General features: G+C 43.7%; 1 protein-coding gene across 1 annotated transcript; it reads left to right on the top strand.

Annotated features, from left to right (window-relative positions):
* Window positions 1-21,847: 21,847 nt before the first annotated feature.
* On the top strand, window positions 21,848-71,241 carry EGLN3 (egl-9 family hypoxia-inducible factor 3). Its single transcript, XM_015409363.1, has 5 exons — window positions 21,848-22,766; window positions 57,797-57,916; window positions 62,968-63,104; window positions 66,033-66,106; window positions 67,502-71,241. The coding sequence occupies exons 1-5, from the start codon at window positions 22,410-22,412 to the stop codon at window positions 67,531-67,533; spliced, it is 720 nt and encodes a 239-aa protein (XP_015264849.1). The 5' UTR covers window positions 21,848-22,409; the 3' UTR covers window positions 67,534-71,241.
* The last annotated feature ends 848 nt before the right edge of the window (window positions 71,242-72,089 follow it).

The following is a 72,089-nucleotide window of genomic DNA, read 5'->3' as shown; positions in this document are numbered from 1 at the left end:
ATTCTGACAGAGACTGCTCTTTTTCAAGAACAGCTGTGCCAGAGCTTGTGACTGACCCAAGGTCACATCAGCAGGTGCAAGTGGAGGAGTGGGGAATCAAACCCGGTTCTCCCAGATTAGAGTCAGCACACTTAACCACTACACCAAACTATAAAAACAACAAGATCCTACAAGCTAGGCTTCAACAGTACGTGGATAGAGAACGGCCGGAAGTACAAGCTGGGTTTTGAAGAGGTAGAGGAACTAGAGATCAAATTGCCAACTTTCGCTGGATTATGGAGAAAGCAAGAGAGTACCAGAAAAACATCTACTTCTGCTTCATTGACTATGCTAAAGCCTTTGACTGTGTGGATCACAACAAATAATGAACCCCCGCCCCCTGCTTCTGGCCGCCCCGCTTCCAGCCCTCATTCAGCCAGGAGGAGGCAGGAGAAGAGGGAGGGTAAGTTGCTTCCTCCCCGCCTCTCCCCACCCCTGCCTGCCTGGGGCCAGGGAGGGCCTTGGCGGGGCTTCCTTGCACTCCCGCCGGCCTTGCAGGTCCACCGCCGGGCCCCTGATGTCAGGGGGTGTGGCAGATGCTAATGAGTTGTGCTAATGAGTTCCCCTAGCTCTTTTTCTACGAAACGACCCCTGGTCCTTCAGATACCTTGGTTCCAAGCCATGTAGATCTCCTTGCTGCCACTCGCAGCTCAGCCTCTCTCTATCAAACCCCAGGAAGAGGTACAAAGAACTTGAGATCCCACTTACCTTCTGCTCCCAGGCCTCCATCCTGAATCCCTTGCACTAACGAGGATTTTTTCAACAGACCTGGAGCATGAGAACCAAAGTCTGCTGTTGCTTCAGGGGAGAGGATGGGCACCAGTCCCAATGCTTGAATAAGGGATGTAGTAAGTATCCCTTTGCGTTTCTAATGGCAATTTAGCAATGTATGAAAGAAATGTGTAGAACCAGGTACTAAAACAGGGCTATCTAGTAAAGAGAACTAATGGAGCAAGGTTTTATTTGCTACAGAAGAGAGTATAGAAGGCCTGCATAGATGTAATAGAAGAAGGCCTACATGGAGCAAGATTTTATTTGCCTACATTATTTCTGCAATAGAGTGCATCATCCTATCATGGTATACTGTGCTGAATGGGGGATTTCAATAGGCAAGATTTGTTTGACAAGGCACGTTCTCTTTTTCAAGTTAGGAATAAAAACAATGTTTTTTTCTATTACAGAGCAAGGGGGTGAGAAAGTAGAATATCTCGCATTTAAGACTTAAAACCAAAATATGTCACTTCCTTGATGATTTTTCAGTGCGTTTGGAAATGCATTCTTTCATATTCCCACAAAACTGTCTTTTGTAGGTGGAATAAGTAGAAAATGAGAGAAAGCATGGATAAAGCATGATTTGAAGAGAAGAGGAAATGAATAAGAGCCAAAAAACAAATTTAAAAACTAGAACAAAGACAGGCAGAGCCTCATCCATATTAGGAATAAAATTAAATGTGTTAAACTGAATCACAAATTGTTTTCAGTAAAGACCAGAATGACATGTTATGTATGTTACAGGGATACCCCCCGAATGCGTCAATTTTACCCCATCTTTTACAATGTGTACTCACCCTGGGATGCGACAACATCAGGTTAATGTAAGAGTAGAGAAACTCACAGTGTGATTCTAGAGAAGTGGCCGTGGAAGTTTGTTCCAGCAAAAATAAACAGGAGCCTTGTGGCACCTGAAAGATGAACAAAATTTTATTCTAGCATAAACTTTTGAGGATTAGAATCCACTTCTTCCAATGCAATGAGTGAATCTTCACTTTACAGGTATTTTATGTAGGAGGATGAGAAAAAATAGCAGGGCAAAAGAGCCATGAAATGCAAAATGTACAGCATGAAATGTAATTATGTAAAATTCAAAACTAAGCAAGAAAAATGCAGAGACCCTTCAGTAGTTATGCTATTGCTGCAGCACAGGACTTTGTGACATATTATGTGGCACTAACAGTATTTTATTCCAACATAAGCTTTCATAGATGGAGTTTGATTATATCTCATCACAGGGTAAGTTTTCCTATATGTTAAAGAAGAAGGCCTTGCTGATGGACTGCTTTCTTCAGCATATTTCTGGTAAATACAATGTGTAGCTCTGACCTAAAGGAAACCATTTTGCTTTACACTAAAGCAAGTTATATAGAACACTGAAAATAAACAGAATATACACTCTGCATTCTTATTGAGAAAAGTTAATTTCTACAATCATTCCATAATTTAGCAGATACCAAACTGTGGCTGGAACACACTGATGTACTACAAAAAATTTGCTAATACATCATGAGAAATGAATTAATTATGTAATTAAACACTGCTGTGAACCTAAAGCATCTGTCTACAGAAGAGGCTGCCTGCTGCATCTCTGCATGAGTTACTTTATGGTTTGTTTCTGTTCCAATGACCCCCCTGTCATGGATGGGTAATGGTAAGCTTGGTGTGGTGATTAAGGGCAGTGTAGTGTAATGTAGATAGTCAGTGTGGTGTAGTGGTTAAGTGCAACAGACTCTAATCTAGAGAACCGGGTTTGATTCCCCACTCCTCCACATGAAGCCAGCTGGGTAGCCTTGGGCCAGTCACAGTTCTCTCAGAGCTCTCTCAGCCCCACCTACCTCACGGGGTGTCTGTTGGGGGGAGAGGAAGGGAAGGAGATTGTAAGCCACTCTGAGACTCCTTCGGATAGTGAAGAGCGGGGTATAAAAGCCTTCTTCTTCTTCTTGTGTGATTGGATGATTTATAGCACAATCCCAAACAGATTTAAACCCTTCTAAATCCAGTCCCACTGCAAAAACACAGAAGTATTGCTTTCATAGGTTACCCTTTGTATCTCTTCGTGAGTCATTTCTTCAGACTTGCCACCTTCAACCTAGGAGATATAAGATATTCTAAAATGTTATATTCTGAAATGTGGGGTATGATCCTCTGAAAGTGGTAATTCCTACTCTTTTGCACTCTAAAAGTAAATGTTTGGAGATATAGGGGCACACCTACAATAGAAAAAAATTGGGGTAGCTTACATTGAAAGGGCCAGCAGTCCTGGAGAGCAGCCTTTACACAGCATTCCTTACCTCACTGATGGAATAATAATAATAAGGCATAATGACTGCAAGAGAGTATACAGCATCAGAATATGCTGGAATATTACAACCTTCTATCTCAAAAATGAGCATAAGTTTACATTGTTTGTATGAGCATTGGAATTGTTTGCTGGACCTGCAATACTGTCTACATTTCTCTGCGAGTGGGTTCCATTGACTTGCACAGTTCCCAACTATAGGTCAAAGCAAACAAAAATGTAGAGTTCCTGGCAAAGGGATGAAAGGGGAGCTGGCAAAAGCAAAGACAGTTCTTAGAAAATAGAAGGCAATCATGGTTCCATTGTCAGTTACAACAGACTATGGAGTCTGACAGATGATTCTCCAAATGAAGCCTCCCCCACCACCCAGTTTATGAAGCTCTATTGATCCCTTTGCTTTGGCCGCTTTTATAATTCAAGAATTAATATTATAGATGAAATAATGCACTTTGTTGACTCAATGTGTCTCACATGGAATTTATAAATCCGCCCATTCTATTTCCATCAGTCTTGGGTGAGCAACCTCTATAAATAAGCAAAGAAGGAACATGAATAATTCTGCCGTGAATTAAGGCATATGTTCTCCTCATGTGACTCCAGCTATATTCAAGGAACAAAGAGCTACACAAGCTTTGTGTCACTAGCAGCACCCGAGTGCAGGCACAGCATGTTAGAAGTCCCAGCTAATAATTAGAGTCACTGCACTTATTCTCTGTCTTCTGAGAACCAATGTATTCTCAGTGCAAATTCAGTTTTGCAATGAATGCTCTTTGGGGCCAACAGAGTTTATGTCCTAAGAAAAAAAAGCAAGCTTTTATTTTAATGCATCTCTGGGTATCAGGGTTACAGGTTCTTTCAGATCATTGTCATTTCATAACATTGGCTTGTTTCTAGTTACAATCAAACACAGGCTTGTGTATGTATTTTCATACAGCTTGCAAACATTTCAGTATACAGCATCTGATATAAATTGCTATGACTAGCTATCTCCACAGTATAGATACAATTTTACATGTTAAAATACATTTTGGACATTGAAAGATATATGATTTTTCAAATAACAAACCAAAGAATAAGTTTATACAACACTCAGTCCATCTTTACTTTCTGCAGGAAGCACATTTAATCACACCGCACTACACCACAATAACTGACTAATAAGGACACAACCCACCCAAAGTTAAATTTATTTGGATCCCATTGGTTTCAGTGGGAGAACGGAGCACAAGTTTTACAGTGTAATCCTAAATAGAGTTATACCCTTTTAACACAGTACAATCCTAAACAGAGGCACTCCAGTCTAAGTGCATTGAAATTAATGGACTTAGACTGGAGTAATTTTTTTTTTTTTTAGGGTTACACTGTAAATCCATTGAAGTCAATGATTTACAGGGGTGTATCCTTGCACTTTTAACTCTCTCCTTCTGAAATCTCTCCTGCTGACATAGAAGAACTTAGTATTGGTGGAATTCATTCTGAAATTTTAAAAGAGTTCATCAAATTGTTGAGCTCAAGAGACATGGAATTTATCATTTTTATATTACTACAAATAGACTTATTATAGTGAATAGAGCAAAGTACTGAAAAAGTGTGAGGAACATTTTTGTAATTTGTAATGGGAGAGATGGGGTGTTGTTTACATGATCTAGATGTAACTGAGATGTTTCCTTTCTTGATCTCTAGAAGAAATGTTCAGGTGCATCAGATGAACCATGGCCCAGTTCCTCCCTCTGGTGTATGTATTCTGCTGGGTTCCTCCCTCTGGATTGTATTCTTCTGGGACATCCAGCCAATTTTGGTCTTTTAGTCAGTTCTTCTAAACAACTGGAAGCATGGAGCGGATAGGGGTGGCAATGGGATTAAAAAATGGGAGGTGCTAACAATACTATTCTGTATCCAGAGATTTACTCTGGAACATGTTATTGTTATTCCCTTCTATTATATATAATAAATGCAACATAAAACCACTGATTAGCACAAATAGTAAAAAAGTAGTTCAAAGATAATTCCAAAATAAAGGTAGGCCCAAAACAGTCATGGCACACCTATGTCTTAATGTGTGAATGTGCCTAAAGAAAGGAGCATGTCTATCACGGTGACGTGACGATGCAGCCCAGCGGAGCCAACAGGACGTGTGCCGGAGCTGCAGTCGTCGCACAAGCTGCGCACCACAAAGATATCACCTAAAGGAGTCACTGCGATAAGGACTGCACTAAGAGACGCCGTCGCCAAGAGAGAGAAAAAGCGGAAGGAAGCCGAGAAGAAGCAAGAACAACAAGCCCTGCTGTCTGGGATGCTGGTAGGCAGTCACCCCCCTGAATACTGTGGCCCTAAATAGGATAATTGTACAACGTAAACCGCTCAGAGCCTTTAGGGGGTGAGCGGTCTATAAATTGGAAGTTAAATAAAAAAATAAATATTTTCCAGAGAAGACTTCTTAGATGCTGTTCTAAAGGTCAGCCTTGTACTCATCTGAGAAGCAAACACATTATCTCCCACTTCTGCATATGTCTCAAGAGACTGTGATTCACAAAATGCATCTTCTAAGAGTAATATGGCAAGCTGCCTTTACGGCAGGCCCGCAGGGTAAAGTCATCTTTGCACTCCCAGTCTCTTCTGAAAGTACAATAGAAGACACTTTGATCTTTCATACAAGTTAGAACAGCTGTGGAATAGATGCAAATTTGTCTTGGTTTTCCCAGTTTTCCACCTGGCATTAGGGATTCTGGGAATTGCAAATGTGAATGTGAGGCAAGTCATGCCAAATATGTTCTAGGACAGAACATGTTATTAAGAGCTTATTAGAATGAATGTTCTCAAACTTTTGCCAAGAACAAGTCAAACTGGTCAAACTATAGTCATATAAGTCACATATAGTATCAGGAATAATAGGAGCAGAAATTTCCTCCCTGTTTGGATTCTAGTGGTCAATGGAAATTCAAGCTTTGTTAAGGGGGTATTTTGACTAAAGCAAAGAATATTTATCAATGTAGCTCAATTATCCAGACACATTATATCCAAACTTTAATAGCTGTGTTCTTATGAACACTGGCTCTGTTTTATAGTAGTTCTGGGAGATTTATATATCAAAAAAAGTTAATAGACCGAAAGCCTTAATTGAAATCTGTTTGTGTGTGTGTAAAGTGCCACCAAGTCATTCAGAGGTGGTTTGCCTTCCTTTGCATAGGGACTATGGATTGGCCCAAACCACATTTTTTGTGGTTCAGTTTCTGACTGAAACATTAGCCGATACGCTGGTTCACAAACCAAACAGGTATGTATTTTATCACAAGCCATTTAAAGTTTAAACCCTTGCTTTCTGCTCCCCATGAAAAGCAGTGGGGAGCAGAAAGCATGGGTTTAAATGGATCAGAGCCATTTAACCCCCTGCTTTCTGCTCCCTGCCACTCAGCTGTTTTTCCTGAAGAGCAGAAAGCAGGGGTTTAACTGGCTCAGATGCCACAAACTGCATCAAAATTAGCGGAAGATTAGTGGAAGAGCATGGTAGTTCTGTATTTTGTGAACATTGCTTTGCAAACCATGAACTGGCCAAAATTGTGATGAACTTTTGTTCATGAGACAGTTTGTGCCCATCCCTAATAGCGACCCTGGAATTTCTTGTTAGGGCCAATCCTGCTTAGCTTCCAAGATCTGACAAGATCAGGGTAGCCTGGACCATCCAGGTCAAGGAAACTGAACTGTGGAATACTGAAAAGCAGTATTCAGGAGTATTTGGATTAAAAAACATATTCCATCCACCAAAGCCGTAACTGCCACCACAAACCAATTCATTTATTGTCTCCAGTAGGGTGGAAGGCAAGTTTTGTGCAGTGAGGAGATTTAGTAGTTCAAAAATTCACCCTGATAATTTCTGCCCCAAAAATGGGTCATATGTCTCCCTTTCCATGGACGTCAATTATATACTTGGAAATCTGCAAACACTAGTTTGATTTGGATGTGATGACAAACAATAGCTTGCCACAAACTCTTTCCTCTTAAAAGTCTCTCTTTTGAACTTTCCAGTTATAGTACCCTCACATGTAGCTTTTAGATACCACTTCAGGTTTTCCTTATTATTGCTAGTAGCAGAAGGAGGGACCAATGCCACCATTTGCAATCTCTGTTGCTTGCTTACCAATACCAAAAGTTCAATGGTGCCTTCAAGACTAACAACATTTAATTCAATATGTGCTTTTGTAAGTCTGAAGGTACCACTGGACTTTTGTTTTATGCTGCTACAATAGACTAACATGGCTATTCCTTTGTAATCATTAAGAAGGCCAGCCACCAGACCAGGAGGGCATCAAGGGCTGCCTTCAGTTGACATCCTTGGTTTGTCGTATTGAGCAAACAGCTTTCATCAGAAGAAGGAGGAGCAGGTTTCTAATTTTTTTTAGTGATGATTTAAGGTAATTCATTTGCTCAGTTTTATTAGCTGCTTTGAGCATCGCCATTAAAAGGGAGGAAATAAAACAAATATCAGAGATTACACTAAATAAATAGTTCCAACATGTCAAAAAAACTCACCTTGACAGTGACAACTTACGGTAAATAAGGTATTTAAAAGCATATGCGGTCATTATGATAATCTGCACTAATAGGAGTGGATTTTCTTTTTGAAGTTCTCTTGATGGTGGCATTTCTTAGTACATATGAACCATGGAATTTATTTGAAAAGCCAGATTGCAATTAGCATTGATATATACTGCAGCCGACATGCTGAAAGGTGACATCATTTCAAAAGTCAATAGCCTGCGAACCAAATGTCAGAGACTCTAATGCAGCTTCCAAAGTGTTTAAACATTAGGATAAGAAATTTAAGGGTTTTTTAAAAAGTATAATATTTGCCCAGCATGAGTTGACAGCTATGTAAGTGTGATAGCTGCTGTGCTTGCTTGCTGCTAACTTTTTACTGATGGTAATTACCTAATAACCAATTGATTTTTGTTGCTAATAGAGCAATTTGTGAAAGCTCTTGAGACAAGAAAAGATTAAAAGAAGTAGAACAAGCCTATGGCTATTGGGAAATCACATTTACAAACAGTAGGGTGACCATCAATACAATTTTCTGAAGTGCAAAAATGAAGCTTCATTTACTAAGCAGGAAATTTTGACTCATTGAAGTGTACTAATTATGGAGTGAGAGCACAAGGCTTTTTGTTAAGTGTAGTTGCTGTGACTTAAGTTTGTAGACAGCATATCTGTCATTCATACACAGGGAGCTCCATCTGGACAGTTCACAATTAAAGAAAGGCAGTGACTCTTGCTCACAAAAATGAAGTACATCAAAATCTTAACAAGAATATGCCAACAAATATAGAAAACAAAACAATGGCCCATAGGCTGAAAATGCTTGATCTACATTTCAATTTAAAAAAAGGAAATGCCGAAGACTGCAGCAACCATTGGACCACTGCATTAATTTCTCATGCAAGTAAATTGATGCTCAAAATCTTACAACAAAGACTGTTACCATATATGGACGTGGAGTCTGTCAACACCAGGGAAAGTACAGTCTTTATGTATACCAACATTTCCATCCCACATTTCCCAATGTCTAAACCTCCCTTTTGTGAAGTCAAGCTGTTTGGGAAGTCTGAACCTTCCTTTCTGTTTCTGCCTCCTTTGTTTGTTTTTTTGGATCAGGATGTGCGCATAAGTGCGTAATTGCCCACGGTGTTGTCAATCTCTGCAGCCAAGTAAATCCCCCCAACCCCTCTCTCCTGTTTCTGCATCAAAGTTGCTATTGAGAGCATCCCATGACTGACACAAGGATAAATGCACTGAAGTCAGTGGGACTACTCTCATGTAAATCTGCACTTTACGCCCCCACCCCCAATATTCCAAGGAAGAGAGGCGAAGGGAAGGAGGCTAAGAAGGGCCGGAGCTGTTAAAAAGGAGCCAGAGCTTTGGATAAATGCTTATGCACATGGGTGGAAGAAAAAAAGGGATGCCGCAACAATTTGAATGATCAACCATGGGGTGAGCGTGTGGTGAAGCCACTCCAGGATGGGATGTCTGATGAGAACTTCCTGCAAATAGAGGTGTGGCCAGATTGTGCCAAGCCCAAGACTCCAGTGTGACCACAGCTTTATAAGACATACAACAACACAACTTCTGCATAGGCAAATGTGCCATTCAATATCAGATGCAGCAACATAAGCCAATACATTCACAGCTCCCTTTTAAGCCCATTCATAGGATTGGAAACCAGGCTGCTTACACAACCTAATGTTTAGGAAAGGCACATGTTGTCAAACCATTGTAATAATCAATATAACTAATTCTCAACATGGCCGAAACTGTGGATACTTATATTCAGAGACAAGACCTTTATACACACCTGGAAAAGGTTCCAAGTTTGCAAAGAACCCTGAGATTTAAAAAGAAAACAAACATTTTGGTGGGAGGTTAAAAAACCCAAAATGGTAAAAGGAACACCTGTAGATTTAACAAATGGAATCCTCAGTGGCTGTTGCTAGGCAATGTTAGCAATCTAGACTTTGTTTCTTGCAATAAAAGGCAGGGGGAGGGGGCATGGCCCTTTCTAGGGCAGTTTTGGCATTTGAAGGAAGACTTATTGGGCCAGGCCTAGCAGCAATCACTGGGTGACTTGATGCCACCTGATTTGTATGATTCACCTAGGCCTGGCTGCTTGCTACTGTCCAGCAGCAGCCACCCTATGAAAGCCAGTATGGTACGTCAGTTAGAGCTTCAGAGTGGCATCTGGGAGACCCAGGTTCAAATTACCAGTCTCCCATGGAAGTTCACTAGGTTATGTTGGGCAAGTCACATATTTCCACCTAACTTCCTCACAGGGTTGTTGTGTAGATAAAAAGGAAGAGAATGATGTAAGCTGCTTTGGTCCCCACTGTGGACAAAGGTGGGGTTTAAATGAAGTAAATATATAATAAATATAGCCGAAGATGGGAGGCAGATAAAAGGCAGGCTGGTGAATGGTTGAGAAGGAGAGAATGAGGCAGGGAAAGGAGAGAAAATATGGGGATTGCCAGGAGGAGGGAAAGATGGAAATAGTGTATGTGGGGGGGGGACAGGGGAAAGTGAGTCCTCCCCACAAGTCCTTGAGGGTTCCCTGCCATGCAAGTGGGCCTGGCCCAGCACCCCAAAACCATATAACTGCTGGTATAGGCTTAGGGTTGCCAGTCCTCTGGTCTGGGTGGGGTTCCCCCATTTTTGTGGTCTCCTCCCCACCCACAAATGTTCCAAAACAGGGTGCAATGATGTCACCCAGAAGTGATGTTATCGCACTGCCAACATTGTGTGGTGATGCTGTAGTTTTTGGGCAAAACTCTATGATAAAATTGGGCTCAAACCATAGAGTTTTGCTTCAAAACTAGAGCATTGCTGCACTGACATCACTTCTGGGTGATACTATCACACCACATGCGCAAAGCACATGGAAAAGAAGTTCCAGGAAAGGCTCATCGATCCCCCCCCCAGCAGAAAGGTAGTACCTGGCAACCCCATATAAGCTGCTGGGGGAAGCTGCTGGTATAGGCTGCTGGGGGGGGGGAGCTGAAGATAGGGGTCAGATAAAAGTAGATTGGCGGTTCAGTGGGGAGGAGAGAAGGAAACAGGAAAAGGGTATGGGGGCTTTTAGGAAAGTGGGAAAGAGGAAATAGTGGAGGGGGGGAAATGAGATGCCACTGCCACAAGTTCTTGAGGGTTCCTGCTTGTACATTGTAATACCCAAGTCGGCCAAATCTGAGGATACTTATACCCAATGACTAGAGCCATGAACAGACAAGATGGATCTTCCTAGAAACCTGAAAAGCCTCAGGTTTGCAAAAGAAACTGAAATCTTACCCAAAAAATGCACTGAGGGTTAAAACCTCCCCAAATAATAGAAGCAGCACCTGTAACTTTAAGAAACAAATGCCTTCAGTGGCTGCTGCTAGGAAACCACACAGTGTTGCCAGAACTGAAGCCTTGGTTTCTGTCAGTAAAAGGTGAGGGAGTGGGCAGGGCCTTTTCCAGGGCTGTTTTGGCCTTTGAGGAAGAACTTAGGAGGGCCAGGCCCATCAGCAACCACTGGGTAACTTGCTACCACTTGACTTGCATGACTCAACCAGTCCTGGCTACTTCTTGTTGTTTAAGAAGAAGAGTTGGTTTTATACCCCGCTCTTCACAACCTGAAGGAGTCTCAGAGTGGTTTACAATTGCCTTCTCTTCTTCTTCCCACAACAGACATCCTTTGAGGTAGATGGGTAGGATTGCCAGCCCTCAGGTCTGAGTGGGGGATCCCCTGCCTTTGGGGGCTTCTCCCCACCATGGACCAGCTGCCCAGCAAGGGAATCCCCACTCCTAAACAGGGACATCGCCACACAACGTCTCTGATGCAATGATGTCACCCAGAAGAGACATCATCGCATCAGGGACATGGTGCGAGCATGCTCTGGTTTTAGGGCAAAACTCTATTTGAGGGCAAATTTACCATAGAGTTTCACCCCAAACACACAGTATCACCCCTGACATCACTGATGCGATGACACCACTTCTAGGTGACGTCATCGCATTGTGCTATGTTGCATGACATGTCTACCCACCACTGGACTGATGAGGGGACCTGGCAACCCTATAGGTGGGTCTGAGAGAGTTCTGAAAGAACTGTGACTGACCCAGCTGGTTTCATGTGGAGGAGTGGGGAATCAAACCCGTTTCTACAGATTAGATTCTGCTGCTCTTACCCACTATGCCAAGAATGATGTAAGTTCCCTTGGCTCCCCATTTTGAGCTAAAGGTGGGGTATAAATGGGTGGGGTATAAATAAAATAATAAAGATAACAAGATGATGGGGAAGATAAAAGGTAGGTTGGTTGATGGGTGGGAAGGAAGTAGGGAGAGGTGAAGATATGGAGGTTGCCAGGATGAGAGAAAGAGGAAATAGTGTGGGAAGGGGATAGAAAGGGAAATTAGGTGCCCCCCACAATTCCTTGTGGATTCCAAACTGTGCAGTTGGGCCCGGCCCAGTGGCCAGCACTATGCAATTGGGCCATACTCTTCCTGGGTAAAGGCTGGCAGGGGGAGGGAAGTAGGGAAGGCTGAAGACGGGGCACAGTGGGTGTGTGGGAAGGAGAATAAAGTAGCAGGAGAAAAGCAGGAGGCTACTGGGGCTTTCAGAGAAAGAAGAAATGAGGGAGGGGGAAATGAAATGCCTCCTACAATTTCTTGTGGGACCCCCACTTGTCAATATATTGACTTCTCAACATGGACAAATCTGTGGACACTTAAAGTCCAGATATGAGAGCTATGAACAGACAAGACATATCTTTCTACAAACCTGAAAATTGCCCCAAGTTTGCAGAAAATTTTGAAATTAAAAAACAAAAAACAAAACTCCCCAAATTATAGAAGCAGCACCTATAGTTTTTAGAAACAAATGCCCTCACTGGCATAAAGGTGTGTTGGCTGGTGGGTGGGAAGGAGAGAAGGAAGCCAGAAAAGGGGACAGGCAATGGGGGCTTTCAGTAAAAAGGAAATAATTGGGGAGGAGGGAGTGAGATGCCTCACACAATTTCTTGAGGATTTTCTGCTTGTAACATCATAATATTAATTAAGTCATGTTCCAGTTTTACTCTGTCAAGGTTCTGCAAATGACCCAAGATTCAAATTCCCAAACTGACCTCTTAACTAAGATTGATTTAAACATGACTTCGTTCACAATGTGAAAACATTGTCCCGTGTGAGCGTCTTGTTAAAACTGAGCTGCTACCGAGGGGTCGTTTAGTAGAAAAAGAGCTAGGGGAACTAATTAGCATAACTCATTAGCATATGCCACACCCCCTGACATCAGGGGCCCGGCGGTGGACCTGCAAGGCCGGCAGGAGTGCGAGGAAGCCCCACCAAGGCCCTCTCTGGCCCCAGGCAGGCAGGGGTGGGGAGAGGCGGGGAGGAAGCAACTTGCCCTCCCTCTTCTCCTGCCTCCTTCTGGCTGAATGAGGGCTGGAAGCGGGGCGACCGGAAGCAGGGGGCGGGGCTTCATCGTGTGCCCCGCCCCCCGCACCTCACCCGGGGGAACTGCGATCCCCCGCGTTCCCCCCCGAAATGACCTCTGCTGCTACCTGTGCAAAATGGTTACACATGCTGGTTAACATGCATGGGCAGCAACCCAGTTTAAATGAGAAGCTGTGTAAGTGCAGAGGATCACAGAAAAATATTTTTGCTTCTCTAGTATAGAGCAGACAAACTCTGGAGGGTTAAAAAAAAAACCACTATTTTGTGTGTGTGTGTACATTGAAGGAAGAATTTACCATGCAGCATTTTTTTCTGTCTCAGAACTCTCTCTGTGCAAAGGAGCACGTATTTGGATGACTATACTTTGTGTTTAATTACTATGATTAGACATGGTAACAGATCAATTGTGCATGCGGTGATTATGAGGCCAAGCATACCAGACATACATACATAAGGTCATTGCAAAATGCATAAAATATGGCACAAAGCAAGAAACTTAAAAAAAAAACACCCTTTTGTAAACTAAAAAAATGGTGATAAAGAAAACTCACATTACTTTAACAGTGCATGCTGAAATATGGAACTATCAACGCCCAGGACTTGCCTTCTCCAAACATTTTGCAGTCATCCAAGCCTTTTTATTTCTACCTTTTAATCCCTCTCCTTCCTTCTTGCTTTCCTTATTTCGCCTCAAAGGTGACATATACCTCTCTGTAAGGATTCAGAAATACTAGAAATGGTGCATATTATGGGCCCAGTTTGGTTTTTTTAATGTGACTTTTAGGCTGGCCATTCACTAACCATTGCATGAACAGCATGTAGGGTTGCCAAGTGACACTTACAGTTTAGCAGGGGAGTCCCAGTCACCGGCCTGGAGGCCCTGCACACATTGGGGGCGGGGCCACAATCCTCCGAGGAAAAACCATAGCGTTTCCCCTCGGATGATAGAGCGTCCCCCCACAACGTGCCTGACGCGATTATGTCACCTCCGGGTGATGTGTTCACGCCGGGCACATTGCGCGCTTTGGTGGTGGGGTCCCCTCCAGGGACCCAATCCATGCCGGCGGGGAACGGGCCTCTCGGGCGGGGGTTTTCCCACCCCCCGGGAGGAATTGGCAACCCTAACAGCATGTGGCTCTTATACTTGATTTTAATGGATTTTTTTTGCTTGCTTAGTGGTTATGTTGGGCTGTTTTATGCTTGTTTTAATGGCTTTTTTAATATTGATAGTTTATGTTGTTGTTTTTGTAGCTTTATGGTGTTGTTTTTACTTGTGATTATCCTTAAACAGGCATATGCATTCTCTCAATAAATTTGTTTAATGATTTTACTTGTAAGATGCTTTGGAAGCCAATCTGGTGAAAATGTAGAGTGTAACTAATACATAAGGCAACCAGTTGGAAATTCTTTTTTGGCCTTTGCATATAGAGTCCTGAGATTTGCTGTTTCAGTATCTAAGGCTATAGGAGAGGGATGGAAATTTGTCCAATGCTAGGGCATAACTGGGGTACCCTGTAATGAATCTGTGGCTTGGTCCTAACCATGGCTATTAGGCTATCTACCTCTACCTATCCCTTACCCAGCACTGGCATGAATGAAATTCCTTTGGAATCAGCAAGAGCTTCCTACATCTGGGCTTCTGAGGGTGCAGTCTGACAGACATTCTAAATTGTTTCACCAGTCTCTGTACTGAAAATAAACAACTATGAATGAAGTTGCTGTTTCCCTAAACCACTGCTACCACTCACAGAAATATATGGCTATCCACCCAGGAACAGCCCAGGCCAGGAGGGGGCATTTGGGGCTGTAACAGATGGAGGAGATGAGAATTCTCTAGACAATATCCTTCCATCTACTAAAATGGTCCAGTGGATCCAAATCAGTCTGTCTTCACCATGAGTGTCCCAGGAGCAAATTCATGTGTACACAGGGGCAGGGCCAGCCCCAGCTTATTTTGCACCCTAGGCGGGGATCCCTTCTGGTGCCCCCCTCCCCATGCGCCCACCAATTTTCAAAAATAAATGCATTTTAGGAAGAATTAAAAACACAAATAATCAAGAAACTCCCAGAGTACGGGGCCGGGTGCAGTTTGGTGCCCCTAAGGGCTGGCCCGCTCTAGGCGATCGCCTAGTTTGCCTAGTGAGTGAACCGGCCCTGCACAGGGGTCATTTCCTGCAGGAGCAAACAGGAGCGGAGCTCTGGCAGTAAAGAGCCCAGGGGGCAGGCACATGCAACAAGCCCCACCCCCTGCTCCCAGCAGCCCCGGGCTACGAGGACCAAGAAGCAGCCAGGTAAGTTGCAGTGGGTGTTGTCTTCTGACACACTTCCGGTGATGTCAGGGGGTGTGGCATATGCAAATGAGTTATGCAAATGAGCTCCTGCACCTCTTTTTCTATGAAATGACCCCTGTATGTACAACATCTTAATGATAAGGTGGCTATGCTCTGTTTGCCAAACTCGGGATTCGGTTTTTACTGCATGCCTACCACTGTTCATGCTTTGGCAGCTGAAGTGGGACTGTGGCTCAGTTCAGTTGAAGAGCATCTGCTTTGAACTGAGAAAGTTCCAGGTTCCGTCCCTGGTATCTCCAGTTTAAAGGATCAGGTAGGAAGTGAGGTGCAGTACCTGTGCCTGAGATACTGGGGAGCTGCTGCCAGACAATAATAACCTAGATGGCTCAGTGGGCCCTGGTTCTGATGGCTCAGGCTAGCCTGATATTGTCATATATTGGAAGGTAAGCAGAATCAGCTCTGGTGAGTATTTGGATGGGGAGACCACCAAGGAAGTTCAGGGTTTCTATGCAGAGGCAAGTTAGAGCAAGCCACCGGCTGCAGAGGCAAGTTAGAGCACATCTCTTGACTATGAGGACATCTTGTCGGCTGGGACTTGACAGCACTTTCCACCACCAAGGCCGGTGGTCTGGTTCAGTATAAGACAGTGTCATGTGTTCAAGTGGATTTATAGACTCAAGCTTCTTCACTTGGTGAATCCTATTGTTACACAGCTGTGTAATATATGGTTACCAGATTAATAATCATTTGAATTTTATTTGAAGATTACAATTTAAGACAAATTTTTAAAATACGAGACAATTAATATAGAATGATTGCTAAATATGCAATGTGTTGCATATACGGTACTTGTATGTCAACATTTGATCTTAAGCAGTTTGAAAAATTAAAGATCCACACTATTTTTAAGCTAATATTCCCAATAATTATAACAATCACGGTTTAGCTCAATACCCCATCTGTGACACTTATAAATATCGGGTTTTAGTGGTGAAGTATGCATTACAGCAGAGGGATTGCACACAGAGCCATATATCTATCATCAGGATTTAGTGTTCAGATTTTGAAACACTAGGGCACCATGTGGAAGAGGAGGGAGCCAAAGAAAAACATATTTAAAAAGCAACTGGATCTTAACACAATCAAATGTGATTTATAGTAAATCTCTCTTTCTCTGTTTTAAATTTAAGCACCAGTGCTGGAAGCTGTTATTTAAGTTGCCACTATAAATCAAGGAGGACAGGCAAAGCCCTTCTTAAGGAAATGCATTTATTGAACTTCAGTTGTTCAGATTCCAGATTGACACTATTTACATACAAGGCATGATTTATTAATAGTTGATTCCCCCCTTTAATATGTTACTTTTCAAACCTGAAAAAGTAAGTAAGTAAGCACTTGTACCCCAGATGTTATGAGATTTCCTTATTTCACGTGCAATACTGGTAAACAACATTTGTGGCAATACAGTCCTGAATGGAAGCAGGGCATAGAGGATCCAGAAGGTACTTAGAGAGTAAGGAAGGGGACACACATCTTGGTCAATAGCGTGCTATTCTAGTCATTATACTTCCAGATTTTCCTGTCCAAACAGGAAAATCCAGGTGGCGAATGATCAATATCAGTAATGTATGGATCCCTTTTATTATTGTCAAATAAAATAATATTTCCAAGTACTCATTGCGTGTATATTATTTCTGCCTATAAGAAATATGCATGTGTTTGCCGGTAATATATGAGGAACTAAGGAGGTAAGAAATACCACTTCTACTTCTCCAAGAAAATGGGGAAAAGTTACAAGTATACATATTCCACTGAGGACTGGACCCCAGCGGTGCCTAGCCAAATTGCTATATCTCTTTAATAAAAGGTTGGAGAATTATGATATTAATGTGCAGTTGGCATAACTAAGAGACCCAAGCCTATGTATACAGAAGTTGCACATTTCCAGTAAAACCAGAAAATAAACGCAGAAGCCAGATCTTAAAGAAATGGATTCTTTACTGGAATATTTACAAGCATACAATAAAAACAGAAGCACACATACACTTATTCAGACCTAGGAGAATTAGAGAGAAAGGGACAGCTTCGCATTAGCAGGTAACAACGTTGATTGGCAGGCAGGCAGGTGGGGGGGGGGAGAGAGCGAGAGCGCACATGGTCCTGCTCTTTTATACTATATTTGAACTTGGAGGTGGGCTTCTTATCAGTCACTTCCCCTCATGTCCCCAGGAAGTTGCTAAAAAAAACTGGTTGCAGATGGTCATGTGATGACCAGCATAAGGGGTTTAATGGTTGGGCAATTGACATAATGTTTCTCTAGAGTGACACCTTTCAGAGAGGTCATTCCCAGTGCTTGGCTAGCTTTAACAATCCGATGCTCAACAGCAGCATTGTCTTGATGGGTGCAGGGTGGGTGAGTGAGCTAATCCTGTCACAACTTGGAGCTATGTGCAGTATAGAGTGAAGCTGGAGGTGGGGAGGAAGTGCCTGCATGATGGAGAAGTGGCTTGTCATGGTGTTTTAACAGGAAAGTTTATGTTGTCTTTCCAAAGTATGACTTCTCTATTACTCTGGCTGCTGGTTCCCAGTGTCTGCGATTCTCAGGGAGGCTGGCATGCCACCTACCTGGGTTTGCAGTCATCTTTAGGGAGGCAGGGATGGATAGCATCGGGTCTTCCATGGGTCCACATCTGGTTTTAACATGCTGTTTCAGTCCAAGGCTTTCCTCAGCTGGGCATGTGTCTTCTTTGCGTGGTTCTGTCTCATGGGCACCAATCAGTCCATTTTCCCTGGCACACTCTTTGCACAGTCCAGATATAGTTATATCACAAGTCCATACTTTATAAAAAGCTTGCAAGGTAACACCCAGAGGTACATACAGGTTATTTGAGGAGAGATAAAGCAGAGTGCATTTGTTACGTGTTTGAGACAAGACCTTAGTCTCAAAATTATTATATGATTCATTGGACAGCCTGGACTCTGCCTTGATTATTCTTTATTATTATTATTATTTTTGTTACAATGTTTATGCCCCACACTGTCAATAAAAATACTGTGGAGGAAACTTATTACTATGAATTTTGTACTGAGTTTTAAATTGTATTGCATGTATGAATGTTTGAGTTTATTAATAAAGTTTTTTTTTTAAGGATTGTATTTCAAAAGCAGTATTGTACAGTTTGGTGTAGTGGTTAGGAGCGCAGACTCTAATCTGGGAGAACTGGGTTTGATTCCCCACTTCTCCACATGCAGATGCTGGTGTGACCTTGGGTCAGTCACAAGTTCTTTCAGAGCTGTTCTCTCAAGGGCAGTCCTCGAGAGAGCTCTCAGCCCCACCTACCTCACAGTGTGTCTGTTGTGGTGAGGGGAAGGGAAAAGGATTGTAAACTGCTTGAGACTCCTTCGGGTTATGAAGGTATAAATCCAATCTCTTCTTCTTCATCATCATTTACAACCCAGTTCTGTGCATGTTATGATGAAATCAGAGGGCTTACTGCCAAATAAAGGTGCTTAGGTTTATAGTTATGCAGCCCAGTCCTATGCATACTGACTTAGATGCACTGAGTTTCTTGGGGCTTACTTCCCAAGAAAGTATGCATACAACCATAGTGTTTTAATCATGGAATAGTTCTGAAAATCATCTAGTACTGAGTACTGATTTGATGCAAAAAGAAATGGGTGAGGCCTTGCTAGTTCCTGTGGTTTTTAAAACATTTAGTGGGAAGATTTGTACGTGACTGACGTTTCCAAGAATGGAACAGCTACACTGGGATATGCAGTTGAGTTTAAGGCTTATATCCAAAATGTTCTGATATCGAACAAGACACGTTCATCTGAGGTTTTGATTTGATCCCATGCTGGATGTGCCAGGGCTTGGGTTTGTTTTATGTGAAACAGAATTAGTAACTAGGATAGATTATTTGAGATTGCTGATATGAGTCTAAATGCCAAGAACATCCTGAGTGTCTCGATGGGTACATCCGAGGTCACAGAAGAGAGAACGCCTTGTGCCTATACAGATAGCAAGCAGCCACACCACTGCCTACTCCCAACCACTGAGCTTAGTGGGGAAGCCTTCCAGACCAGGGACTTATGACTTCTGAGCGCCTATCAGCCCCCAGTGCTTTTCCCGTACCAGAAGTTGAGGGCCGAATTATTGTAAAGACAAAGAATGCAGCGATTGCATAGACCTTTATACTTTGAAAGTGCTAAAGTACCGGAAAACATTTTTTTTGTCCTATATAGCCAGTATCAGAAACAGTCGAAATAGTTGTAGTGGTGACCACCTTTCCTTGATTTCCAGAAACGGCAAGGCGAGTCGGGTGGGGGAAATTCCAGGACAAAGACAGGCGAATGAATGGAGAGGGCTGCTTTTTAAAAAACGCGTCTTCGTGCCTCGTCGTTCCAAGCGAGCTGAGGCACGTCCCAATCCCAGACTCCAGTCGCTCCCTGCACGTCCGGCACTGCCCGGGAGCTTTTCCGTGCTCTTCGTTGGATCTCGCGTGTTCCCAGCCAGTGTCCCTAAGGGATGGCTGGGGGAGGCGGCGGCGGCGGCGGCACGAGAGGAAGGGAGGGGAGCAGGCCGGGGGACGCGCCGCGCTCGCTCCCATTGGTACGTGTGCACGCTCCCGTGCGGCATGTCCTCTGTAGTAGTATCCGGCGGCGTGGTGGGAGGGAACGTGGCGTTTCCCGCGTGGAGCCCCGGCAGGGCCACAGGCAGCGTGCGGCTCTGCTGCGCTGAGAGGGAATGCCTCGTGGCTGGGAGAGCGCGCGGATCCGCCTGCAAATGGCCACCGGTTGGGAAGCCGAACCACCCCCGCCGGCCAAGCTCAGTGGAGACTCAGTAGAAAGCATGAGGCGGATTTTCATCAGTCACCCCGAGAGCCGCGAGGAGGATGGCCAGGGCGGCCGAGAGGAGCGGCCCGAGGGCCCGGCAGCGACGGGCTCCCTGGGAGTCCTCCCATGCCGCAGGAACTCAGGGGAGGCCCGGCCCGTCGTGGGCGCCTTTCCCCCCAGCCCTCCGCCGCCTAAGAAAGCGCCTCACAGAGAGCACCGCAGAGATGCTCAGAGATGCTTACACTACATAGTGCCTTGCATGAACGCGTATGGCTTGTGCATAGTCGACCACTTCCTGGGCTACAGGATGGCCGAGAAAATCTTGCAAGAGGTCCTGGCTTTGCACCTGAGTGACAAATTCCAGGACGGAGCCTTGGCGAGTCAGAAGCCGGGCAGCAGCAAAGCTATTCGCGGGGACAAGATTTTGTGGGTAGAGGGCAGTGAGCCGGGCTGTGAAAACATAGGCTACCTCCTGAAAAGAATGGATAAACTCATCATGTATGCAGATGGGAAGCTGGGGCATTACAAAATTAGAGGAAGACATAAGGTTAGTAGCTTCAGTTGGCGGGGCCTGGCGGCAAAGTTCTCTCTGGCTTTCCCAAAGTTTCTCATCACTTTGCCTACAGTTTCTGGGCATTCTTGTTGCATTACTGTTCAGTCTCTTTCATTCTCTTCCCCCGCTCGCTCCCGTTTTTTTAAATGCCTAGACCTCGTTTAATCATTTTAAGGGTATTGACGGAGGTGTAGGTAACGTGGTTTCAGGTTTGTAAACGGGAAAGAAATGGTTAATCGCTCAACACTAAAGCGAACTCAGTGCTTTTTGATGCTGTCTCCCCCCCCTCTCCAGCGCACCCCGAGAGTTAAACTAAAAATTATCACGTGCGTAATTTCTGGAGTAGTCCTGAAATAGTGGGGGGGGTTTTAAAAAAATAATTTATGCTAAGGTTTATGTTTTTATGTTGAAACCTTTCCTTACTCTTTCGGGATGAGACGGTATTTTCTGCCTTTTAAAGGCAGTTCAAATAAGCCTTGCAATTAGACGGATTGTTTTAAGTGCAGCCTTTGCGATGGGAACGTTTCCTTTCAGAGCACGGGCACTTGGGACGGATTATGCTGTTTGCGAAGCAATTTCCAGCCATCTAATGATGATTTGTCTGCAAAAGGTGTGGAGAAGGACGTCTTACGAAAAGAGACGATGATAAAGTAGTTGTAAACTCTCGGAGGAATTAAGTTGCCAAGAGAAACTCCTCTGGCACTCGCTTATACCCTGCTTCCCCCACCGTTTGTTTACATTGGCTTGTAGTATGTGACCCTAGTAGAAAGCGTACATGCTGCGGGAGAATTCCTCAATGGCGGAGGCCACGCCCCCTCCAGGCGTGGGCGTTGCCTGGGCGACAATAAGTCACGCCTCTTCCAGACACGCGGCTTCCCCCCCCCCTCCCCGATTGCAGCCGTGAACCCTGTAGAGGGCTGAAGCGGGCTACGCCCCGTCGGCCTCTTGATTGGCTGGATTCATGTTCCACAGATCTGAGGGTAGGCGCGGGGAAAGATTGGCCCTGGGTCGGGGCTCCACCCACGTGCCCGCTCGCCGCCGAAGTAAGAACACATTTTGCACGTAGCAGACGTATTAATCAGAAAGGGGCCATCTGCCGCCTTGGTAAATAAATGGAAAGCAGTTTGCCGGACCCAGCTTCCCAAAAGGGGGAGTGAATCACAAACCGGGGGGGTGTTCACTTAAAACGCTGATCTCCCGCAAAGCAGAGAGAAAAGGGCTCCGGACGCTTCCTTTTTGAGCTGCTGTCTGTCTGTGCCAAGCCAAGGTGTTTCTCTTAAGCAGTGAGTGGAGGTCAGGGCGAGGTAGGAGCGCACCCACCATTCATGTCATTATCAAGTCTTTGAGAGGAGCCCAGAAGCTTATTTGCAGCTGCATGGAAGACAAACTTATTACTTGGCAGAACTTCGGGACGCATCAAACTCTTCTGCTATCCGGTCATAGTTTTGGTTCTTTTTTTCCACCTTCAGACATACATTTTTAAAAAATCAATTAGTTTAAAATGGGGGGTGTATGGTTAATCCAGTTTGACAGAATTATTGATTAATTCATTTTCTCACAGTTATTGGTAATTTGTTGGTTAACTGTTTGATTGGGCTGTTGACTTCATAGAAAAAAGGTGGGGGTTACTAGCCTTGCTAAAATGCCTTTGGGACATATTATGAGATTAGATCTTGAGAAAATAGCCCTGGACTACATTGTGCCCTGTTTGCACAACATCGGCTTCTGCTACCTGGACAATTTTTTGGGCGAGTTAGTAGGGGACTGTGTCCTGGAGCGAGTAAAGCAGATGCATTATGATGGAGAACTTCAGGATGGTCAACTTGCTGGCCAAAGCAACGGCATCTCCAAACGACACTTGAGGGGAGACCAGATAAAGTGGATCACAGGCACTGAGGAAGGATGCGAGGCCATCAACTTTCTCCTGTCGCTGACAGACAGGCTGGTGATGTACTGTGGCAGTAGACTGGGCAAATATTACGTGAAAGAAAGGTCCAAGGTAAGAGCTCTGAAAGGAGTAAAATACTGACAGCCATTTACAGGTTACATAGGTTGCTTTTATGGAATTCAAAGAAGTTTTATAAAGTTTTCTCTCTCCCTCTAATGCACTAGGGTAGATCTCAGGAGGCTAATGGATTTATTTGCTTTAATGTTACTGCTGGAATTAATCTTTCCATCCTAAACTGCAAGATTTGGGTACCAGGAGTCACTACAGTGATCCTTCTGTGCTTCTCTAAAGCCATGGTTCTAAAGAGTCTCTTGTAAAATAACATAGAAACTAATACGACTTACTTCCAAGGAAGTGTGCCTACAAGTTCAACAGTGTAATCCTGTCCAGAGTTAACTTCAGTCTAAGCTTGTTGATTTTTTACACTGAAGTAACTGCACAGGATTGCACTGTAAGAATCTTTCAAGGGCAGCAGCACATGCATGTGAATCAAACTAAGTTTATAACTCATCTGCATTGGGGTATGCCAGGTGGTTTTCAATGAGAATACAGCACTTGGTTTTCCAGGCACCAAAGTGCAGAAGCAAAATTAAGTGAGAAGGTATGCCAAAGTCTATTTCATAATGATGCTAACAGGTTACTTTCCACTAAGCTGCAAGTTGGTTCATTGTGCTGCTTGCACATAGAGTGCTTCTCAGGCTCCTGGGCAGCTTTGTTCATCTTTTGAGAGCTAATAAAGTTAATCCCTTACTTATGCACATATGCACTAGGAAAGACTATTGAACAGTGCTCGCTTCGGCAGCACATATACTAAAATTGGAACGAAGACTATTGAACAGCTGCATAAATAAACAAAATCTATAGCAATTAATAAACCGATTTCGTCTGAAAAGTGATAGAAGGGTGGGTCTAAGCATGAATTCCTTCTGGTGCTTGAAGCTGCTGTATTCATGGAACTACAGAAATATTTCAGGCTTGTGTCGTCTGTCAACCCCAGTCCTATGTAGATGTAATAAAAAGTAAGTCCCAGCCAGTTCAATGTGACTTATGCCCTAGTAAATGGTATCTGAAGAAGTGTGCTTGCACATGAAATCTAATACCCAGAATTTGTTGGACTTAAAAATGCCAGTGGACTCAAACTTTGCCCTAGTAAATGTATATAGGATTGCAACATATGAATATCATGTGTATATTCAACTGGAGAAAATTGGAAAATTAGATATTGGATAGCTGTTTGGAAGTTAGTACCAGGCCTGTTCCTTACTCCTGGATTGTACATGCTGCATGTCCATCCACTAATGAATGAACAAAGGATATTTAAGGTATTGTTCTTTATGCTAAAGTTCTTTTGCTATACCTATTTACCATGGTGTTAAATGGAGGTAGTCTTCACCTGTCAGACTAGCTCTTTCAGTGACTTTGAACATAATATGTATATGTATATATTTTCAGCCATATAGGCCAAGCTCTCTATAAAGTGGCAATTATAAGTATGTTTCCTAGGAATAAATCCCACTGCACTAAGAAGGACTTTCTTCTGAGGATACATGTGTAGGATCATGCAGCTCAGGAGATGGAGGATCAGTGTGCTGCAGCCTTGCAGATAAGTACAGTTTTTTCCCCAGTACACAGAAAGATATATCTTCTCTCTGTGTCAAGTAGCTTGGGTTTAGCTGCTCACCTTGAATACATTTTTAGTATCCTGGGTGAGCAGGTAGCTAGCTACGACACTGGTCAGTGGTTGTTTGTACACATACAGTTGTTATGCAGCCTAGTCCTATGCATGGTTATTCAGAAGCAAACCGTATTAAGTTCAGTGGGGCTTATTTCTGAGTAAGTGCTCACTGGATTATACTCTTGAGTTGTTTGCACCAGTGCATCCATCCATTGCAGCAGTGCATCCATTCCAACTACTTGGTTGCTGATAAGCTTTTTCAGTGTAGTTCCATTGTCACAAAACATGCTGTGTATCACAGTTTCCTTCAGATATTGGTGTCTAAATAGGTGGAGTGTGTGAACAAGGAAGGAGAACAAACAACCAGAGCTGAATTCTACATTGCCAATTTGCTCATCAGTCTCCATGTCCTTAAGTTCCTCTAACCTCTTTCAGAGCTAAGTATAGCTTTTACACTAAATTCAGCCCATTCCCTTTTCTGTGCTGTCTGTGTCATAGTCTTGTATCTGCATCACCATTTTCACAAACCTCAGCTGTCAATCTGCTTCTGCTTCTGTTTTCAACTCTGGTTTGAAGCCATATGATAATGGCAGTGCATAATGCAGATCTAGCACCCACATTTGAAAGAACGGGAATCCTATGTATGTAAAAGGCAAGCCGTGCTGGCAACAACTCACCTACTCTCCCATTGGCCACTGGGGAGGCTGCCTTGGTGTCCTATTGGCCTATTCCATTGGCTTCTCCATTCTTACACCCCCACTTTTGATGCGTTGCACCTTGGGAATTGTAGTTCTCAGCTGGCCTTACTGCAACCATAACAGAAGGAATTAGAACGGCAACTCCCAAGTTGGGAGTCCCAAGAGGCCATGGGGCATTAGCAGGGAGTCAGTTAAACTATTAATCAGTTAAAATGTTAAACAGGAAGCAGCTTTGGAATTGAAAGGGGGGGGAAGGGAAGGCCTGGACACCTCTTTGAATTACAATTGATCTCCAGACTACAGAGATCAGTCCCTACAGAGAAAATGGTTGATTTGGAGAGTGATCTCTATGGCATTATACCTCACTGAAGTCCTTCAACAAATCTGGCCCTCCCCTTAGTATTGGTGACACCTGGAGATCTCCAAGATCAGTTCTCCTGGAGAAAATGACTGCTTTGGGCAGTGGACCCGATGGCATTATATTCTGCTGAGGTCCCTCCCCAGCCCAAACCCTGCCCTCCCCAGCCTTTACCCCTAAAATCTATAGGTATTTCCCAACCCAGAGTTGGCAACCCTGTAACTGGCTACAGAACCACTTTCCATACCCTTTGAACCCGGAAAACATGGCATAGGAGGAGGTGCTTTTCTACCTTAGCTGCTACTGCATAGCCCCAAATCAACATAAGTTGGGGTGGAGGGAGCCATACCTGTTACCATGCAGCTCTCCTCCTATACTACCCACTTGGGGCGGGCAAAACGACATGAGACAGCCCTGCCTTATTGCTAAGCAGAAGGAAATAAGCAAGGCTCGCCTCCCTCTATTTTCCCCTTCCCTCCACCGCTCCACTAGCCACAGCCGGGACAATCACCTGGAGCCTCCTCCTAGAGCTCGTTGTATTTCTTCCCACAATGGGCCTTACTCCTAGTTAGTATATATTTTATATATGCATGAGAGAGTATGTTGGAAGTGTGGGGAAAAGTGTGAATGACCAATGGGCACTTCTGGTCTCTGGAGTATGGTTAGGTAGTCTTAATATCTGTACCGGGCTGACCATTGAGGCTTATTGAACAGGACTGTAAAAAACTTCAGTTATTTTAGTGGTGAGTCTACTCTCAACTACTGAACTGTTATTGCAGTTGAAGGCGTTTAGCATTTCAGTTTCTCTTATGCTGTTCGTGTTAGGTATGAATTATGTTGTGGAGACAAGAATTTAAGAGAAACTGAATGTTCATTGTAGTCAGTGTCGCTGGTGTTTGTTATCAGAGCTTTTAAGCCTCAAATTGTGAAATATGCCCTAAATTGAAAACTTATTTTAACCTTCAAACAAAATTCAGAAATAGGTTAATTCCAGGCTTTATAAATGACATCAGTGTAAAAAAACCTGCTAGAATGGTGATGACAGTTATGTTAGCATAATTTACTGCGGAAGAATCCTGATAACAAAATTTGGCTGTTTCAAAGCAACAGCATTGTTTGATACGCTTAACTTCAATTTTCTTTGTATGTTACTGAGAAAATAATGTACGACACACAGTAATCCTAAACTAGACAAAGAGCAAATCCCACCCTAGTTGAGCATTTATACGAGTCACAGAACTGACCTTTACACTAATGTCTGCTAGTGTAAGATTTATGAAAGTTATTTCTGTATAGATCTGGTTTCAGCCATCAGCAGTTACATATTGACTATAGGAACAGGAAGCTTTAAACATAGTGCTGCAAAATTAAATAGTACTATTGTTCAGAATTGCAATAAAATGAGTACAATAACTAATTGAATTCCCATTGGCAGGCTGCCGGGGTGGAATTTTAAAACCCACTTCCCTCACCAAACCCACAGTGGAATACTTTGGCCATGTCCTCCTGTCTGACTGGGGCATGTCCCCCTCACCCCGTATGCGATGCCTTTCTTCAGAAATTAAGAGTGACCACATCCATGAGGATCTCTTGGACTGGTTTAAAGCTTGCCAGTTCTGAAAGATCTTCAGTTTAGACTGGGGGGGGGGGTCAGGTTGGGGAGTGGGTGGGAGTAGTTTCCCTTATTTACTGTTTTGCAGAGTTGTGATTGTATGTCATTTGGTTTTAAATTGTATTATGAACAATCTTGGAGACCAGTAGGGTCAAAAGACAGTCTAGAAATATGCTAAATAAATAGCTTTCTTTGCATTTGCTTGCTTATTAAGGTTTACCTTGTTTACATGTTATTTCATTTGCCAGCTGGTATCACATAATTTACTGTTATTATTTCAGATTTTCACAGCCGCATACTAGCTGCTCTCTTCAATGCCATAAGAACATAAGAGAAGCCAATGTTGGATCAGGCCAATGGCCCATCCAGTCCAACACTGTCACACAGTGGCCAAAAATACCAGGTGCCATCAGGAGGTCCACCACTGGGGCCAAAACATTAGAAGCCCTCCCAACTGTCCCCCCCCCAAGCACCAAGAGTACAGTGCATCACTTGCCTCAGACTGAGAGTTCCTATCTATACCTTGTGGCTAATAGCCACTGATGGACCTCTGCTCCATATGTTTATCTAATTCCCTCTTGAAGCCTTCCATGCTTGTAGCCACCACCACGACTTCAATTGAATTTAGAAGGTTACAACTCTACTTAGGTGGCACTGCTAACTCAGAGCATGGTTTGATGGATTACGAACATGCCCTGTTGTTACAAGCGCTCCTTTTTTGTGTGTTCTTCTCCTCCTCCTCCTCCACTCTCAGCTCCACCTACCTTACAGGGTGTCTATTGTGAGGAGGGGAAGGGAGTGGAGGTTGTAAACCGCTCTGAGACTCCTTTGGGTAGTGAAGGGCGGGGTATATCCTCCTCCTCCTCCTCCTCCTCCTCCTCCTCCTCAGTTTTCTGGTTGTTTTAACCATAAGTTTTCTGTGCCATTTGAATAAGCAAAACTGTCATTAGCCATAACTTTCAAATTGCTACAGGAAAACGTGGTTTGCAGTGAATTTACAAGCTGCAGTTTGGAGGTTAGTTCTGATCACAGTCACAGTAGCGCAGAGGCAGAGAACAAGTTTTGCACACAGCCCGAGTTTCATCCCCTGTACCTCTGGTTTAAAAAGTTCTTGGGTAGTAAGGCTGAGAACGGCCTTTCTCTGCCTGAGTCCCCAGAGAGTTGCTGTTAGAGTATACAGCAGTAGATTGGATAGGTCAGAGTTCTGACTTGGTGTAAGACAGCTTCATGCTATCAAGCGTGTTCATCACCATGCTTCCATTCATTTCTCTAGCACTGTGCAGGAGAATGTGCTAGTTTATAGGGCTTGAAACATCTTCTTCACTACTGTGCCAAGTTCCTGTATTCTAGAGGCAGTGTCCTGATAGGGCAACAGTCTTATCCAAAATTGTTGAATGCTCCAGGTTGCTGAGTACAGGGAGCTTGGCTTGCAGAGATATAATTCTACATCTTTTCTAATGGTCTAAAGCTTTTAAATATTTGTATTGTTGCATTGGCATTCAACAGCAATAACGTTATAATAAAATGCCTGTAACATTGTAGTGGTGGTAACGTTAATGTTCTGTGACATTGCACTGTGTTGCTTATTCATGCACCCTACCCTAGACATTTATGTGCTAGCTTGGCAAATTTGAGAACAAAACCATCAGAGCGCATGAAATGGGCCTCCTCACAAGTGTACCATTTCAGAGATGCACAACTATGCTTGTGGGTGAAAATTTATTCCCATTATTTGCGGGGGAGGAATCCTCCTGTAAATTGAAAGCAACCCTACAAAAATGAATTGAGGTATGGCAGAAGACAATATATATGAATATTTGAAGCTACTTTCTCAAGGGTTAATTTTGAATGATTTTTTTCCCCTTTGCAAATCTCACTGTTGAATTGCTTTATCAAGGATAATGGCAGGGTGGGGGGGGACTTTAATCCTTCCACCAACATCACTTTCTGGATAAAACCACTCTTGAGGGTCTTATACCTTCTCCAGCAGGATTAGAAGCATGTCAAGTGTGGCTGTTTTCAGAGAGAGAGCAGCAGGAGACACAAGGGTGATCTTCCTTGTGTGCTTCTCTTCCTTGATAAAGAAATCCCAGTGGCTAAATGTGCAAAATAAAATCACAAGGAAACCATAAGTTGTTATTCAGCCCTCCAAGAGAATGTTGAACAGCGTCATTCTCTGTAACATGTTACCTTTGTATTTGAAGAGGTGAGATGGTGTTTTCAGTCAAGCAGTCCTTATCTTAGGTGGTGTGTACCAAATGTGCTGTGAATGGACTCGTTGACTGTGTTTGCACTGCACTGTGCTTGGCAGCCCTTCTTGGTTTGGAGCCAAACCCTGAACATCTGAAGCTGCCTTATACTGGGTCATACTGTGGGTCTCTCAAGGTCAGTGTTATCAGGTCTGACTGCCAGCAGGATTTTCACATCACCTATTACCTGTTTGGTGTAGTGGTTAAGTACGCGGACTCTAATCTGGGAGAACTGGGTTTGATTCCCCACTCCTCCACTTGCACCTGTCTGGATTACCTTGCGCAAGCCATAGTTCTGATAAGAGCTGTCCTTGAAAAAGAGCAGTTTCTGTCAGAGCTCTCTCAGCCCCACCTACCTCACAGGGTGTCTGTTGTGGGGAGGGGAAGGGAAAGGAGTTTGTAAACCGCTCTGAGACACCTTTGGGTAGTGAAGGGCGGGGTATAAATCCAATCTCTTCTTCTTCTTCTGATCTTTTTTAACTGGAGATGCTGGGGATTAAAGTTGGGAGCTTCTGCATGCAAAGCAAGTGCTATACCATTCAGCTCCATCCTCAATGCAGGGTGCTTCTGGATGGGAGGTGGGCTCAGTGGACAGGTTCTTGTTCAAGTCCATATAGTTATGTGTCCAAAAATGGCCTTGGTATGCACAGACAGCTTGAAAGCTTTTATCTTTTTTCCTGAGATCCCATGACCATGAAGTAATCTAGTTCTAGTACCATTTTTGTGCTAAAATGAGTATTCTGCTGTTTTCAAGGCAAAGGAAAATTAATGAATCCATATATTTTCTACTGCCCGCTTTGGTGGTTGTATTCATCATAATTATGGAGGTAGGGGATCATTCTTTTCAGTCACATAAAAATATAAACTGCACCGCTGCAAACTTACTCTGTTCTGGGCATGAAACCTAAGCAGCAGTGTGTGAGAGATTTATTATTGGGTTGCTGAAGAGCACCGCCTATGGAAATATAATTGTTTATTATAGGTTACAAAGGATTTTGATGATGCTCGCATAGCAGCATGCTTTGCAATTAGTTTACAATGGAAGGTCTGATGAAAACTGCCATCCTGGAGAAATATGCATAATTTGTCTTTTTTTCTAATCAAATGCACATGTTCTGGTGTAGCGGTTGGGTTCAAATCTGTTCTCCTGGCCATCTGCCAGGATGCCCAATGTTCATCAGACTGGGTCCAGAGCAACCAGAACAGTAAATACATCAGACAAGTCATTTTATGATATCAGACAGAAGAATTCCACTTTGGCAGAGATCCTGGAGCAATTGCCATGGCTCTGTATCAGAGCCGATGTTTATATCTGTGTTTGTCAAGCCAGATTAGCTGGTATAGTTGATTGTATGCAAGGATAGGGTTTTGTGTGTAGGCTTTGGGGGGTGTTGTGATGACTGAGGCATTAAACCTGCGTGCAGTTTGAGGCTCTTAGTGTAAAATACAGCTTTCCAAACTCATAAAATTTGAGGTGTGAGTAGTGCTTGGGGGTATGTGTGGCATGCAGTAGTTCCTGAAAGACCAGAAAGCAGCTGCTGTTAATAATAAAAATACTTAATTAGTGTTGCTGATGCTTTACAAAGTAAAATAAGCAATAAGATAGGGCCCTGCCTGTGAGGAGCTTGCAATCTCAGTTTTAAAAAACTGAGAAGACAACAGTGGGGTGGGAGGAGGAAAGGAAGACAAACAAAAGCTTGGGTAATGGGCATACTGGGCAAATGCAGTTTCATGTTGTTAAGGCTTAGTTTGTGTAAGGAATGTTGGACTGAAAGGTTAGGTCTTGGGGGGGCAAGATATATATTTCTGACTCCTAGCCCAACCACAGGTTTGTTGTGAGGTAGTAAAGGTAAAGGTTTCCCTTGCTCGAGAGCTAGTTGAATCTGACTGTAGGGGGCGATGCTCATCTCTGTTTCCAAGCCGAAGAGCCAGCGGTGTCTGAAGACATTTCCATGGAGATGTAGCCGGCATGACTAAACACCAAGGTGCATGGAGCGCTGTTACCTTCCCACCAAAGCGGTACCTATTTATCCACTTGCAATTTCTTGCTTTCAAACTGCTAATGGCAAAACACAATGGTATTTGCTATATACACTAGCATACAGAGTTCAATGGAGAATACTGATGATGGTGTAGGAGAATCTCCATTATCCAGCTCTCCTGTCTATCTGACTTTCAAGTTGCTCCACACCTATGCAGTATTTGTTAGAAAGCAGCTCACTGATTGTCCCAACATCCTGAGTTTTCCCCAAGCATAAAAAATATTTCATTCCATTTGGTACTTCTCTGTTGTTTTACATTATATCATCTGTCTTGGGTCTCAGTAGAAATGGGGGGGGGTATAAATAAAGTAAATAAGACTATTTAGTCTCTAGGTTTTGAGCTGGATTATTTAAAAGTTTGAAAATATGCACTGCATTTTATGATTACATCAAATATTTAGATTGTCCAGAGCCTAAACCAGAGCATGAAGTCACTGGACAACTTCAGTTTACCTCCATGCCTGGTTTTTGATCAGATTGTTGATCAGCAACCTGATCAGTAAAAATTGCTGTGGATGGTTCTTCTGTCACCTCTCTCTCTCTCTCTCTCCCCCCCCCCCCTTTAAAAGATATAAATCGCCTAAACTCTTTGCAACCTTTCCTGGAAACTAAACTGGACATGGTCTTAGTCATGGTGTATGGCAATTTGAAAGTCATAAGAGAGGAAAGTATAAGCAGATTCCTAGGAACAGAAATCTCAGGATACCCTTGAGAATTCAAGTATATGGAGAGAGGTTTACATTACTTTGACAAATATGCATTTTAAAATCTATATTTGCTGAACATATGTCCATCCAGGGGGATGTGTTGTTATAGGGGAGAATCAAGGGAGAAAAGAAGGTGCCTTCTCTGGCTGTTGATTCTCTGTTTCCCCCCTTGCCAGAGTTTTTTCCTTCTTCAGAATCGGGCTTAGTGAAGAAATGTATACAAACTGTTTGAAAGGAAGGGGTTATGAGGGAGGATTGATGATCATTCTGTAGGTGTGGCTGAGTAAGTTTGTTGTAGCAAAAATAAACTTGTGACACCTTAAAGACTAACAATATTTTATTCCATTGTACTCTTGTGGACTAGAACTGTCTCTTTCAGAAGCAATAAATGGGATCCTTACTATATCTTTAAGGTGCTGGAAGACTCAAGGTTAAAATTGGTGTTAAGCTTTCCTTCCTTCTCCCATCAATTCCCCCCTGCAAATGGTTCTGCCTTAGAGTTATGAAGTAAACATAGGTTGGGGGATGTGTCATTCCACCATGAGTATATGCAATAGCGAGTCAGTGGTTTTATCACACTATATCTAATGATAAAAAGTAGAGACATCACCCTGCCAACAAAAGTCCGCATGGTCAAAGCAATGGTATTCCCAGTAGTCATGTATGGCTGCGAGAGCTGGACTATAAGGAAGGCCGAGCGCCGAAGAATAGATTCTTTTGAACTATGGTGCTGGAGGAGACTCTTGAGAGTCCCTTGGACTGCAAGAAGAACAAATCAGTCAATCCTCAAAGAAATCAACCCTGACTGTTCCCTGGAAGGCCAGATAATGAAACTGAAGCTCAAATACTTTGGCCACCAAATGAGAAGGGAGCACTCACTGGAGAAGACCCTGATGCTTGGAAAGATTGAAGGTCAAAGAAGACGGGGACGGTAAAGGATGAGATGGTTAGACAGTGTCATCGATGCAACAAACATGAAGTTGAGCCAACTTCAGAGGACGGCAGAAGACTGGAAGGCCTGGAGAGAGCTCGTCCATGGGGTCGCGAAGAGTCGGACTCGACTGTGCGACTGAACAACAACAACAAATCTAATCAAATACTTTTACTGATAAAAAGATCCATAACACGTTGAGTTCTGTTGCATGCAGAAGAAGGGGCGATTCCTCCATCCCATCCCCCCCCATGGAATTGTTTCTTGTCCATGTAGCTCAAAATGGCTGTCCATCGAGTGCATACAACCAGAGCATCTTGCAAGGATGGAAACAAGCAGACCGATTACTTTGCCTCCAAAGGTGGTGAAAAGCCTTACACAGCCTGGGACCAACATTCTCAGATAGTGAAAAGCTGCCTGACTTTGATGAGCATATCTTTTCTCCCTTCACACTCTGTATTCCAGACTATTTGAATATGGTACACATGTCTGGATCAAAGCCAGTAACGTGGTGGCATTTGTGAACTCTGTTCATGTGATGCAAAATCCAGCCTTTTCCATTAATACATACTGAACATGCTTTTAATTGATGTTAACCTGCATCATGCAAAAATTTCCATCAGGTTTCATTGCTTTGCTTGCACAAATGTGTTCAGTTTGAATTTGTGTCTCATAAGAGTTCCTGATCTTTGCTCCTTTCTGAAGGTTTTCTTTAATAATGATTTTAGAAACATTTTCCTGTGTACAGAACACTCTTACAGTCCTTAATAAAAAGCCAAGTGAGTACAAGCAAAACAAGACATGTTGGCACTCTCTGTCATGTGTCTGTTGTATTCACCTATAAAGCAGGGGAAGTATATGTGTATGTTGGAGGGGGAGGCTTTACGACAGAAGCAGCACACCAAAGGGGGTATTGAATTTCTCTACCTGCCTTTTTTCTCCTTTGCACCGGTGCTTGGGATTGAATGGAAAAAAGAGATTGGAACAACAGCTTGAAGGAAAATAAGGCCCACAACAACAGCTTGAAGAAAAATAAGGCTCTACACCCCACCCCTGAAGTAAATGGCCTCCAGCCCATTTCATGTATGAACCTATGAACATGTGACAAGATGGTCTTCTACCATCTCGTCTAGTTTGACTCTGAAAGATAGTAGCTTTCCCAAAGCTATCACCAACAGCATTTGATTAATAGTGCATTTGTAAGGGTAAGACCTCTGTATCACTTGACACCTTTTCAGTGGCCACTTCTCTGAATAAGTTTTGTTGAAGCTTGAACCAAGACCATAAGAAGTTCCAGTCCTGAATCTTCCAGATCCCAACAGTCTGTGTTTAGAACATCATGCTAGACTCACCAAAGGCTATCCAAAAACAAATTGGCTTTACTTATATATTCTAATGCAATTATTTCCCCTCCCAGAAATTTTTGGAATGAATAATGCATTAAAAGTGTCTCTAATGAACTGAAAAGCATTGATGTTCATTATCCTGATTGATGCCGGCAAGTGCATATGCTGAAAGGCAAACCTGTTTGTTTGCAGAAGGAATTCCAGGTGTCTAATTGAGTTAACAATTTACTTTGGTATCTTTATTTCCTTCCACAATGAGCTGCTTCACTAAATGTAGTTTTTTCTTCACAAGCTCATGTGTGCAAGAGAGCAAAAAAGCTGGGAGCCCTGGTTTATGCACCTTTCATCTTGGTCAGATAGGAATGAGATATGGCACATTATGCCCAGGTGAAATTAACCAGGGAAGAAAACTGTTGGTCTGTTTTTATAGCCATTGTTGCTGAGGTAGGAATGCTACTGGCAGTTTGGGTAAACTTCTGGAGCAACCTCACTTTCATCATTGTGGACTGGTAATCCTAAAACACAAACATAGGGGACTCCAAGGGTCATCTACGCCAACCCCCTGCACAATGCAGAAAATTCACATCTACCTCCCCCAGTGATCCCTGCTCTATGCCCAGAAGAAGGCTGGATGGTTACGGCAGAGTTGGTTGAAGCTTAATCCATCAGAGACTGAGGTCTTGTACCTGAGTCGGAAGGGAGGAGATACGGGCATTAGTCTCCCCACACTGGAAGGAGCACCTTTGGTGCTGGTCCAGAAAGTGAGGAGCCTAGGAGTATCATTGGATGCCTGTCTCTCTATGGAGGCCCCGGTTACTACAGTTGCCCAATCTGCCTTCTTCCATCTGTGGCAGATTAGGTTGCTGAGACCCAATCTCCCCCCCCCCCCAATAATTGGCTACAGTGACCCATGCAGTGGTCACTTCCAGGCTTGATTACTGCAATTTGCTCTACGCAGGCTTACCTTTCAGGGTGATCCAGAAATTACAGCCGGTACAAAATGAGGTGGCATGCCTGCTAACAGCAACATCTGTGCAGACTCATGTTTGGCAGGTGCTCTGCCAATTGTATTGGCTGCCGGTTGAGTTCTGGATCCACTTCAAGGTGTTGGTAATAACCTTTAAAGCCTTACACAGCCTGGGACCAACATACCTGAGGGACCGCCTCTTCCCATATATGCCCTGAAGAGTGTTACACTTGATGGATCAGCATCTCTTGGAGGTCCCTGGCCCGAAAGATGTCTATCTTGCCTCAACCAGGGCCAGGGCTTTTTCTGCCCTGGCCCCTGCCTGGTGGAACATGCTTCCTATTGAGATCAGGGCCCTGCAGAATCTTTGGGCAACTAATGAGCCTTTGGGAAATTAATTTGCATGTTTCCCAAAGGCTCATGGGAATGCTTTTGAAAGACTCACCATAACCTAGGTGGCATACAGCAGGACTGAGCTAGCAGAAATGCGCTTGTTGGAGATGTATTGAAGGCACCACTCTTGAGTGCCCTTCTAAGCTTTCTTGCCCTGTGGAAGGGAACTCAAAAGTCATTTAAATGCCCTCTGAACTGTCTTTTCCCAGGTCACATGATGCCCCCCCCCATTCCACAGTGGGAGGGAGAGGGAAGCCCAATGGCAAGCTGTGTACCGCCAGCAGCAGGGGTTCTCTCCTCGAAAGTAAGGTTTCTGGCATGGCTCTTTGTGGGTTGGGGCCCAAAATGCCCCACTGTAGCTACGGGCCTGCCAGGGATTGACAAGGCACCCTAGGTCTCATCCACTGAATCTATCTAGGTTACTTTTTTATTCCTGTGTTATGTCTAAGAATTACATGATCGCAGCATTGGTCTAAGTACTCTAATTATAAATATCTGTCAATGAACACTGACATTTGCTTTCCATTTCAAAGAGAACAGTGATCTGGCTAGAAATCAACACTAGCCTTTGCTCCTTGTTGAGACCATATACGTTTTTGTGGGTGGCAGGCTGTTATAAAAGAGAAGGGTCGTATTAAACCATAAAGAGACACTAAAAAAAAAAAGAAACACTCATCACCTATCTACCAAACCCCGTTGTGGCTTCAGGCTGTAAGACAGACTATATCTAAAAATAAGCAATCGTTTTTTACAGTAGTACAAATATTTTTAAATATTTAAGACACACATGTAAGCACTATATTTTATGGTTATGGTAACAAAATTAGTATCAAAATAGTAATAGATTAAAAATTATTTTCTTGTCTTGCTTTACTTCACTGATTTATATTTGCTTAATTTAAGTCAGGCCACCCTATATCAGCCTTTGCGTGATTCAGGACTAAGTGTGATTTGAATCGTGCATAAGTCCTGTTGATTAATGGTTCTGTATCACCAAAAACCTGCATACATTTACACCAACCAAACGGTGCATGATTCACAATCCTTTATCCTGTGTATAACAGTGGCCACTTGGTATATACTTCACAGGGGTGGTGTGAGGCTAAAATGGAGGAGAGGAGAAAGATGTGCGTTGCTTTGAGTCCCCATTGGGGAGAAAGGTGTGGTATAAATGAAGTCAATAAATAGTACAGATCTTACTCTGCTGCTGCTAGCAAGAATTTCCCCAGAGTCCTCACCTGCTAGATTAAAAAGCCCCACTGAATTTATGCAAACTGTTTTACATGCCTTTGGGGACATTCCAGATCATGGCCATTATTTGGTTCAAAGTTTCTTTGAAATTCTATCTGAATGAGATTTCAAGTTGAACTGTGTATAGGGTCAAAAGCAATTTTTGAAAATAAAATTAGTTGCAGCTAATATTTTCATTACAAATAATTGTTTTGCTCATTGTAATTTTTATTTGTGATTCACATTCTGTGGCATTTGATTTAGACTAGAGAATGTTTTATGATACTCCTGTCCATATGATATCTGTCCTACGGGTTGTATTGTAGTAGTAACCAGGATGCAGTATAGATGGGAGTTGCTCTGTTTTGAGCACTGCAGGAAGAGATAGGTTGACATGCTTTGTTCCTGATGTCTGGTTCTATAAGCATATAAACAATGGTCAAGTGTAGATGGAGCCCAATCACGCCAAATACAGTCTTTGCTGTCAGGTGGTGGCAGCATCTCTCCAGAGTCAGCATCCATAGGACAAAGCATGGATACTTCCAGGGGGGGGGGGGGAATATCTCCCAGGGAAAATTGCTGCTTGGGTTGAGAGATTAATACTCTTGCTTTCTTCATGTAGCGGTTTTCAGTGTGATCGATGAACTAGGAAATAATCAGGGTTCTTCCATGGTAGGTTATACATCTTTAGACATTTATTTCTCATTGATTACACAGGTAACACCAATGAGCCATTGATATAAATCTCATTGCATTAGCAACAGACCTGACCCCCTATCTGGTCAGGAGCTGGATTTTATAGGGTGGCTTTAGCACAGTTAACTTGACTTATAATTGAAATAGGAGAGGTGCATTGTTAATTAGCAATAGCCTGTCTTTGTGTGTGTCTGTGTGTCTCTGTTCATGTGTAGGGAGCACACATACTTTTCATCTCTTTGAATAATTCATGTCAGTGAGAGGTAGTCTGGTTTGTCCTCATTGGAACACTGTCTCTATGGGCAGCACTTTATCCTGTTCACTTCTGTTCAGGGACACTTTTGAAGCCAATACTACATCTTGTTCCCATTCCCTCTCCCCACACTGTTGAAAATCTTGTTTCTCTGAGAATAATCGTATTCCTTCGTTTGCTTAGCCTCACCCTGAATTCTATTTTCTTACTTTTCCTCTAACTTGGGGTACATTTTATAAATAGGAAAGGGAAAACCAGCCACCAACCAACCACACAGCAGTCTCAGTTTTTAATGGCATCTGTGCATCTAAATTTCCTTCCTGAGGCCTGGCCCTTTCCTAATTATGGCTTCTTAGTTTAATTGCAGGTCACACTGGCAAGTGGACATGTCTTTCATGATTGAAACTTTAGTTGTATCTGCCCTCGAAATACGCTCTGCTTTTATGGTGCACCGCCATGTGTATTTGGTACATATGGATGGTGCCAAAATATTCATGGAAATTATGTCAACACTTCCTATGAGCTTTTGTGATTTTGTGGGGGGGGGCGCTTAATGTATACAAGATCGGGCCCCAATTTTCGTAAGTTCAGTAATTTTGGCTAATGGCTGAAGTACAGTTTCAGGAATCAGCGGATCTTGGCTTGTCTTTAGGGTATGTCAGTAGCTGGTTGAAAAATTGCTTACTTTTCCTGTGCTTTCCCCTCTGAAGTGATTAATGATGATCAATCACAAACAGCTTTTGGGAATCACTTTGAAATCTTCAGATTCTGGATGCAGTATAAATACAAAATACGGCTGGATAGTCGTGTACCTCCCCCTCCCTCCCTCCCTCCCCCTCCCTCTCTAGCTTTCTCATGTTTGCACACTGACCTTATGTGTATCTTTGAGCATGATCCGACTATTCACTATTGTAGCTGTGTAAGGGTGGGTAATACCAAGGACTGATAGACCCCTCTGCATTTTCTTAATCTCTATGCCTCTCCTATGTTGATTCTCTTTCATGTGTATTGCTATGTGTCCAGAAATGAATATATCATGCCCTATATTACTTAGAACATTGCATGCTTTTTATGTTATTGACTGAGAAGTATCATATAACAACAATTTTAAAAAACCTACATCAGCTAGGGTAGCATCCACAGCAGTTGATTTTCCTAGCATGGCCTTGTTACGGTTCAGGGCCGGCATCAGCATACCCTGAGGTGGGGCAGCTGCCAGGGCTTATGGGAGGAGGGTTTCATTGTTGCTGACGCACCCTTGCATGCATCTCCCTGCCACCTGCTCGTGTGCCCATTCACTTGCAAGCACAACGCATGCTCCCAGCTTCCCAGTGTTAATGGGGAAATGCATGTGGGTGGTGCACAGCGGTGGCACTCCTGGGGGCCATAGCGGCAGTGCTACTAGCTGTATGCACCAGACAGTGCTGTCAGGCAACTGTGAGCACAGGCGGTGGGAGAGCTTGTGAGTAGAGGAAGGATGGATCATTCAAATCTCATGGTGCCCCTGGTTAGTAGAAAAATGTGTGTTTCCACTGTAATGGGTTAGATCAAAACAACCACATTTTACTCCCTTTCCTTGGTCCTCAAAGGAAGACCTTTCAGAACAATATGTCACATGGCATAGAGGGGTGCAACAAGAAGGGAGGAGTCAGCCAAAATTACACCTTTTTATATGAACTTCTATGCTTTTCATGGAGTTTGCTTCACTTGCGTAAGAGTGAGTGGTAGTCTGTGTTGGCTGGTTCCTCCTCCTTGCAGCATTGTTGCTGCCTGGCATATTGTTATGTAGGGTTCTTTGACCCTCAGCAGTAACTTTTCAGGGGCCTCAGGAGGCTGCAAGGGAGGCAGTAAAAATAAGTAGATCAAAATGAGGTAACTCTTTAATTCCAAAGCACGCAGTTTTAAATCTTGTAATTTAGCCCAAGCAAATTGATTGACTGACTGATGCATATGCCCATCCAGAGATTCAGCATGGTGTAGTGGTTAGAGTGTCAGACTAGGACCTAGGTTCAAATCCCCACTCAACCACGGAAGCTTGCTGGTTAATCTCTCAAGGAGCTGCGGTGGCTCAAGTGGTTAAGACGCTTAACTGCAGGCTGTGGAAGGTCAGTAGTTCAGCAGTTCAAGACCCGAGTTGCTGCATGACGGAGTGAGCTCCCGTCTCTAGTTCCAGCTCCTGCCAACCTAGCAGTTCGAAAGCAAGAAATTGCAAGTAGATAAATAGGTACCACTTTGGTGGGAAGGTAACGGCGTTCCGTGCGCCTTGGTGTTTAGTCAAGCCGGCCACATGACCACAGAAACATCTTCAGACAGCGCCGGCTCTTCGGCTTTGAAACGGAGATGAGCACAGCAACCCTAGAGTCGGACTCGACTGGCTTTCGAGCAAGGGAACCTTTACCTTTACCTTTGTACTCTCTCTCAGCCCCATCTGCCTCCCAGGATGGCTATTATGAGTGTAAAATGAAGAAGACAGTTGTGTTCTAAGCTGTTTTGGGTTGTCATTGGGAAGAAAACCAGGATATAAGTATATATAAATAAATATCTCAATGCTCTTTTGGGGTTCCTTGGATTGATTTGAGGTTGACACCAGTTGCAATGCTGGAATGCGACTGGGTTAAGTGACTTTTATTTGTTTCTAGCTGTAATATTCTAGGAAACTATCTTTACACACACACACACACACACACACACACATTCTCTCTTAACTTGAATGATAGTGTTTAAAGCATTCTTCAATATGTTATCTCTACTAGTATTCTAGTGAGGCCCTGATCAGACGGGAGGATTTGCCCCGCAAAATGGACGGGTTGTTGTTCAGTCGTACAGTCGAGTCCGACTCTTTGCGACCCCATGGACCAGATCCCGCCAGGCCTTCCTGTCTTCCGCCGCCCACCGAAGCCTGCTCAACTTCATGCTCGTTGCATCTATGACACTGTCTAACCATCTCATCCTTTGCCGTCCCTGTCTTCTTTGACCTTCAATCTTTCCCAGCATCAGGGTCTTCTCCAGTGAGTGCTCCCTTCTCATTTGGTGGCCAAAGTATTTGAGCTTCAGTTTCATTATCTGGCCTTCCAGGGAACAGTCAGGGTTGATTTCTTTTAGGATTGACAAATTGATGGGTTGAGGGCGGATTAAACCGGCGCGATCAGATGCCAACATCTGGCAAACGTGGCGCCCCTGCCCCCAACCCGTTGCTACTGGCCGAAAACGTGGATTTGAAAGAGACCTGCAAAAGACTACTACTTACTGGGAAACGTGCAGCATGGGCGGCCGTGTGATCGCCGATGCGTCCATATCCCGTGGTATACGAGGCCCTGCCACATTGCGCATGTGCACAACTGCAATTCTGCCTCGCCTTGCCCTTTGTCCCATCGCTTCCCCCTCGGCATGTGATCATGCCAGGGAGCAAATGCGACTCGGCTCAGAGGATCTGTCTGATCCCGATGCTGCACTTCAATTTGCTCTGGCTCTAAAAAGCTGCACTTCTGCCGCGGCTTTTCCCACTCGTCTGACCAGGGCCTGAGTAATTAATAAAACAGAATTAAGTGCTTGCAGGGAGCATAGAATTCAGAATATCTCATGTTGTTGTGCTGCCATATTAATATAGGGCTATCTAAAATGCTTTCAAGCAGACTCTTTTAAGGTTTTCATGCCTCTGTTTCCTACTGAAACCCTTAATGGGGAAAATCTGCTTTGGATGTCTTTAATGAGTTCATGCACAATTCTTTTCCTGCAAGTCTGAACTCTTGCTCACTGTATCTCACGTAATTATGAAAAGACTTTCTCTGTTTGCACATACAGTGATTTCCGGCACAGCCTACTAGGAAATTTTCCGACACCAACCCTGTTAACAAGAATGGAAATATCACATGACCCAAGGGTAAAGCCTTTCCATTTCAGGGGGAGGGATGTATGCAGAATTTCAGTGGAGTAAGTATACTCTGAATGTTTGTAATCCCACTTTACCTTTAAAATAAATACTGCTCACAGTATATTGAAAATAATTTGTAAAATACAGTAGAAAATGTTTATTTACATTATGAAACAACTAATGTCTCCATTACATAACTATCTGCCTAACTAGAGGATTTTCAACTGCCTTGTAAAATATGGTCCAGTCAGGGCCGGCCCGAGGTGTTTCTGCGCCCTAGGCGAGGTGCAGATGCCAACCTCCCAGTGGGGCCTGGAGATGTGGGGGTGTGAAAACAAAGCTTCCCAAAAGTGAAGCCCGGCGGGGGTGCACCTGTGCAACAGCGCCCGCCGACTGGGTCCCCTTCTCCTCCATCCCACCCACCAAGGGCCACCCCGGCATCTCAAACAGGGTGCCCGGGGCCGCAGGCCAAACCCCCCCCCACAGTCCTTCCCCGACGCTTACAACCCGGTGGCCCTGCCAGGGGCGGGCGACTCCTTGCAAGTTGCAGCAGCGCTGAGGGGGCCCCCGCGCTTTAACACCTTCCTTCCCCCACCACCACCCCGGCTTGGAAAGGCAGCTGATCCTTGCGCCTCTGAACACCTCTTGCCTCGAAAGCCCCCAGGGCCACCGTTAAGTCTGCAAGAAACAACAAACGAGGTCCCTCTCCACCCCTCCCCAACTCCACCCTCCCCAGACTCCACTCGCCGGGGGTCTCAGCTCTCAGGGCCTGGAGACCCTTTTGCTACCGCCTCTTCCTCCCCCCCAGGGGGGAGGGGGAGGGCGGGTGAGCTGCCAACCCCCACCACCACACACACATATGGGTCCTTCCCCGACGCTTGCAACCTGGCGGCCCTGCCAGGGGCAGGCGACTCCTTGCGAGTTGCAGCAGCGCTGAGGGCCCCCCGCGCGTGCCTTCCTCCCACCGTAACACCTTCCCCCCACCACCACCCCGGCTCGGAACGGCAGCTGATCCTTGCACCTCTGAGCACCTCTTGCCTCGAAAGCCCCCCAGGGCCACCATTAAGTCTGCAAGAAACAACAAACGAGGTCCCTCTCCACCCCTCCCCAACTCCACCCTCTTCAGGCTCCACTCGGAGTTGGCAAGTCTGAGCGCTCACCTCTCTCCGCACACACCAGCCAGTAAGTTTGTACTTTGGGCAGCCCAGGCACTAGGACCTTGTTGTGACCGTGGTGCTCCTCCAGGCTCCAACTTCCTTACAAAAGAGCTTCAGGGGGGCTGCCACCGCCGGGGGTCTCAGCTTCAGGGGGGCCAGGGGGAGGGTGGGTGAGCTGCGGTGCCGCCTCCTCTACCCCGCCGGGCGCCACAGAGCGAGAGAGGTGGGCGGGCAGAGACCCTCAATCCCCGCCGCCATTTCTCTCTCGCTGGGAGGGGGCTCAGCTGCCGCGGCGCCCTACTCCCCTCCCCAGCCTCTTCCCATGGGCGGCGGCGATTGCCCGCTGGCCACCGCCATACCGCCTCTGCCTCCTCCCCCCTGAGGGGGGAGGGCGGGCTAGCTGCAGCGGCTCCGCCTCCACCCCGTCCAGGCGCAGAGAGAGAGAGGGGGGGGCGAGTGGGCGAGCAGAGACCCTCGATCCCTGCTGCCTTTTCTCTCTCACTGGTTAGGGTGGCGGGGGGGCGCAGTTTGGCGGCCTGAGGGCCCAGCGCGCCCTAGGCAAGCACCTAGCTCGCCTAGCAGGCGAGCCGGCCCTGGGTCCAGTTAGAATCTGGTGGGCCTCCAGGAAGGAGGTCCTACCACTTCCATCTGCCTGGAAAGGAAGTACAGCAATTGACAAGGCCTCACTCCATGCCTTGTTCATATCTCTGCTTCCCTTTTCCGCTGTTTTGTCATCTAGGGGGAAAAGGATTCCATGCTGGAAGATTTTCTCTCCTCCCTCCCTCCACTTAAAAATCCAGTACTAGACTGGTGCTTGAAGCTTTTGAAATACACTAAAATTAGTGTATTTGTTGGGTCAATTACAGTCCAGTAATAGCACAGTACTTTTCCTTCTCTTCCCTATAAAGTGCAGACGTCTCACATCAGTCAACACTGAACAAGTTTTCAGTTGTTGATTTTTTTGCGTTAAGTATTTATAAACATATAGCATCACTGAGTTATTTTTGGGCTTTTCACACTTTATTCAAATCAATATTTTCCTATGTGCCTTCTCTCATTCATCATGTTCATCCTTTGATAGGTGATATTCTTGGCCATTTCCACACAGGTTATTTGCACTGGGATGGGTGCTGTTGGGATCGAAGCTGCCCCCCCCCCTACTTCCACACAGCTTTGTGATTCATTCGTGCGCCTCTTGGGGATTCCTTAGTTTTCTCCTGCCCTTTCCCAAAGCTGCTTTACTCCAAATTTTTGGGAAAGACAGTAACAAATCCTAGATGGCTGCTGTGTAGGTGGGAAAGTTCGGGTTTTCCCAGCCCTGTCCACATGCCAGCTGTTTTTCTCACAGCAACCAGTTCCTCCCCCTGCCACCAGTGAGTGTTTGATTTTTTTTAACTCAGGAACAGGAATGCAGCATTACAACAATCAGTGTCTCAGGTCCTGTGAATCCCCAGTTTTGCTTTTTTTAATTCTAGCCTCTTTCCTTGCAGAGATATAAGGGGTGGTGGTGGATATCCTCAACAAAAGGGGCTAGAGGTTGTTGCTTTTTAATAAAAGCTGGAAATTCAGAGAACCTGATACTCAGATTGGTATATGTATAGCAATGATACACTTTGCTATAACAATATTTAATTGCTGTTGTTTTTTTAGAAACAAAAACTAAAAACGCCACAGTAGTATGGATATATAGCCACTGTCAAGGGACCTAGACAGGGAAACTAGGGGTAGACCTGCCATATGGAAGCCCAACTGCCGCTGTGCTGTTTTAGCAGCCGCAGCAGTACTGGGAAACTACACATGCCTGTCCCTATGTGGAAAACATTTCTGTTTCATTTGTACATTTGCTATTTTGAAGAGTGAGTGAGTTAAGTTTTTTAAAAAATAAAAATGTGGGGGAAATAAGGCTGGGATAAAACCAACACTGCACATCCCTGGAAAGGAAGTTTCACAGTTGTCACAGCTGAAAATCCCCATGCCCAAGCCTTATCTTTGTTCTTTATCTCATCCCAGAGAAACAGCATGTCTTGTTTGAACTTAGGCAGATCATGAGAGGGAGGGCAGGAAGGTTACCTCAGTGCTTAGTTCTTGTGGCCCTTTCTTACAAACCCAGGGAAATGCTGATCGCCACTTTGGGGTCAGGAAGCAATTTTACTCCAGGCCAGTTTGGCTGGAGATCATGGAGGTTTTTTGTCATCTTATGGGTGTGGAACAGTGGTCACTGGGGGTGGTATTTGTGAATTTCCTGCATTGTGGAGGGGGTTGGACTAGATGACCCTGGAGGTCCCTTCCAACTCTATGATTCTGAAAGTTGCCACATTTTCCTGGCCAAGTCTCCTCTTCCTTTAGTACTTGCACAACAGTCGGAAATATATCAGGAGCATCTGTTTGTGTTGTTGAAGAGCGGTGAAGGGAAAAAGCTATCCTGCATCTACAAAGGCACAGCACCCCTTCCTGCTGGAATTACAAGCTGCAACCATAGTTGGAAACATTGATTTAGAATTTCACAAACCTGTTCTTAAAATCTCCCCCCCAAAAAAACCCCAACAACAAACACAAACAACCCAAAACCCTATCTAGGTATTTTCCCCTCTTTTTTTCAGCACAGCTTTGAAAGGATGCAAGAAATATAAAACAAAGGAAGGAGTGTGTGTGTGTGAGAGAGAGAGAGAGAGAGAGGGAGAGAGAAGGGGAAATAAAAAGGGAGCTTTCAGCAAGAATCAGAGACAAGAAGTGCTGTATGTTTTGTATGTGCTTTTCCTTCCCTCAACAGTTTCGCTGTGAAGTGTACTCTGGAGTGAAGTTTGCGTTTGATTGCTGATAGCCTCACGCTCTGCACGTAGCACTGTCATTAAGTCATCATCTTGCTGGCAAGGAGCCAGATCACACAGCGGTTCTGAGGAAGTCTTCCTAAACCGAAACAGCTTTCACTGATATGTGTGTGTGTGCACGCATGTGTATAAACTGCTGTACCAAGTGTGTTTACATCTGCTAATTGGAGGCTAGCTCTCGACTATCCCGAAGGAAAAATAATTAATTTTCAATAGCCTCAGATTTCAGGCTGTGACGGCAAGGCAGTGCTCTGCATGCCGTGAATAGGTTTTCAAAATGATGTGCACTTCTGTGAACATAAAGGGGAACAACTGCTGCATGCAATTTGAACTGGAAAAAAAAGAACTTTAAAGTTCAGGATTGCAGCAAAACTGTAGCGAAAGAATATGTGTGTTTGGAATTAAATATTCGTCCTAGGGGAGGCTTTGTGGCTAAAGAACAAGGCGGCACCCTTCTTACACAAGGATGAAGATCAATTGTTTCAGTAATTCCAGTAGCCTGGCAATTCCAGCAGCACCTGGCTTGGTAATTCCAGCAGCCTCGTCTCCACATAAAAGCAGGTCTGCGGCTCCTACTGAACTGAAAAAGGTCCTGACTGAAACTGAACTGAAAAAGATCCTGCAGAACTCTGCATCTGGTGGAGAAGAAGACTGCCGTATGGCTCTTTGAAATCTCCTGCTGCTGTGCCTTGAGATTTTTCGACTGCTGCGGCTGCCCCCCACCTCCAGTTTCCAGCTTTCCCGCTTTCCTCCTGGCCCTAGTACAGTCCACTAGGCCCTCCTGGCCTTAGTACAGTCCCCCCACCTCCAGTTTCCAGCTTTCCCGCTTTCCTCCTGGCCCTAGTACAGTCCACTAGGCCCTCCTGGCCTTAGTACAGTCCCCCCACCTCCAGTTTCCAGCTTTCCCGCTTTCCTCCTGGCCCTAGTACAGTCCACTAGAGCTGAGTGCTCACATCTGGCCTGCAAGTCCAGCAGCCCGCCTCGGCACAAAAGCGGGCCTGCTGCTAGTGGTGGACTGGAAAAGACTCTGGCCAGAGCATTCTGTGCCCGGGTCAGGGATTGGTGAGGAGGCTTGGGGACTGGTGGGGAAGAGGACTATAGCACGTCACTCTGGGATCTCCACTGCTGCAGCTGCCCCCTCCTGGCCCCGGCACAATCCATTCGTGCTGAGTGCTTATACTTGTCCTGGCAATTCTAGCAGCCCTGCTTCAGCAGAAAAAGCAGGCTGCTGTAGGGTGTCGGGACACCACCGGGGATGCCCTTTTGGGAAGCCACAAGGGTACCTTTAAGGTTGTCCCTCACTATCCCCCTGCTTTTGTGGGCCTATGTCTGGGGCTCGGCTGAGGGAGCATCTGTGGGGCCTAGTGGGAAGATGGTAGGGGCCTCAATTAATGTAGTGACAGGTGGATGACATTGGAAGGACTGGCCAGGTAACAGGAACACGGCCCAGGCAGCTAATGGCTGTGCCATGTTTCAGCCCACCCCCCACCCGTGGGTTTGATGGTTGCCATGTAAGCCAGCCCTTGGGTCTCTGGATGGTGCTTATAAATGCCAGATTGGAGCAAAATAAAACCTCCCTCATCCATGATCTAATCAAGGAAGAGGTAGCTGATCTGTCATGTATAACCGAGACCTGAGTGGGTGAATAGGGAGGAGTTAGTTTCTCTCAGTTGTGCCCACCTGGATACTTGGTTCAGCATCAGAGTAGTAGAAGAAGAAGAGATTGGATTTATACCCTGCCCTTCACTACCCAAAGGAGTCTCAGAACGGTTTACAAACTCCTTTCCCTTCCCCTCCCCACAACAGACACCCTGTGAGGTAGGTGGGGCTGAGAGAGCTCTCGAGAACTGCTCTTTCACGAACAGCTCTGAGAACTATGGCTTGCCCAAGGTCATCCAGCAGCTGCAAGTGGAAGCATGGGGAATCAAACCCAGTTCTCCTAGATTAGAGTTGGCGCACTTAACCACTACACCAAACTGGTGTAGACATGAGGGTTGGAGAGGGGGGTGTTGCCATGGTCTATAGGTAGTCCCTCTCTCTCTCTCTACAGGCGCCCTGTTGTCCGACAACTAGTCTGGAGTGTATTTACCTTGTGTTGGTCCAGTAGGACAGATTGGGGATTCTGGTGGTGTACCACCCACCCTGCAACCTATCAGTCTTCCTACTGGAGCTGACGGAGGTGATCTTGGATGTGATGTTGGAGTTCCCCCAGGTTGTTGGTCCTGGGGGACTTCAACATTCATGCTGTCCAGGGCATGCTATGCAGGGCGGCTCAGGATTTCATGTTTGCCAAGACAACCATGGGACTGTCCCAACATATCATCGGCCCAACACACGTGGCAGGGCATACTCTAGACTTAGTCTTTTTGGCTGGACTTGAGGATGGTGCTCTGAGTGCGGGGGACTTTGATTTAGTCCCTTTGTCATGGTCAAATCACCGGCTGCTGAGATTTAGGCTTATAGCGAGTTCTCCCCTCTGCAAGGCTGGAGAAATGCTCCCTCTAAGCTATGGAGTCTTATGAGCAAAAATTCTACTTTGTGAGCTACTGGCATTAAAGTTGTGAGCAAGCAGTTTGCTGCCTAAATTAGTTTGCTCTGGAGCCATCCTTCTCGAGCTAAGACAAAGTGTGAGCTGGAGGCTAAAAAACTGTGAGCTAGCTCTCAGTAACTCATCTTAGAGGGGAAACTGGGTGGGGGATCTATCAAGATGGTCCGCCCCTGGAGATTAATGGGTCAGGATGGTTTCCAAGGGCACTGAGGGGTTTTTCCCCCCTGGCTGGCGCTCCTTTTGAAGCCCTGGTTGCTCTGTGGAACACAGAAATGACCTGGGGAGCTGACACGATTGCTCCTAAGTGGGCTCTCCATTGTAGAGCTCAGACTGCTCCATGGTATACCCCAGAGCTGAGAGCGATGAAACAACTTAGGAGGCGGCTGGGGGAGAACTCCCAGTGATTGCAACAAAACCCTGATATGTGCCCATTATCAGGTATGTCTTGAGGCAGTGAGGGAGGCAAAGAAACAATACCTCATTGCCTCTATTCAGTTCTCTCTTTGCCACCCAGTGGAGCTTTTCAAGGTTGTCCATGGCTTATTGCATTCTAGTTCCAAGGACACCTTGGAACCATCCCTGGCCTGCTATAATTTACTCGCTGGGCACTTCCAGGAAAAACTTTGTCGCATTCGCTGGAACTTAGACTCCAGAGTTATAGCACTAGGATCAGTGGAGATATCCAGTGCACAGTCTTGTCCAGTTTTATTCGATGGGTTTCAGTTGGTACAGCTTGAGGATGTAGACATGGGGCTTGGACAGGTTCGTAGAGCCACCTCTGTACTGGATCCTTGCCCTTTTCTGGCTCATAAAAGCCAGCAAGGGAGGGATAACCAACTGGGCCAGAGAGGTTATTAATGCGTCCTTATGAGAGGGAGAGGTCCCATCCGGCCTTAAAAAGGCAGTGGTGAGACCACTTCTTAAGAAACCCTCTCTTGACCGTGAAGATCTGAATATCTACAGGCCTGTTGCAAATAATACCTTTCTCTGGCAAGGTTCTCGAGAAGCTGGTTGCCAACCAACTCCAGTCACTCTTGGATGAAACTGATTATCTGGATCCATTTCAGTTGGTTTTGACCAGATGGGGGTGTAATAATAATAATAATAATAATAATAATAATAAACAACTGGGGTGTTCATAACAAGCAAAATTATGGTTATATTGCCAGACAATTCCATTCAATCTCAGTTTATTTTCTTAGCCTCGGCTTTTTGTGTTGTGGCGGAAATGCAAAGTGTCAAATGCAAGGAATTTGAAAGGATTGTTATATTGGTGGGGTTGCAGACTAGATTTATTTATTTGTGAGCTCCGGTCTCTGGTTCCAGCTCCTGCCAACCTAGCAGTTCAAAAGCAAAAAATTGCAAGTAGATAAATAGGTACCACTTCGGTGGGAAGGTAACAGTGTTCCGTGCGCCTTGACGTTTAGTCACGCCGGCCACATGACCACGGAAACGTCTTTGGATAGTGCTGGCTCTTCAGCTTGGAAACAGAGATGAGCACCGCAACCCTACAGTCGGATTCGACTGGCTTTCAAGCAATAGAAACCTTTACCTATTCATAAAAATGAAACTAGAAGCACATGACAGGAGCAAGCCATTGATTTCATAATTCTCATATTGTTACTCAGTGGGATTTAACTGTCCTGAGCAGTGTTCCCTCTAACCTGAGTTAGTGTGAGCTAGCTCACAGTTTTTTAGCCTCTGGCTCACACATTTTTGTCTTAGCTCAGGAAAGATGGCTCCAGAGCAAACTGATTTATGCAGTAGCCAAATCGCTCGCTCACAACTTTAATGTCAGTAGTTCACAAAGTAGAATTTTTGCTCACAGGACTCCACAGCTTAGAAGGGAACATTGGTCCTGAGCACTTGCTGAGGGCCAAACCAAACATGACAGTGTCACCAGGCCCTGTGGATTCTAGTGCCATTTTAAAGCCTAGTACAGTGATCTAAAAATTCCTGATAAGGCCTGTAGCATGGCGGAATGAGATCCTCTTGCCCCCCCCCCGCTAGTGTTGAAATGGTCACCCCCACACAGCTGTTTCTGCACTTGAAAAGATTGGGGGGAGGGACAAGAGTGCCTCATCCTGCTGTGCTGCAGGCCTGATTGGGCCCTCAAAGCATTTTTAAATAAGCTGATTGGGCTTTAAAAATGGCAAATTATCTTTCCTCAGTTTTAATTCTTTTTTTTTGGTGGGGTTGAGGGAGAATACAACTTGTATGTTTTGGAGATATCATGGGGATAGCAGGTTTACGAACTCATTCTGTGACTGAATGTTCCACCAAATAAGTGCAAGAAGCATAATGGATGTTTGCCTGTCACCATCATTGCCTTTAGACCCCAAATGAAAGTCTGTCTGATTCCTGCCAAGCTTTTGGAGATGTTTAATATTGGTCTCCTGGCAATGCTGCTTTTGGAACTGTTTAGAGGCTGTGTGAGGGTTTTGTACCTGCAAGGGGGGGGGGGTATAATGATTTTGTAATCTTTTAATGGTTGCTGCTGTTTTTTTAATTGCTGAAGTTGTTTTCTGTCCTGCTTATCTACTGTAACAATACCCAGCACAAAGTTCAATAAATAATTAGAATGCCATCTTAGTCAATGCAACCACAAATACACAAATACTCAAATCCATAATTAACACTGAAAATGGGAAAAGCAGCCAACATACAATAAATTGTAATAGTTTCACAGTGCAATCCTAAACCGAGTTACATCCTTGTAAACCAGTAGGGTTAAAAGGTATCATGCTGTGTAAGATTGTGCTTTGAGTGTAATAGCTAAAACTCTTAAAAAATAAAATATTAAGCAGCAAGATAAAAATTATACAAGAGAGAGTAAAAGCAGTTTGCAGTATCGCAACAGCATTCTAAAAATCTCACCATTGCTGTAGGCCCTCTGTGTTCTAAAACCATCCATCAGTCTAAAAGGCCCTCCAGAAAAGATTTTCAGATGGGGCGGATAGATGTGTGTAAGCTGTACTAAGTGCCAGTTTTGACAGAAAGGCAGGCTGTAGAATGTTTAAATAAGACAACGTATGAAGTTGCTTTATGCCAACTCAGAGCAGTAGTCCTGTCTTATCTACTCGGTCTGTCAGTCGCTGTCCAATATCTCAGGCAAAGGCCTTTTCCAGCTATGATCTTTTAGATCTTTGTCACTGGAGATGCCAGAGATTAACTAGGAGGCTGTGCAAACGCATACACATGCTATGAAATAAATTACTGTTCCTAGTCTTGCGAATGGACCTGAGTTAGCATGCTAGCTCCTCAGGGTAGACTAACGCTGCCACAGTCACTCTTTCCATTTTCCCGTTATAATAGCCCACTGCATTTGCACAAGGTGGCTGTCTTGCTGGATTTGGTTCAAAATTTTTGTCACAACCATATTCACCTGTCATGTTAAGACAATGCAGTTGTAATTAACACTAAGTGAAGACTCAGGGAAAATTAACTAGGGTTGCCTTAGAGGAACATTTCTACATTTCCAGCTATGGAGGACTACGGAGGGCATTTGGAATGCCATGGGAGTGGAGTAGGGTTGCCAATTCAGGGTTGGAACCTTCCTGGAGATTTGGAGGCAGAGCTGGGGAGGGGAGGGTTCCAGGTGGGGAGGGACCTCAGCAGGTATACAGCCATAGAGGCCACCCTCCAAAGCAGCCATTTTCTCCAGGAGAAATCTCTATTATCTGGAGATCAACTGTAATTCTGTGAGATCTCCGGGCCCCAACTGGGAGATATGGGAAAATAGCTCTCTGCAGGTGAAAATCCTTGCATCAGTGGATATTTGTCTAGTCTGGATCCAAGCTAAAATGAGGAACTTTTCTGAAATATGTTTTAGTTGTCATTGTCTTTGTTGATTTAAAATAAAACCAATAAATGCCATATGTTTAAAACCGATTGTAATGTGAACAATCAAAGTTTGTTTGAATAAGGGTAAACCCGTCTGCCTAGTAACACCCATTTTATTGCATCTGTCCTTCAGCTATCAAAAGAGCATAATTTTGGCTTCACCATATTTGTCTGTGGTATGGTTGTAACAGCAAAACATTCATTATGAATAAATCTGGGCTGTCGTCAGACTCGTACAGTCCCTCCCTTCTCTCCTTCTCTCCTTCCATCTCCTTCCTGCTGGAACTCTCTGCTGGAGAACATCCACACCCTGTGGGATTTATTACCTTTCTGCAGGGCATATAAGGCAGAGATGTTCCGCCAGGCATTTGGTTGAAGACAGTGACGGTACAGCATGTAGTCTGGCATTCTCATACCCGGCATTCTCCGCAAGCCCCCCCCCCTTCCCGGACACTTGTGAAATCTGAAAATTTCTCACTATCTTGGAATGAATTGAATTTTGCTGAAATATGCACTGTATATTTTACTGTAGGTTTTAAACTTTTAGTTATTTATTGTATGTTCCTTTCTTTTGTAAGCTGCCTTGTGCCCTGCCCTCAGGGGAGGGTGGCCTAAAAATGTAATCAAATCAATAATGAGTAAATAAATAAATCCACATTAATAATTAATCCATGATTTGTTGTGATAGGCAAACCACAGATTGTGGCTTGTTCCTCCAAACTCTGACTCTAAACCACAGTTCAGTCTTGGTTTGGAGGGAGGCAAACAAACTATAGTTTGTGGTTCAGATGTAAGGCAACCTATGGTTTGCTGCATAAGTGAAACTTTTACCCTATGGCAACTGTTTAATATTTTATGCCAATAAAGGTATTTGTTTGTTTGTTTGCATAAGTGAAACTATTGAGCCATGTATAGAGAGAAGAGAGAGTATTCAAGGCCCAGGATCCACTACTCGTTCAAGTATTGACAAACTGATTTGTCACTACTACTGAACAGTATGTGCATGTTTGGAGTGGAAATACTATTGTTGCCTTCAGTTTGCAGTCATCCAAAGTGGCAGATATGGCCAGCAGTTTACCAACATTAAATCTGGATCACTCAAATATTTCTTTTGTTTTCATGTTTGCATTTGAGTAAATCCAAATGTAGCCCCAACAGCTAGAAGCCCTGCAGAGGCAAGTTTGATGTGTGCTGGAATCATACCAGCTGAAGCTCTGATAAAACTTTATATTATTTCAACAGGCTCTAGGAGGGCTGCAGTGATTTCCCTTCATTGTTCCAACTTTCATCCGAGCAGTGCTAGTGACCGAGGAAGTATATAATGTTTCTATGCTCCTTTTCTGCCTACATTTTGCTGCCATTTATTCTTTCTCTGTGTTTTTTTCACAAAAAGGTGATTGATCCTTTGAGAAGCAATATATCTTGTATGAAAAATATGCACGTATTGAAATATATAAATCACCTTTTCCATAGGGTCAGGACAAATAACAGCAGAATTAGAAAACAAATTTAAAGCATCCTGTTCAAATTTCAATCCAAAAAGTTTTTAAAAAATCCCTAAGTGCTAAAATCCAAACCTTAACAAACCACCAAAATCAGTTGGAATAGCATCTTAGGGGATTTTGAGAAGACATCTAGGTTCTATTCAAACAATAACTTAGTGAGAATTCTGAACACAGGCATAATGACTATACAGATCAGAAATCAATAGGATTTAAAGTGTGCAGTTTTGGCTGGATTGCACCCTTCGTTTTTTGTTTTGTTTTGCCCCAAACAGCTCAAATTCTGCCTGGAACTATTTCACTGTATTTCAGCAAGAGCAATCCACAAACAGAAAGAGGTTTCCACATGTTGGGTAATCTCTGTGGTTAAAGTTTACATCCAGAACCTGTTTTTTTTCTTGCTCATTTAAATCTCCCATTCTGATGGTCAGTTTGGTGTAGTGGTTAGGAGCACGGACTGTAATCTGAAGAGCCAGGTTTGATTCCCCACTCCTCCACATGAAGCCCAGCTGGGTGACCTTGGGCCAGCCGCAGTTCTCTCAGAACTGTTCTCTCAAGAGCAGTTCTCTCAGAGCTGTCTCAGCCCCACCTACCTCACAGGGTGTCTGTTGTGGGGAGGGGAAAAGAAGGTGATTGTAAGCTGCTCTGAGACTCCGAGTGAAAGGGCAGGGTATAAATCCAACTCTTGTTCCACTTCCTCTGAATGTGCAACAGTGCCTTTCTATAACAGAGGTACACCCTTTGTTGTCAATGGGCTTAGAAGGCTATAACTCTGCTTAGGCTGGCATTGTGAATGACTCAGTCCAACTCTGCCTCCTTGTCCAAAAGATAAAAAGAATGGTCAAGGTTCGTTCTAGTTCAGGAGCATATAGGATCACGGATCGGGACCTTGGTGGGACTTTGGTGGCAGGTGTTCTACATGGCCTTTCTCGCAAGTATTTATATCCAAGAACACCCTTTTTCAAATAAAAAAGCATCTTCCTTGTTCTTCAAGTTTCGGAATTTTCAGATGTTTGGGCTTCTATTTTATGTATAAGTATACAGAACAAAAATAAAGTGTCATATTAACTATCTGTCACTGGCATCAAATCTACAATTTCGGTTTTGCAATCTGATTTGAGTCTAACTGAAGAAAGAAACTTGCCTAACTAAACTACGGCTGCATTTTTATTTGGAGGTGGGAAGGAAGAGATATTTTACAATTCTGAAAGGTTTAACATGTGACTCCAATTGTATTTCTCTAGGCACTAGGCAGGGCTGTATGAACTGCAACTGAATGAACTTGGTAACCTTACAAGAACATTTCCTTTGTATAAATGAGCTGCATGTTGTCCAGTCTTGGTGGAAGTTATCCTGTAGTATTTGTATAAATCATTAAATTATCCCAATCATGCAGATTTAAATAAATAGTTTAGGCAGCTTGGCTCTCTTTGTTTTACCCATTCATCTAGTCAGAATGCAATCCTAAATAGTTTCACCCTTCTAAGTCCATTGAAGTCATGGGCTTAGAAGGGTATAACTTTACTCAGGATTGCACTGCCAGTCTTTTGGTCTATATTGTATTATGCAAAGAGGCCTGGAAATAGTTAGTTGTACATACACTGCAGCCTTCTTCACAGCCTCCTCACCTGGTTGTGGCACAAGGCTCCTTTCTCACTTGCCTGTCTCAGATGAGGGCCTCCCAGGGAAACTGAGGCAGTGATGGTCACTCCCTGTGTACATACCCTTGGGTATTAGATTACAATCACTATCACAGTGACTAGCAATTGTGGCCTTAGGCCTCTTCTCCTATCTCCCTAGTTGTAAAAACAGGTTAAATGAGTACGTGCTGTAAGGAAGATCTCTCCTCCCCCCCCCCAGTTCTAAATGTGTGTTCTTCTGATTCATCTTCAGTTGTGCCTTGTGGTTTTGAGGATGTTTTATATTTGGTTTTTTGTTGGATTACCCAAAAAGAGAATTGGTGGTGTGTAATCTGTTTGAACAAAAGTATTGCTTCTAAAATGTGCTTGGTTACCTCTAAAGATCAGTCCTGTCAGCAGACACGTACCACCTTATGGAAGCAGAACGTGTATATCTTTACAGAGATCTCCGCCCAAAGTCAGTGAAGTTTCCCTTCCTTGAAGGCATTAAGAACTCAGCAATTGCTGGCACTTTTGGGCACAAAATACAAGGCAGCTTGAAGGGGAAACCAGGATTGCTTGAGCACTTTTTCAAAAGAGGATGGGAGAGGAGAATTGCTCAGGCATTTGGTACCTAAAATAAATGACATCGTAGTGAAAAGTGTTACTACAGCATGAGAGATGCTCCTTCAAGTAAGAGCAGACTTCTCATGGACAAATGAAGAAAACAGGCAGAATGTTTGAGCATCAGAATTACAGCCTATTTTAAGTACGAATATTATCTTTGTTCACACTTGGGCAAACTTTCAGTGAAACAGTTTGGTACCAGACATCCAGAGCACTATAGGAAGTTCTCCTGCACAAGCCTCATTGAGACGCATGTTAAGTGTTCCAGATGCCATGAATTTCAAGGCAGCTTGTACAGGAGAATTTCCTGTAAACAGTGTCTTTCAGTTAAAAGCCATTGGAGTAGTCCCAGACTGAACATTACAGGAAACTCTTGTGACAAACCCATTTTTTTCTTCCAGAAATGGCAGCTTTGGGAGAGAGGCAATGTGAATTAGCGAAGGGGGCCTTGATTGTCTCTCTACCCTTCACTTCTCTGCTCCAGACTGACCATTTTCCCTCTCTTGCACAACGGATTCCAAGTAGTCTTGTTGGGGTGGCTGTCTTAGGGATGTATGACATCTGAGAATCAGTGAGTTGTAGTGGTTTGAGCATCGGTCCGGGACAGGGTTCCCCAAGGTGGCTCCCATGGGTGGTATCTACCACTACTTCCCATTATGTTCACTGAGCTTTTCAGAAAGTAGGCAGGGCCACTGTAAGGTAGGGCTCATTATTGGCTGCCTTCATTCAAATGAAAGAGTTTTCCACAGCTGCAATAGCAGCCGCAGCCACTGGAGGATCAGAAGGACTGATAAGGTCCCAGGCTTCCCTTAGGAAGTGTGTGATTCCATTTCCCCATCAGACCTGAGCGATTGTTGCCATAAGATTCTTTTACAAAGCAGAGGGAGAGCTTTGTTCTAGTCTAAAGATTCCAGGGAGCTGGGCTGTTCCGTGAGGGGAGATAAGTGTTCAGGAGTAGAAGCCCACATCATCTTCCCTCAGGCTTGCTGACTTCCCAGTGGCTGGACCATGCTTCCAACCAAAGAACAGTTATTACCTTGTCAGATCAATGGCCGGACTCTGAATAAGTCACCTTCATGAGTTCTGCATGGGTTGCCCTGCAATTCCTTTGCAAAACAAGGAGGGAGGTACTGCATTTGGCTCTTCCTTCTATGGCATTCATTTTGGGTTTGACTGTGTCTTCTGTTGCGCCTACTTTAGGATGGCTCCCACTACCCCTCCTAAATTTGTAATGTTCCTGAAAGCTGAAATGGGTTAGGGACGCCTGGACTAAGATGTAGAAGATCCCACTCAGCCATGAATCCCATTGGGTGACGTTGGGCCAGTCACTTTCTGCCAGCCTAACCTATTTCACAAGGTGGTTGTGGGGCAGAGAGAGGACAACCATGTACACAGCCTTAAGCTCAGTGGAGGAAGGGTGAAGGGAAAATGTGATAAATACAGATGTGTTTTCTTGTAACATTTAATTTGAATAAGACTGGAATGGATAAGGTTACTTAATTCAACCACAGGCACTTAGATAGCACTTGCTTAGTTCTCATTAATTTCTGTGGGATTTTGGCAGGAGAATTTCACCTAAGATAGTGTCAATTGCTCCTACATTAATCCTGCTTTAAAAAACCAACAAAAACAATATATGTTCTTTGCTGCTATTTTATATATTCCTGAGTTTCATGCGCTTCAAATCACTAACTTGTTAATGAAACATTAATTCACTCTTCACTAGGATCAGTCTTCTTTAGAACCATTGCATTCTATTTCACTAGAGTAGGAACTGTCTTTGTAAATATATTTTTGGTAAATAAACTCATTCATGCATAGTTTGGAAAGCTTGGAGTTACTTATTCAATCACCCCAAAAGAATAAATAGAAAGCTGTGTTAAGTTATTAAAAATAATCTTCTCCTTCTCTTTATATTTTCTCTAATAGGCTATGGTTGCTTGCTACCCTGGGAATGGAACTGGGTATGTGCGTCATGTAGACAACCCCAATGGAGATGGACGCTGCATCACATGCATTTACTACCTGAATAAGAATTGGGATTCAAAGGTAAGCTGACCCGTTTAAATGCAGATGAAAAAAGGTTGGGCTCAAAACAGCTTATTTACCAATTTATGTATCTGTTAACTTGTTTATCTTTTCTCTACTGAATTCCAAGCAGCATGTGTGATTCTCTTCTCCTGTCAGTCAGGCTAAGGTTTTAAGGTTTAGTGGAGATTTCCCCAGTTCTAGCTGAACACCCCAGCCCCTTACCTATATCATGCTGGCTGTCTCATTTAACTGTTTGTTCTCCATTCTGATACCATAGAATCCTGCCTCCTCTTCTCCATTTCAGACACTCTCATTCATCTGGTCCCTCAGCTGACTCTGCCTTTGTTCCCATGTTGCTCCTTATGCCTGGAACTACCTCCCAGAACACCTCCATGACGTTTTCTCTCTTGGTTCACACACCCACATACACACACTTTTTGTGAAGCTTTTGGCACAATCCTTTAGTTTTCATCCTCTACTGAAACGAGTTGTGAAATAGAAGGCACAGTCCTTTCTTACTTTTACTTGCCTTCCCTTCTCTTCCATTTGATGTTTTCCTTGTCTTAAATTTCAGATTGTAAATTCTGCAGAATAGGAACCTGTCATTGTTTACAGAAATTGATAATGAAGAACACAAGAAGAGCCCTGCTGGATAAGACTGGTGGTCCATCTAGTCTAGCACCTTGTCTCACATAGTGGCCGACCAGTTAACTCTGGGGGCCCACAACAGAGCATAGACACTGAGGCCTTTCCCTGATATTGACTCCTGGCAGTAGTATTCAGACTTTAATGCCTCTCAATCTGGAGGTTAGCTTGGATGAAAAAAAATTACATCCACAAAAATATGGAATCCAACTGCTGAAACAGATTAAATAATGGATGAGAAGGCAGGTTATGGTCCCATGTCCTTTGAACTATCCCCTGCACAGCAACTCTTAAAGTAAAACTTAAAACATTTGTGCTTCTGTGAGGTTCTTTTTGGGTCTTGTATTATGTATTAAAAAATTGAAACCTTGATTCATTGAGATCTAAGTTCCTCTTCCCCCTGCATACTGTATCCTCATGAAAAAGCAATGCATTTGATAAAATACCTGTTTGGGGGCTTGGAGGCAGGTTGTAATACACCTGACTGAAAAAGAAGTTGGCGTTTGATAGTTAGTAACCCTAAGGACACAATGCCAACTTTTTCAGTCAGCTGTATTACAACCTGCCTCCAAGCCCCCAAACAGGTATTTTATCAAATGCATTGCTTTTTTATGAAGACACAGTAAGGGGGGGGGGGGTCTTAGCATAGCTTTTCAAAGCCCTGAATCTGGAAAAAAATGCTTATTAACATTTTTATAGTAATGTCCAGCTCTTATGGATGCTAAGGAGGGCTTAGCATCTGCTTGAAACACGAGAAAAGCAGTAAAGGTCTAAAATCTTGGAACAGAGAGTGGGAGAATGTCTTCTCTTTGGTTTTTCAGAGTAGTTTCTGCAGGACAGTTCATTGTGTAGCTTGCAAACTTCCATATCAGTCATGTCATTTCACACATTTTATTTTTATCAGTGTGTCTCCATTTTCATATGACTCCTTAAACAATCTTAAAGTGTGAATGTTACAAACGGATGCATTTTCTAGATACAGTCCTCAGGGAGTCAGGATTGGCTACAGTGGCTACAGTGCACTACTGAATATGTAAACCAGGCTTTATCTCTATATAATGTGTGAAATGACCTTTATGAAGTCCAAAGATGCAGCTTTGTCTCTGACCATTTTATAAATCAGAAAGAATCTGTAGGTATGAGAATTCTTTCAGTACGTTCACCCTCAGCTTTATTCCTTTGGCGATATTACTCCTGTGTATTGTTGTTTTACAATTTAAGAATCATCTAACTGTGGCTTGTTGCCAGAGTTTTTGTACTGGGTAGTATCCAAATACAAAATATCTATAGCCTACATCAGTGGTTATTGTAATTAATAGTAGTAATAATGCTGTTGGTACATGGCATTTTACAGAATGATGTAAAGCAATAAAAGACATGTGTATCTTACGTAGCACTTACAAGTACGCAAGATACACACATTTGTTTTATGTCAGCCTGTATCTCAAGGCCTTAGCCAGCCTCAGTCCCCCATATGTCTTCATGGCTGGCTTGGGAGACTGTGGGACCAAAATTGGCTTTACAGACTAGTTCTCTTCCAGAGCCAGTGTGGTGTAGTGGTTAGAAACGGCAGATTCTAATCTGGATAACAGAATTTGATTTCCCACTCTGCCTGAAGCCTGCTGAGTGACCTTGGAGCAGTCACAGTTCTCTCAGAACTCTCTCAGCCCCACCTACCTCACAAAGTGACTGTTGTGGGGGAGAGGAATGTGTTTATAAGCCACTTTGAGATTCTTCAAGGTAGAGAAAAGTGGGGTGTAAAAACCAACTCTTCTTCTGCTTTATTAGATTTCTGGCCTCAGCATAGGGTTTCCCAGGAGAAAAGATGTATCTAAGTTATTTATGAGTTCAGTCTTAAGCAGAGTTACTCCAGTCAGTCTATTGAAATCTTTGGGGTTAGACTGGAGTAAGTCTGCATCAAAGTGTGCTGGCAGCAGATGAGTGAGGAATCATTGTCATTAGACAGTGAAAACGTAACAACTTGTCACTCACATGGAAGTTTACCTTCATTAATATTTCCTTTGTTTCTGTACAAAGAAAAATCAGGTACTAAAGTCTTGGTAAAAGGTGCATTCTCTCCCCTCCAACCCTGTGCATAGTTTATTGGTTTTGTGGACAATATAAATTGTTTATTTATTTATTAATCACATTTATACCCTGCCCTCCCCGCAGTGCAGGCTCAGGGCGGCTCACAGTCAGTAAAACACAATCTCTGCAATACACAAAAGAAGTTAAACAGCATAAAATTTTAGGGTTTTATATACATGTTAAATAAGAAAGTAAAGTGGAGCTACAAAAGTATAATAAAATATCTTTTATGAAGCCAGATTTGTTTCTAGTCTTTGAGAGCAATCCTAAGCAAATCTGCTTAGAATTCTACTTCAGTGGGGCTTACTCCCAAGAAAGTGTTCTTAGGATTGTACTGGAGGTCATGCCATCAATACAACTATAGTTTGAATTTCATGTTTATTCCATTGGCGGCCAGTCTTAAGTCTGTTAATCATAACAGGTTGAGGGGAAGTTGTTCATGCTGAGTACCCTCTGTTGCAGTTTACTGTTAGTATTTTTGCTTTTTAAATTAAACATTCTATCCCATTTGTTTGTTTGTTTGTTTGTTTATTCATTTCTGTCACTTTATATTCTGCCCTCTCTGCAAGTGGGCTCAGGGCAGATCACAAGCAAATCTTGAGCCGTTCGGTTCATCACACTGAGCAGAAACATTAAGAGAATAATTAAAACAGTTGAAACAACATGATTTAAAACAACTCACACTATTTGTTTACATGCACAGTCTGCAAAAACTGGTGCCGCTGGGTCTCTGAGGTTTTCTTGATCTTGGCTGCCTTAGCCAAACACCTGGCAGAACAGCTCCATTTTACAGACCCTGCAGAACAGCAGTAGGTCCTGCAGGGCCCTGATCTCTGATGGGAGCATGTTCCACCAGGCCGGGGCCAGGGCAGACAAAGCCCTGGCCCTGGTTGAGGCTAAGCAGACATCTCTTCGGCCAGGGACCACCAGTAGATCTTTACTGGCAGAGAGCGCAAGGCTCTCCGGGGCACATATGGGGAGAGACTGTGGTCCCTCAGGTATGTTGGTCCCAGGAGCTTTCCTGCATGGATCTCAGCCTGGCCGTTCCAGCTGACCTCCCCTCATGCCAGCAAAAGCCCTCTTTCCCCCCCACTCCGAAAAGGAAGAGAAACCGCGCAGGGCTGAAAAGAGGCGTGCACAGCCTCCCAGCAAACACACAGCCTGCGATCTTGCACGGATCTCAGCCTGGCCGTTCCAGCTGACCTCCCCTCATGCCAGCAAAAGCCCTCTCCCTCCCCCCCAATCCCAAAGGGAATAGAAACCACACGGGGCTGAAAAGAGGCGTGCACAGCCTCCCAGCAAACACACAGCCAGCGATCCTGCACAGATCTCAGCCTGGCCATTCCAGCTGACCTCCCCCCCCACACCCCCAGACAAAACAAACAACCAGGCGACTCACCTCAGGAAGGGCAGAAGGTGGGCAACAGAGCAATACTCCTTCTGGGCCAGGGTATCTCCAGGAGCACGAGGCAGAGGACTGGCGGGGAGGGCAGTAGCACCCTCTTTCATAGGGCAAGCAAACCCCGGCTGAGGGGAGGCGGGGCCAGCCCAGATTAGGAAACACAAATCATACTGCTGTGTTTCTGTGCTGCCTGGGCAAATGGAGCCGTGCTGCGTGGCCATTGGGAAGGGAAACTTCCGCCCCTGCGCTGTGAAAAAAATTGCTGCACTGGTCGGGGAAATTGGCAGCTTAAAGGGAACCTAGGTCAGTACCATTACCTTGAAGCGAATCTGGTACACAATCGGTAGCCAGTGCAATTGGTGTAGCACTGGCTGAATGTGTGTCAACATAGGCGACCCAGTCAGCAGGCACACCGCTGCATTTTGTACTAGCTGGAGTTTCCAGATCAGCTGCAAGGGAAGTCCATGTAAAGCGAGTTACATAGTCAAGCTTGGAAGTGACTATTGCATCAGTCACTCTAGCTAAGGGGGGGGGGGGAAGAGGTAGGGAGCAAGCTGCCTGATCTGCCAAAGATGGTAAAAGGCAGACCTGGCAACTATGGTGACCTGGGCCTCCATAGAATGGAGACATCCAGGACCACCCCCAGGCTCCTCAGCTTCTGGGCTGGCACAAGTGGTGCACCATCCAGGGTGTTTTCTTGTGTGCTTATAACCTTTATGGTAATCATCCACATATGCATTTAACTGCTTACTGATTCACTGGCTTTGTATACATGTATGTATATATAGGTATATATGATGACCGTGGTTGTATCCTGACATTATTAATAAATTTTTAAAAAGAAGAAATTTCGATTTTTAAGGCAGGCTTCTGAATGACCCTATAAAAGTATAAAATGAACAGTTCTTTTATTTCTCTTGTTTCCCCCCGAAAGCTTCATGGTGGGATTCTCCGAATATTCCCAGAAGGGAAGTCGTATGTAGCAGATGTGGAACCTATCTTTGACAGACTACTTTTCTTCTGGTCAGATCGAAGGAATCCACATGAAGTGCAGCCTTCCTATGCAACAAGGTAATGAACATTTGGTTTTGTATTCATGGATCGAGAGGAACAGGCCCATACTCAGTGGTAGACCTCATGATTTGAAAGCATTAGGTGCAGGTTCAGTCCCTGGCATCTCCAGTTACAGGATTTCAGGTGGCAGAAATGAGAAAGATTTATTCCTGGAGACTGTGGAGAGCTTCTACCAGTCAGAGTAGCTATTACGAAATTTAATGGACCAGGTGACTGCCTCCACATACAGTCGTTCCTTATGTTTATAAAAGAAGAAGAGATTGGATTTATACCCCGCCCTTCACTACCTGAAGGAGTCTCAGAGCGGTTTACAATCCCTTCCCTTTCCCCTCCTGACAACAGACACCCTGTGAGGTAGGTGGGGCTGAGAGAGCTCTGAGAGGACTATCCTTGAGAGAACAGCTCTGAGAGAACTTATGACTGACTCAGGGTCACACCAGCAGCTGCATGTGGATGAGTGGGGGAATCGAACGTGGTTCTCCCATTTTAGAGTACGTGCTCTTAACCACTACACCAAACTGACTCTCCCACTACACCAAAAGGCCCGAATTAGGCCTATTAGAAATAGAATTGACTTTTCCAAAACTTTATTACATTTTCAACAAAAGCTGTGCATGATAGGTCTGACAGCTGAGTCCAACCACTGGCCTGGTCTTCTCTGAATGGCAGTTGCTCTCCAAGATCTCAGATAAAGGCCTTTCACATCATATAGTACTTAACCCTTTTTAACTGGAGGGGCCAGGGATTGAACCTGGGACTTCGTGCATACATAGCTGGCACTTTACTGCTTAGCCACAGCTCCTCCCCAAGGAGAGCTGCAAGAAAACATGAGGAAATTTCCGACCCTCCAACCAGATCTCTTGCCCAAAAATATTGTCATGGGCTTGCACAGGCCAGTTTCCCTATAGAGCAGGGGTGGCCAAAGGTGTTCAGCATAAGAGCCACATAGAATAAATATCAGATGTTTGAGACTCGCAAAACATGAACAAATATTACACACACGTTTTTATTTTAAAATATGCAAATTTGCTTTTTTTATTAACATTAAATGAGACTGTCAAAAATAAAAACAAAAGGGGTAAAAACAGATACTGATAATGGTGTTTATTTGTCCAATGATATTTATTTGTTTGCTAATGATATTTATTTGTCTAAGAGACAGAGAAAAAGAGAGAGGTGGAAAGAAAGAATGAAAGAGGTGGAAAGAGAGAGAGAGAGAAACAAAGAAAGCAAATAGATGAGAGGGAGGGAGGGAGAAAAAGTATGCCTCCCCTTCACTTCCCCAGCTGCCCTGCTGGGAGCCCCACAATATGTGTGAAAGAGCCGCATGTGGCTCCCGAGCTACAGTTTGGCCACCCCTGCTGGGGCGGGGGGGGGGCCTTTATCAGACTGAATTGCTCTCAACTTTCTGAAGGTACTTGAACATGCTGTTTTTTTGGGCGGGGAATCTTTTTTTTTTTAATTCACAAACCTATGTTTTTCTGCATACCTGAAAATCAAGAAGGCTTTGTGTAAGCAGTCATCCATTGAGTTTGCTTTTAAATGGAACAAACTGCAGTTTGTGAGGAAGTGCATGTGGAGAGGAGGGTAAATGCTTTGGAAAATTCCTATCCCCTACCTAACTCCTGAACCACCCTCTTCAAGATTATGGCTAATCCCCCCCCCCTTTCTTCAACAATCTTGTCTTCCTATAGTATGCTCGGTCCTAATCATACCAGTTTGGTTGGGGTTCATTTGACTAATTTGCAAAGTCATATTTTTCTGTACAACTGGGATCTCCTTCCAATTGGATTGAAACACTTATATTGGCTAATTTTGATCCATTTATGACCAAATGTGCCACCCAGTTTATTGTTAGACTAGAAATAAGGCCCGTTGTGGAAATAAATACAACAGGATCTAGAAAGAGGCTCTGGGAGAGTGCTCTGGCTTTGGGCAAACAGTGTCAGTCTGCTTTTAAAACATGAATCTGGGACCTGCAACACACCAGAATACAGCAGATTGCATATGCAACTGACATTCCAACTGCCTTGCGGGGGGGGGGGGGAGTTTGAGGTGTGGAATGAAGTCCAATCAGCTTCCATATGCAAAAGACCAGGTTGTCGCAGCAGTTGTGGTGTGGGTGGGACCCGGGCTTTGCCTTCTGATTGGTGGCGATATATGCTGAGGAGCAGTGCCATCAGCCATACACTAAGGGAGTGCATTTTAGAATTAGAACTTTGGCACCCACTATTCAATTATATATAAGGAGAGATGGCTTAGATAATATAGAAATGAAGGTTAGCCTGATGGCTCACAATGTTTTCATTGTGTCTCAGGATACTGAATCTTGTTCAGTTCTGTCCAAAAAGACTCCTGATGCCTGAATATCTTTCTAACCCAGTCCTGGTACACACAAACAAGCTTTGACATGGTGGATGCTTTAAATGCAACACTGTCATACAGCAAAGTATTTGTGGGCAGTGGATCAGGGTAAATATAAAGATTGCTGCCCATGTGGTTCTTCCCAGCGGCATGTTTACCTAATACACAAGTGATGCCTGGATAATTGAGAGGCTCATTTTGGACAAGTACCAAGTGGCTGTAGGTTGGTCCTTAGGATATTGCTAGGTAATATCTCATAAATGCAATTTAAGTAAGCTGTTTGGTGCTACATTGATATCTGTAGAGATCTAAAACCTGAGGGAGACAGAGTCAGAAAACCAGTTGTGTTTGCCTATTATTTATATGCTTGGTGTGAATAGAGCTACGCTGTGCATGCCTAGACTGTCACCTGAGGACTCATTTGGTTGCTTAGTAATGTATTCCAAATGTTGCAGAAAATCCCTGTTTCGTTATTATATTTGTATAAGAGGGAAAAATCTAGTGTTCCGCTCTCAGTTGGGTAGCTTTCAAAGATGTGAATCGATTTCCTTTCCTTTACAGATATGCCATGACTGTATGGTATTTTGATGCTGAAGAAAGAGCAGAAGCCAAAAAGAAATTCAGGAATTTAGTTGGTATGATCAATTATTTACAATATCATCAAACTTGTACACCCATCATAATACTGTGTTGGGGCATCATTGGCTTATTAGAATTAATTTGTGAGGGATGCGCACCTTTGGCCTGATCCTCTGAAAACCGTCTGCATGTGGAAGTGGACTTCTGTACAAAGAAATAGTGCACTGTCAGTGTTCCCTCTAAGCTGAGTTAGTGTGAGCTAGCTCACAGTTTTTTAGCCTCTGGCTCACTCTTAGCACAGGAAGGATTAATCCAGAGCAAACTAATTTATGCAGTAGCCAAGTCGCCTGCTCACAACTTTAATGCCAGTAGCTCACAAAGTAGAATTTTTGCTCATAAGACTCCATATGAGGCAACTCATTGCCGTCAGGAAGGGCTTGATTGAAAGAACTGAATGCAGGGCTGTTTTGAAAACTTGTGCAAGAGCTTGCTCAAAAATACATGCATTGCTGCAATACATAGATTTCTCTAGTGGTCCTTATGTCTTTGTAAGAGACTGTGCATGCTCTTGCACAAGCAGAAGAATATTGTTGGATTTAGTATAATTTTTCTCATACAGTGTACAGTGTTCAGTGTACAGCAAGCCTTCGGGGAACAGAAGAGACCCATATGTAGAACACCCCTGTACCCTGCAAGCAGTAGCCAGTGAAGCAGAGGTTGGTGCAGGGAAATTCTGTGCTCACCAATATCACATTGTTTGTCTTCTTTGATGACATCTTACCAGAGGGAAGTGGTTGCCACCTGTTGCTTATAATTAATAGTTTGGGATGAAATTGTTCTAGTTTCACTCCTGTTGCAGATTTAGTACTTCTGTTTAACTCTCTAGCACATTATTGTCCTCACAACAACCTCATGAGATAGGTTAGGCTGAGAGAGAGAGAAAGAGAGAGAAGCTCAGCATCATCTAACTGCATAGCTAAGTGGGAAGGTTTACCTAGGTCTTCTCAGTCCTGATCCAAGCCCTAATCAATATATCATACTGGTCTACTCACTTCAGAGATTGAAGCAATGTCCCTAATGAGCTGCTGAAGTAAAAGTCAAGACTGGGTTTGGTTGCACATTTTTTCCAGTTTAAATCAGCAATAGATGGATGAAATTAAATTTTGGGGGTGTACTTGAACCACATTAACAATTCTTGATACTTTGTCATAATACACATAAATAATAAAATCATATTTCCTAGTCCACTAAAAAAAATCCAGTAGCCCACTCTTTCTCTGTGAGAATGATGCTCTCCTTGAAATAAAAAGCAAAGCTCATATTAACATCCAAGATGCCGGAACTTTCTCAAGGAGAAAGAACTTTATCCAAGGAGGTATAGAATGTTTGGTCTTGTTTGTGTTGCATAGATCTGCCCTTTAACTGTATCCTCTCTTTCTCCACCCTTATAGATGCAGGGAAGACAGAAGCAGTTCTCAATTAAGACTGAGCAGCGATTTCCCAGTTCAATTCCTTTGTAGTGATATTTTTGGGACTCTTTGCAAGCAATAAGATCCAAAGATGACATGATCTGTTTCTGGTGATTACTGGACACTCTTCTTACCTGCAGATATGCACTATTTTGAGCACTGTTTATTGTTTGCATATTATACTTATGGTACTCATGGAAGTTTCCTATCATACTCATCTGGCATAAAAGCACCCATTTTTTTACTCGGCTTTCACAGAAGAATGCCACTACAGATTTTAGAAAGTGAAGAAGATCACCAAGCCCTCCTGCTAATGTTGACCAACTGGCCTTTAGCCTTACTGGTATTAAAAGATATTAAACATTCAAAATAGTTGTGGAAACCTAACTCTTATATTTGCACTTTATTTAAATATTCTGGTTCAATGGGAAGGAGCTTTATAAAAGAACTTCGGTGGCAGGCTGCAGATGGCATGCAGGAATGGAGAATATTGAACTGTGTGTTTGCCGAGAACCAATTTTGTTATGCTCAACATGGGGCCTTTGATGGGTTGCCTGGTCACTTCGCTAAACAGACTATTGGCTTAACTGTCTTGTATCATTAATTTCTAAAAAGGATAAGCCTCCCACTTGCCATAAAACTGCCTGGATTTGATCCACATTGTTGGAGTCAAGCAGCAGCAGCGGTTCCATTGCTTGGCCTTTCAGAGCCCCAGGATAGGGGCACAAGGCAGTTGTACAGCTGTTTACTATTTTGTGAAAAACATCCTTTTTCTAAAATCAGATGGGTCTGTGTATCCTTTTTTTTAAAAAAACCAACAACTTTGTTTCATAAAGCAACTAGTCCCTCCAGTTCCCATCCAAATTTTTAAACTTTCAAAAAAGTTGATGACAAACTACATGTGTTAATGCCAAGAAATCCTACAAAAAAACAAAAACTGATCTTCCACCAGCCACGCATTGAATGACAGAAGTGGAACTCTGAGAATCCAGTTTCATGTTTGTTAGACTGGCAAATGCATGGCAGATGACTTTACCCAATTAAATGTCATGGGATGCAATCTTAAATCAAGCTGTGATTAAATTTCTCATCAGCACTAATGGGGCTAGGGATTGTACTGTTGGATCTTAAACCTAATCACGGTTGTTTTTGAATCTATGAGAACATGTGTTTACTATTGCAGCCCAATTCTTAGATTGGTTGGGGCAGCAAAAACGGTTTTCAGATGGGATATGCCAGTTGCTATTCCTACACAGAATCATAAAGCATTACCTTTCAGGCAGATGCACTGTGAAGATGTATCAAAACAGGGCTCTTAGCTTCCATGCTACCAAGTCGCATTCACACTGCTGGCCAGATGTTTGTGTACTTTTATTATTTTGTGTATAATCAGAGCAAAAAATAGCCTTGGTCCCAACAGCTTAAGTTTCCCCCCATCTCCTGTATTTGAGCCATGTGATGTGGACACAAACTGGATTAGTAATGATTGAGCACTGATTTTCCTATTCTAGAGCAGGCATGAAGAATCTGTGAGCTACTCAACTGAACTCTGTGAGCTACTCATGTATTGTGGTCTGCAAGCTATTTGCCAGTTCTCAGCTATGGCAGGAAAGCCACAAAACCAGGAGGTTCATTGAATCCTTAATGGGCCCCCGTACCTGGCTGGTTTGATTGAGTTCAGCTGGTGGATCACGTTATGTAATCATCCTGAACTAAAGTCACTAAAAAAAAAATCCCTTCACTTTGTAAATTTTCTGTTCTTGCTGGTAAAAATTGGTTTATGCTTAGCAACAGTGTTTCCATCAGAACATGTAATGTAAACACTTGGTTTATAAACACATTCTCTTCATTGATATCTACAGCAGTGTTGTGTCAGAGCACCTTCTTTGTTCTTCACTGTGCATATAAGTTCCTCCATGTGCTGTAGCTTTCCAGGAATGCTAATAGACTCTGGCAATTTTTCTCTTACATACTAACCAATATTTTCTTCAGCCAATTCATTTCCCGCTGTTAATTTTTTATGCTGCTAAAGATGATATGTCTGTTATTATATGCGTCATTCAAGGACAAGCACATTGCTTCCACGGACATGGAGCCAGTGAACAAGACTAGTATTTTAGGAGGGCCCAGCCTTAATCATATTCTGTTGAGAATATTTCAGGTAGACAACAGTGCAGGATATAAAAAGCAATATATTTAATGGGAGTCATTTGTTTCACAAAAGAGGGTTATCTTGTTGCCTGTCTTTGGGGTTTGAATTTTCCAGCTATCATGGAGTGACTTGGGGGAAGGGCCATGCTCAGTGATAGAACACTGCTTTTCATGCAGAAGGTTCTGGATCCAATGCTTGGCCTTGCTAGTTAAAGAGTAAGGCAGTAGAGGATGTGAAAGACCTCGACCTGAGACCCTGGGGAGCTGCTAGTATTCTGAGTAGACAATACCAACCTTGACAGACCAGTGGTCTGATATAATGCAGCTTCAAGTGTTCATGTGCTTATTTTCTCTCAAAATTTCCCTTGAAGAGTAATATGTAACCATATGACCTTAGAAAGCTTTTATTGCATTTTAGGAAGAAATAATTTGCTCACTTGGACTTCCATAGATAAGACACAGGAGTCAGTTAATTTCACTTATATTAGAGAAGTGTAAATTACCAAAATTTAGCAGTTATTTTTCTGTATCCAGATTCCCAAATATGAAAAATATGCTCAATGTTCTCCCAAAAAGTGTCTCCATTCATGCCCTTTAAGGATGTGTGATGTTTTTTGTGGAATGCCCAGGGCCGAGTGGTGGGGGCACATTGTACCAGCAGGAATTTCAGTTTGCCTCGCCATGTATAGAACAAAAGTGTCTTGTTAGAATTGAAAGAATTGAAAAAAATCAGTGGTGGTCACAACTACCATCCATGTAATTCATCCACTTCTGCGATCTACAGTTTTGCCTGACTCAGGCTAGACTTTTCAAGATCACTCTCACCCTAACTATAATCGAGTGAACCTTCCTTTAGCTTCTGATGGTTGGATTCTACAGCTCCATTCTATCAATGGTGCTTTCCTCTCTTGCAAGGCACTTTCCACTGACAGAAGAGCCTCTTGGATTGGTGGAAGGCTTCTTATACCAGAGAAAAATCACCACCATTAGTAGAACATATCTGACAGAGTATGGTAGGATGTTTAAAGGATTTAAGATATAACTTATTTATTTAAGGAAAATGTTGGTTGCAAGCAGATTGAAGTGTTTAATATAAAAATGTTGGCTCAGATCCCCCCAGAGTTTTTCCACAGGTGGAAGGATTTCTACTCGTATAATGCAATATTCTCCCCACCCCTCCTGTGACAGTCTGAAATGCTCCCCAGAATCTCACTGCCTGTCAGCACTGTTAGTCAGCTAAGAGACTTTTTAAAGGTATTCATGATGTAGACATTGAGGATCACAATCAAGTTTGCTTCACACATGCCATTCCTCTTGTATAGGTGTAGAAAAACAGGTCAGTGTTTATGCACATTTGTGAATATCACAGACGTGACTCTTCTGCATTTTCTACATGTTGGTAAACCATGATTTGTGATAGGTTCCCATTACGTAATACATGTGACAAAACAACCTGGGTGTGATCTTCTCATAAGATTATGGTGGTGAGCATTTTCTCCTCCCTGTCATCTGTGAACCTGTATTCCTGAATTAATTTAGGAACAAATCAAAATTGAGAAAGAAAGACTTCAGGTTTGACTCCCTTACCTGCTCGTGGCTTGTCAGGGACTCCAGGAGATCTATGATGGAGTATTTTTGTAGTATCCATTTTCTCATTTTTTATAAAAATCTTCATTTCCTACTGAAGTTCAGAACTATCTCAAAACTTGAAAAAACAGGAAGAATGTTTCAGGGATCTATTGGTGCAGTACTATTAACTGAATATTTTGTTGGGTTATATTTATGCAAAATGGTATCTTCCAGATGATTATTTTACAGAATTTTAAAGAGTTTTGAAATTTTTTAGAAGCCCTTCCTATAAATCCATACGCAGACACTAGGTAGAAATTGGTGTGGATTAACAAAGAAAGTGTTTGCTTGCTTGTTTTTCAAGAACCTGAAAATCAAAGGTTCTCTTCATTGACCCTCTGCACAGGAAGGTATCCTTGAGAGACTGGAACTGAAGGTGTGAGAGGGAAACTGGAATAGCTGTACATACAGCAATAGTAACTAGGCACTTTGTTTCATATTGTAAATTCAGAGAAAGCAATGAAGCAACAGCTTAATCCTATAGCTATAGACATGGGGGTACCCACCATTCAGATGCAGCTGTGCACCAGCCCTGACTGAGCTCTGCTCAAATGGAAATGAAATATTATTCCGTGGTTAGGTGTACAAATCATTATATGCATCCAAACGAAGGGCAGGAAGACTTCATTGTTAGTCAGATGAGCATGCAAATGTGCATGTAATTTATACCATTTCCCAGTCCAGCAAGTGATAGGTATCTGCAACTGCACAGCATTTAGGACACAACACATGGAAAGTACTGATATTCATAGTTCTAGAAAAATTTGTAATTGCTGGGGCTGTCATTTGA

The sequence above is a fragment of the Gekko japonicus genome, unplaced genomic scaffold, assembly GCF_001447785.1.
Source record: "Gekko japonicus isolate JY-2015 unplaced genomic scaffold, Gekko_japonicus_V1.1 scaffold724, whole genome shotgun sequence".
Classification (NCBI taxonomy): domain Eukaryota; kingdom Metazoa; phylum Chordata; class Lepidosauria; order Squamata; family Gekkonidae; genus Gekko; species Gekko japonicus.
This window is presented reverse-complemented; position numbering and strand designations above follow the sequence as displayed.

Coding starts and splice junctions, on each gene's coding strand:
- EGLN3 (XM_015409363.1), top strand. CDS start 22,410: ATGCCTTTGGGACATATTATGAGATTAGATCTTGAGAAAATAGCCCTG. Junction 63,105..66,032: donor CAGCCTTCCTATGCAACAAG/GTAATGAACATT, acceptor TTTCCTTTACAG/ATATGCCATGACTGTATGGT. Junction 66,107..67,501: donor GAAATTCAGGAATTTAGTTG/GTATGATCAATT, acceptor CCACCCTTATAG/ATGCAGGGAAGACAGAAGCA.